The sequence below is a fragment of the Mytilus edulis genome, chromosome 1 (assembly GCF_963676685.1).
Source record: "Mytilus edulis chromosome 1, xbMytEdul2.2, whole genome shotgun sequence".
In the NCBI taxonomy this organism is placed as follows: domain Eukaryota; kingdom Metazoa; phylum Mollusca; class Bivalvia; order Mytilida; family Mytilidae; genus Mytilus; species Mytilus edulis.
In genome coordinates, this window is record NC_092344.1 from 86,454,638 (window position 1) to 86,526,726 (window position 72,089).

General features: G+C 32.7%; 5 protein-coding genes across 5 annotated transcripts; 4 read left to right on the top strand and 1 right to left on the bottom strand.

Annotated features, from left to right (window-relative positions):
• Positions 1-4,928: 4,928 nt before the first annotated feature.
• Positions 4,929-10,421, top strand: LOC139493526 (uncharacterized). The gene is made up of 4 exons (XM_071282016.1): positions 4,929-5,065; positions 6,912-6,990; positions 7,559-7,716; positions 9,527-10,421. Exons 1-4 carry the CDS (start codon positions 4,999-5,001, stop codon positions 9,628-9,630), a joined length of 408 nt encoding a protein of 135 aa, XP_071138117.1. The 5' UTR covers positions 4,929-4,998; the 3' UTR covers positions 9,631-10,421.
• An 11,881-nt stretch (positions 10,422-22,302) lies between these two features.
• LOC139493535 (solute carrier family 25 member 3-like) lies at positions 22,303-31,914 on the bottom strand. Its single transcript, XM_071282029.1, has 7 exons — positions 31,806-31,914; positions 31,574-31,700; positions 29,388-29,692; positions 28,491-28,672; positions 26,971-27,143; positions 25,163-25,273; positions 22,303-22,847 (listed from the first exon to the last, which is right to left on the bottom strand). The coding sequence occupies exons 2-7, from the start codon at positions 31,692-31,694 to the stop codon at positions 22,693-22,695; spliced, it is 1,047 nt and encodes a 348-aa protein (XP_071138130.1). The 5' UTR covers positions 31,695-31,700; positions 31,806-31,914; the 3' UTR covers positions 22,303-22,692.
• Positions 31,915-41,276: 9,362 nt separating this feature from the next.
• LOC139493547 (pyruvate dehydrogenase E1 component subunit beta, mitochondrial-like) lies at positions 41,277-55,179 on the top strand. Its single transcript, XM_071282033.1, has 12 exons — positions 41,277-41,402; positions 45,252-45,314; positions 46,063-46,170; positions 46,889-46,951; positions 48,181-48,216; positions 48,752-48,814; positions 49,339-49,383; positions 49,951-50,128; positions 51,354-51,464; positions 52,432-52,523; positions 52,878-53,019; positions 53,896-55,179. The coding sequence occupies exons 1-12, from the start codon at positions 41,370-41,372 to the stop codon at positions 54,042-54,044; spliced, it is 1,083 nt and encodes a 360-aa protein (XP_071138134.1). The 5' UTR covers positions 41,277-41,369; the 3' UTR covers positions 54,045-55,179.
• A 602-nt stretch (positions 55,180-55,781) lies between these two features.
• On the top strand, positions 55,782-57,506 carry LOC139489033 (uncharacterized). The gene has a single exon (XM_071275164.1). The coding sequence runs from the start codon at positions 55,782-55,784 to the stop codon at positions 57,504-57,506; it is 1,725 nt and encodes a 574-aa protein (XP_071131265.1).
• Positions 57,507-63,741: 6,235 nt separating this feature from the next.
• Positions 63,742-68,401, top strand: LOC139493563 (uncharacterized). Its single transcript, XM_071282034.1, has 2 exons — positions 63,742-63,867; positions 65,748-68,401. The coding sequence occupies exons 1-2, from the start codon at positions 63,863-63,865 to the stop codon at positions 67,033-67,035; spliced, it is 1,293 nt and encodes a 430-aa protein (XP_071138135.1). The 5' UTR covers positions 63,742-63,862; the 3' UTR covers positions 67,036-68,401.
• The last annotated feature ends 3,688 nt before the right edge of the window (positions 68,402-72,089 follow it).

A 72,089-nucleotide genomic window follows, 5' to 3' on the forward strand; every position in this document is an offset into this window, starting at 1 on the left:
ATGTTGGGTTATCCTCAATTTAACTTTAACTGATTAAGGCATATTCGGATTAGGTGTTATGTATTAATCCATGTATTTTACAGAATTTTTGGGATAAAACAAAGCTCAAGCCTAATCTTAATTTACATTCGTATTGCTTAGTCTTTAGTATTCTATGTTGTGTCTTGTGTTCTATTATTTGTCTGTTGTTTTTTTTTCAGCCATGGCGTTGTCTTTTTTTTTTTCGATCTATGAGTTTGATTGTTCCTCTGGTATCTTTCGCTGCTCTTCTAAACTACGCATTTTTAAAAATATGTATTAGAAAAAAAGAGGCGGATGATAAGATTTGGGATATTCAAATCTCGAGGAGAAAAGGACGACAAAACAAGTTCATATAACACAAATAAAAAATTAAAGGCTGAACATCATATGATATCACCCTAAATAAAACAAAAACAGACAAATTTTATTCTTAATATTAACAATACACCAAATCCGTTGATGTGTATCCTTTAAGTATCTAATTTATGTTATAAAAACAAAAGATAAATTGGAATAGATACTTAAATCACTGTATAAAATGTAAGCTTCCAAAGTGGAATCTTTTGAAGAATGATCACTAGTATGTTGAAACACATACCATAGAAATTAAAACTTTAACCAACTGATAGTCGAATGTTTCGCGTGTAAATTACAGCGGGTCTAAAATACAGCAGCACCTTTGATTACACGAAAAAGGAAATTTGACTCAATTACGCCTGTTTTAATACCGTTACACTGGCTACCCATACATAAGCGTTGCCAATATAATCTTCTTTTATATGTGTATAAAGCACCGCATGGCAAGGCTCATAGTTACCTACAAAATTTATATACACCATACAAGCAAAGTAGACCCCTCAGGTCGGAAAATAGTATGCTCCTACATCCTAACGAAAAGCTACGGTGAGAGGCGTTTTGACAAGGCTGCACCTACACCCTGGAACAATTTGCCATCGTCTTTACGGAGTGTAAATTCTTTAGATTTTTTTTAAAAAGCAACTCAAGACTCAAAGAAACCAACGACAATCCCTGAATAACAATCTTAGAGGTTTTTGGCAGGTACGCATATTATGTTTCGGGGTTCGATATGTTTGCGAGCGATCACCACTCCTTTACATGGGACAGGGATTCAACAGCACTATAAAGGAATAGTTTCTAATTTTGAAATTTCATAATTTAATAGAACAGTTTATGAGACTATATTTCTTTGGAGGTTTCGATAAGACCCTTTGAAATAAACATCGTTGATATTGAAGTATATGACATTATTATTTAAACAGCCCATTTCGTTTGATCATATTTTGTTTATGAAATGTTTATCTGTGTATTTCACACACAGTCAATCACACGTCATTTTTTGTTATGAAACGTTTCTCATTGATTTATCTACATGTGATGATGCATTTTATAGATAGTATTTGATAAACATTTAAATAATATACTCATATGATCGAGTTGTATTTTAGGGTTTTGTAAAGGTATTGTACATAGAATATATAATTGGAAAAACTTTGTTAAAAGTAAAATGATACAAATACGGAACTCCGAGGAAAATAAAAACGGAAAGTCCCTAATCGAATAGAGAAATCAAAAGCTCAAACACATCAAACTATAAATAGAACATTGTACAGCATTATTATAATTCTTTTATGCTCATAAAAAGAAGATAAAGCAAATATATTCTAGTAATGATGCATTATAGTAAAGTTGCAGAAAAACCATCATCGTGATCAGTGTGGTCAACTATTGCTATCAAAACATCTTGTCAGAATACCGAACAATTTAAATCTAATCATTTGTTCTGAAAAAGCGTTAATTGTGCAGTACTTATATTTCGCTACCATAGCCAAACAAAAGTATAAGTTTTAGGCTCGTCTCGGTGATCGTAAATTTGTTTATTTTAGAATCAAAACAAAGGTCCTAGACGACGTAGGGATTTTTTAAGATCTGTTTAAATCAAAGTTTGTTAATAACGACTTGTGATTCACTAGACAAGTATTTATAATACTCATTTCGGTTGTTGTTTATGCCCCATTTATGGTCATTATGTGTTGTGGTATGTGCGTCCGTTCGTCCGTTTATCCGTCTGTCCCGATTCAGGTTAAAGTTTTTGGTCGAGGTAGTTTTTGATGAAGTTGAAACTTAGTTTACATGTTCCTTATGATATAATCTTTCTAATTGTAATGCCAAATTAGAGTGTTTACCCCATTTTGAACATAGAATATGATAATGCGGATGGGGCATCCGTGTACTAGGGAGTCATTCTTGTTGTCTTTAATTTGCATATTTACATTAGCTTTTTTCCCACTTAGTTGTTTATTCAATCTGTAAATCTGTCCCATTCTCTGATTTGAAGCTGAACTTTCTGCTTCTCTTGTTATTTCTTCCATTGAATCCCTCTTTGAGTTACTTAATGATGGATTTGTCTTCTTGTCTGCATTCTGCATACTGTGTGCTTAGCTTTTCCTTAAAATTCTCATAATGTCTTTGACATATTTTTTTGTTCACTTCTTTTTTTTCACCAATCAATTTCGAAGTTTCAGGTGTTATCCGTTCTTTGTGTACTTGTCTTTTAAACCCTAGTGCTTTGTAGTGGCTTCATGTAGATTTTATGTATGTGTTACAATTCATCATTGCCTGATACCGTGTTTGTATCGTCAGTTGTGAGGTTGTCTTATAGCTAAAACCTGTTCTTTATTTCCAGTTTAAACTCTTGCCGGATTTTTAGATCTTGTAATTTACCAACATCAAATTTCCTTTTAACGTTTACATATTTAAGACTTAGTTTAAAGTTTGCAATTACTAGACGGTAGTTACTAGCAGCATCTGCATCCCTCATAACACATACATCTTGCAATGATCTTTTCCACTTTCAATATGGTCTGTTTGGTTTTTGTGTGAACACAGTATAATAAAGGCAACAGTAGTATACCGCTGTTCTATAACCTGCATTTTTTTCCGTATACTTCCCCAATTTATTCTTGATATTTTATGCATGAAATATTAATTAAGGACATGAAGTTACATGTAAAAAAAATGATTGCTGAATCTTTACGTTTATTAGTGATTTAATCTACTTAAAAAAAGATTAAAAATTAATATTTTTGAAGCTGTCAAACTGAATTCCAGGATCCCTGATCATAGCATTTTCCATATTGTGAGTTAGTGCTAATAAACTTTCTTATAATTTTGATATTAATTGTCCAAAAAGTAGTACATTTCACCTTGAAAACCGTGTTGAGATAGAGCAGATACGACTGATTTAAAAAAAAAATTTGAAACAGAGAGGTGAACATCCTGAAGAGACTCTAGCTATTTCTTTGGGGATTCAATTATGTGTCTTTTTTGATTTCGAAGTATATGACATTAGTATTTAAACTACCCGTTTCAAAAGGTTATCTATGTATTGCACGACAGTCAATCACATTATTTGTTATGAAACGTTTCTCGTTGATTTATCTACATATGAGGATACATATGAGGATACTTTTAAGAATTTTTGGTCCTCAATGCTCTTCAACTTCGTACTTTATTTGGTCTTTTAAACATTTTTTGATTCGAGCGTCACTGATGAGTCTTATGTAAACGAAACGCGCGTCTGGCGTAAATATAAAATTTTAATCCTGGTATCTATGATGAGTTTATTTGTAGATAGTATTTGTTAATCATTTGAAATACTATGCTTATATGATCGCATTGTATTTTGAGGTTTTGTAAAGGTTTTATACATGGAAACTATAATTGTAAGAATTTTGAATCAGGTAAAATAACCAAAAAAAAAATGAATTCCGAGGAAATTCCAAACGGAAAGTCCATCATCAAATAACAAAATCAAAAGCTCAAAAACATCAAACAAATGGATAAAATTGAGAATGGAAACGGGGAATGTGTCAAAGAGACGACAAACCGACCTAAGAGCAGAGGAACATTGTTTATCAATATTATGATTCGTTCGTGCTGTAAATAGTTATATGTAAAAAGAGGAATATATGCCAATGTATGTTATAGTAATGATGCATTGCATTGAAGTTGCAGAAGAACCATCACCATTGTCAACTTTTGTCAACAAAACAACTTGTAAGAATACAGAATGACTTTAATCTATCATTTGCTCTGAAATCTTTAATTGTGCAGTTCTAATATTTCGATAACATAGCTAAACAGATGGGATTTTCTTATTTGTTGGCTCGTTATGTGTATAAGTGTTTATTTTAGTACCAAACCAACAGTTCACGACATAGTGATTCCTTAAGATACGTTGAAAACAAAATGTGTTGATGACCATATGAAATTAACGGAATGCATACATACAGACAATCACACGTGAACATTAGTTTTATACAATTATCACAAATTGATCTACATTTGAGGGTATATTTCAAATAACTATATTTAGGGTTGAGAGCTCACAAACATGTTTAACCCCGCCGCATTTTTTCGCCTGTCCCAAGTCAGGGGCCTCTGGCCTTTGTTAGTCTTGTATTATTTTAATTTTAGTTTCTTGTGTACAATTTGGAAATTAGTATGGCGTTCATTATCACTGGACTAGTATATATTTGTTTAGGGGCCAGCTGAAGGACGCCTCCGGGTACAGGAATTTCTCGCTACATTGAAGACCTGTTGGTGACCCTCTGCTGTTGTTTTTTATTTGGTCGGGTTGTTGTCTCTTTGACACATTCCCCATTTCCATTCTCAATTTTATCTATGACAGCGTTATCTTTTGGGGTATGTTAAGGATCTTTTAACTTTGGTAAAATGATTGTTTTTATTTTAAAATTTATATTCAAGTAATATGAAACAGAACGTACAATCACTGTATGATTGGGATATGCAAACAAAAATACAGCGTTATCTTTGTTAATTTTTAATCAACATTTATCATATACTGTATTTATATAAACTTTCATTTTCGAACCAAATCTGAAATTTCAACCAATTTGATCTAAACTATTATTCTCGCCGTCATTGCAAGTTATAATGGAATATTCAAAAAGTATTTTCAAATGGTTTGCTTGCCTTGATTTTCTCTTTTATATGTTTGAAGGTAAGCTTCTAAGCTACTTTTGTTTAAATTTTGGCTAATTGCCAACATTTATAACACGGATTAATTCAAAGTGTTGATACAATTTGTCCGCAATTTCTATCCATAAATCAACTTTTCATATCCTCCTACTGGAATATTTGTTATCTTATTCTTACAATGAGTAGGCTTCAATGATTTTACACTAAGTTGTAAATCGATTATCATTTGGGGTTTCAATGCACTTTGACTTAGTTCTTTTCTTGGCATCTTTAACTTTTTAATTCGAGCGTAACTGGTGAGTCTTTTAAAGACAAATGCGCGTGTAGCGTAAAAAATTTTCAACCTGGTAATTCTGATTAGTCTTACCTTATCATCAGACTGGGATAAGTTTCATTCTGGGAACTTCGTGTAGTATCAACGTATTAAATGTCATTGGTTGTTCTCTGTTATCACAACAGGGAGATATATATATTTTACAGTAGACTTTAGGTAGGATTATTTCAGTCATTAGATATAGTTGACAGATTGCTAATAGTATAAACGAAACAAACTAAACTATGAAAACATTACATTGACCAATGAACCATAAAAATGAGGTCAAGGTCAGATGATAATTCCAGACAGACTTATACACATTACAATCATTCCATACCATTCCATATAAATAGTTTACCTATTCTATTGCTTATATATTAAGGGGAAAACAAACCATAAGAACTTGACACTGAGCCATGAAAAGTGAAAATGCCTGCACCAACTCAGGAATATGACAGTTGTTATCCTTCGTTTGGCATGTTTCAGTTTTTGATTAAGACATTTGATTAGAGACTTTTCGTTTTGATTTAGACATTTGATTAGAGACTTTTCGTTTTGAATTTTCCTCAGACTACAGACCTTTTTTTTTTACTAAGGTCATATAAAACATGTCAGACTGGCATGTATATTGTTAAATATTTCCAAACAACAAAACTAGTTGACCTATATTGCACATAGTATCAGAAAAAAGATCTAAACACAAAAACCTAATTTAAACCACTGAACCATGAAAATGAGGTCAGACACTTCCTGTCAGTTGGACATGTTCATCTTACAATCATTCCATACACCAAATATATACCTATTGCTTATAACATCTGAGATATGACTTTGACCACGAAAACTTTATCTAATTAACTGATCAATGAAATGAGATCGAGGTCAGATGAAAACTGTCTGACAGGCACGAGGACCTTGCACGGTACACATATACTAAATATATTTATCCTTTAACTTAACCATGCAAATGAGGTCAAGGGCAATAGACACATAACAGATGGAAACCTCTTAACATAAGGCACAAAAAAAAAGTATGAAGCATCTAGATCTTCCACTCGTAAAATAAAAAAAAGCTTATAAGAAGTTAGTTAACGCCGTCGCTTTAGCCACCCGATCACTATTCATATGTCGAGTTTCCTGCTGAAAGATCGACATTAAAACTATTTTATAAACCAACTTTGTAGCAATCCTATCTGGCTTCATATGTGAGCGAACAAATTTTAATCAAGATTCCTAAATTTTAAAGTTTGGTTTTTGTATGTTTTATAGTACGAAGCCTTAGATAGGCAAGGGGAGGTATTAGTGCATATTTTTAAACACCTTTGAGGTCTACCACAGTATGACCTTATACCAAGTCAGTTTATCTTGACCTGTTTGTGTTTGCCTTTCTTTATATCTTTCTATGTTGGATGTGAATACGGTCATTTATACTGTTATAAAGTTTTTGAAATTCATGTAATCTCTGTTATGCATTTCTTGATTATTTTTCCAGAAATAAATGATATATGTGTCTAAAACCAATAAAAATTGTTAATCACTATTTTTTTTTCAGAAGCGGGAGCCCTTCGTAGTGGCCGTAATAACGGGGATAATCATTATTCATCTGATCACAAATATAGATCAGCGACTGTGTAAGTTTTATGTGCCCTTTCTAGCTACCACAAGTATTGTATTTTTTATCAAAACAGATAACTTGTTTTACCACTACTTGGTCCCACTTGTCCTACGGGTCTATTTATCATTAACTAGTGTCATATTTGCCAAAAACAAATACTTCAGAACCGGTATCGGGTATAATATGTGATGCCATTACCATCTGACACATGTTATAACTGCATATTAAAAAACACTTCTAGCAGGCTGATGTAAATGTACACTATATGTTCGATATACAAATTATTTTATGATAATGAGTAGGTGACCTCGGTTGTCCAGTGGGCTGAGTAGTCGAACTACTATATCACTAGCCTGTCAACACTGAGAGTTCGGATACCGAACGTAACAAATGAACTCGACTACAATCATAATTGACTAGGACTGTCAGTTTTCTATTCGAAAGTTGATGGTTCTCTCCGGGAACTTAAAAAACCTGACTGCCACGAAACAGCCCAAAAGTATTTAAAGTTGCTTTAAAACGCACAATCTATCACTTGCGCTTTTAGCTAAGAGCTTTGCATTGTATTAACGTGTTTTTTCCAGATCAACAGCTGCATTATGGGGATATGTAATTGGACCAATTATAGTTATTGTTATTTGTATGGTCTGTTGTTGTTATTGGCGACGTAAGAGAAGCTCGTATGAACACATAGAACAGACTAAGCGGTTAACAGCAGCAATACCAAGAATGACATCAACAGGTTTGTTATTCAGTGTAAATTCCTCATTCTAATTAATATCCGTCCAACGGGTTTGCGTTCTTGTCCTCCATGGCGGTCAATTCATTGTAAATTCATCATTCCAATGTACTTCCAACACATTTTTTTGTTTTTGTCACCAATAGCATCGATCCACCCATAGTGGCCTGTTAATTATAAATACATCATTATTACGTCCCACCGACAGGTTTCTTTTCTTGTCCTCCGTGGCGGTTAATTCATTGCAAATGCATCATTCTAATGTACTTCCAACACGTTTGTTTTCTTGTCACCCATAGTGGTCTGTTAATTGTAAATGCATCATTATTATGTCCTACTAATCGGTTTTCCTTTCTTGTCCTCTATGGCGGTCAATAATTCATTTTAAATGCATCATTCTAATGTACTTCCAACACGTTTGTTTTCTTGTCACCCATAGCATCGATTCACCCATAGTGGTCTGTTAAATGTAAATGCATCATTTTTCTGTCCCACCAACAGGTTTCCTTTCTTGTCATCCTTTGTGGTCTCTTCGTTGTAAATTCGTCATTCTAATATCCGTCCAAAAGGATTGCTTGTTTGTCCTCCATGGCCGTCAATTCATTGTAACTTCATTATTATAATGTCCCTACAACATATTGTCTTTTTTCTACTCCATATATGTTTGTTTGCCAAAAACTGATCATGCCAATGTACGTGTAACAGGTTTGCTTTCTTGTCCCCCATAGTAGTTGATTCTCTGTAAATGAGTCATTTTTATGATCCTCCATAGGTTTTCTTTCTTGTTATCCTTTATGGTTATTCATTGAAAATTCATCGTTCTAATATCCCTCAAACGGGTTTGCAAATTAAGCCAATGACAAATCTATAGAAGGGTTGTCCGATCTCGTAAGTTTATTGAACGACTTGATACAACAGGATACTAATGCATTATTAATCATCTTAATGTGTCTGTCCCTACCATGAGCCTATAAGAATGTTGTTGTCTTTTGGGACCGTCTAGATTTTTGTTTTCGTTTATGGCAGTGCAATGAATAATACCTTCTGTTTTCTCTTTTAAATGGTTCCGTTCCACATTTATTCAGTTCGAAACCTTTTCGGCATGGTTATCTTTAGTTGTTCGAGTCTTCGGCATGTGGCCTGTCACAGATAATTGTCTAATTCACAATCATTCTTAATCTCCTTTGTCATATTTGTATAATCTGTTCTGGAAATAAAATAAAGAAATTTGGTATGTGAAATGTGGTATTTTTTTATCACTTTAATAGTATAATTGCTATACGTCTGAAGCGCTTTTCTAAATTAACAGTCAACAGAAAAGTTCGAAAACCTTTAGAATTTTGTTGTCAAGATCGAGTTGTTATCTTTGTCATTTGGATGCTTTCTCGTTGACTTCATTATAGGTTTTACTTTGTAAATACAGCTGTATCATAAACCACGCCTCTTTTGGTGAGATATATAATATTCATACATATTTTGTCTTGGTTTTTCGTACTATAATTCCAAGATATGATCTCTATGTTTCACCTCATAGAGACATAGCTTGTTATGCACATGGTAGGCGGTGAAATTGAATCCTGTGTAAGACATAAATTGACGGTAGGGGAAGTGCAGTATTAAAGCATAAGTTTAAACTCTAAGAAGTTCGAGGCATATAAATGTTGAAAATATGCCGCACATATCTAGTATATATTTTTTTTTCACGAAACTTTATAGAAAAAAAGGCACAAAGGGAGTTCCTTTGGGAAACTGCATTGTCTATATTAACAGAAATGCAACCTATACGTACATGAATACAATGCTTTTTTTACAGATAAAAGAAAGGAACCAATAGTAATGTTTAGTTGTCATTCCAATCAACAACGACTTAATTCTTCACCAGCTCCGCCAATAGAAGATAGCGGTTTCCATGAATGACATGCAATCAACATGTACAATCATCCTTATATATAAACTATAAAAGACGTGTTTGTCACGGTTTACTTTAGAAGAAAAAACTTACGACCATGAAAACAAACATGTCTGGAACCGACTGCAAACAGATTGATAAAATTGTATTGAATGATAGTCTTGATCAACAAAATGCTCTAGCATTTGCGTTTACTTTCATAATTATGTGTTAATTCAAACTGTTTAGGTGTGAAAGTTTATAAGAAATATAAAAGCAATATAGCATAACTTGGAGGTGCATATGATAGAAGTAGTAAAATGTAAACGTGTTTTGCTGAGTCTAGTTTGATATTCTAGAATGATAATCAATCAATTAACAGATTTTCTTCTGATAACAGAAGACCTTGGAATCTAGCCCCTCACATTTGCCTTTTTAACTTTTTTTATTTTAACGTCACTGACGAGTCTTTTGCAGACGAAACGCCAGTCTGATGAACACAATTTTAAGCATGGGGTCTTTGATGAGTTTATTGTCAAATAAAACAAATAGCACTTGCAGTCGGAAGTAATTTCGTTATTTTTTACTTATTTCAATGCTTTATTTCGTAGCAGTCAATTGCAATGGTTTTTACATAATATTTTTTCAGTAATTAATTCGCGTTTCCGTTTTAAAGAACTTGTGCATCTTATTCATATTTTTTTTTTGAACTAACATCCTAGAATTAAATATTTTGTTTCTTTCTGTGATTTGTTCTAAATAAAAAAAAACTTATATTTATTTTCCATTATTTTCATACGTGTATTTGAATTATTGCTTGTGTCTACTAAATTAAAAAAAAAACTGTGCACTTTTAGAAAAGGTTTCGGTTTAAGCAGATGGCAAGATAAGTTTGATTTAACGTGAAGACCCACAAATAAATTACCAGTCAAGTGATTCAAGCAAACATTTATGAAGAAGCATTAAAAACACCAACCGATCAAACGTTTGAATATTAAAGTCTTTGTGGTTTGGTCATGGATGATACATGTATCAAAAATACTCGTATCGTTATTCTAATTTCAAATTTTATATCATTTATGTATCTATACCAGGAGAGCGTATTTTCTAAAGAAGCTTCAGTTATTTTTTTCTATTTACCAATAAATACGTTAAACATAATGGTGTGCCATCTTGTAACCCATTGCCGCTCCATAAATATTTAAAAGGTGATCTCAATCAAAGGTGTCATTGTGAGCGTTTAAACCAGACATCCAGTAGGGCTTCTTAATTTGTTATTGGTCAAATATAGTATGCGCAGAATACAAATGACCAATAACAAATCAGGAAGACCTATTGGTTGGACTTAGAATAATTCTGGATTTTTATATTTTAACCTTTGTCAGCATGTTGATAAGTACTTACCATCTCAGACCAAAGACATTTCTATTTTCTATAAGAAAAACGCAAACCTTATATCCTCCTACTGTCGACAGTAATTTTAGGAGTCATACTTGGGAAACTTTAGGAGGAAATTAAGGGGATAAATTTGGGAGACTTTGGAAGACTATTTTGGAGTAAATATATTTTCTTTAGTATTAAAGAAATAGATTGTCTTGGTGAAAATCATAACAAGTTATGCTGATAGAAACTTGAAATAGATGTTTTTGATTTAAGGCTACATACTTTTATGGGTGTTCTTTTATTGAGACCCTTCTAAGCCTGAGTGAGCTATACGCTAATGATAGTTTTTAAACTAGTCGAAATTTACATAGTGGTTACTCTGGATTGTTGATAGTTATTTTGAATAGATATTGTTAATTTAAGGCTACATACTTATATGTGTTCTTTTATTGAGACCCTTTGTAAGCCCAATTGAGCTATATGCTATAAAACTGTAATTGTTTAACTAGTTGGAGGTAACACTTAGAGTTGTGACTCTGGTTTGTTGTTTACATTAAATAAGATAGACCAACCATGCCGGGAGCCTGTACAGCCATTCTTCTCCGCCATTTTACTTATAAATAAATAATTCGAACTCTTATATGCTATGTCTGCTGTATCTTTTATTGCTAAATAATACGCAACCTAGATAGACCTCTAGAGTCTAGTTTAACGAAGATGTAAAGTGTCTTGGTTCGACGGTATTCCAATTAGACGTCGGGCCTTACATTATACAGCAAATCATCATACCAATTAAATTCCTATCCCCATATATAGCGTGTCTTATTCGTATTTGGCAAAACCTTTGGGATTTTTTTTTAAAAGCGTATTTGATAAGACCTACCTAGTGTTTTAATTGTATCTTTCTAATGCGATAAGTTTGGTGCGGATGAACGCTCGTCTGGTGTATAATTTGTGTTTTCTGGTATCTTTGATGAATTTGTATTGCTGTAAATAGTTTACCGCAAATTTTCTGGTAGTGGGACTTTATAACAACTCATGATTATACTTGGAATTTTTCGTCACAATAACAAGTCTGCCAGTTCATATAAAATTTGGAAAAAAATCTACGTTTAAAATGTTATAACTTACAAACAATATAGATATAGGGTCCTACTAAAATGCGCCCGGGAGCGCCTGGGTAAAGAAAAAGCGCCCGGGGAAAAGAAAAAACGTCCGGAGAAGAAAATATAGCGCCCGGGGAACAGAAAAAGCGCCCGGGGGAAATATATAGATCTTTTATTGGCATGAGACAAATTTGTTAAGTCATGAACATTGATTTTTTTTAATTTTAGACAAGTAATTTACAAATTCAGATAATAGACATTTGTAATAAAGCACAAATACAAGTATGAATATTTCAATTTTAACAATAATATATGAATACTTTTCGAAAGATTGATAATAATGGATCACAGTTTATGCGGAAGATTTATAAAATGTAAGACATCAAAAGACATGTTTTTCAAAAACGATATCAAAATGAAAAATGTATAAGACAACCCAAATTTCACAGATAAATATTAATTTAATCAAAATTAAAATTAAAAGAGGTACACATAATAAATCAGCACATGAAAAAAAGCAGTACTATACATGTACCGTAGTTAAAACAAGGGGGCAAAAAACAGGTGTTTGGTTTAAATTTAAGCATCGTACATTTATATTAAGGACAAAACAAGCAATTATTAGTTATTTTTTAAGGAAAAAAAATATTGTTATAAAATATTATTATTTTTTTCTCCCGGGCACTAATTTTTTTCTCCGGGCGCTAATTTTCCTTCTCCGGGCGCTTTTTCTTTTCCCGAGCGTTCCGGGCGCTTTTTAGTAGGGCCGAGATAAATCCTCTTGACTGTCCAATCTGGCCTGCTGGAATATGGATTTGTACGTGGTTTTTAACATTTTTTCAACAAGACAACAATTAAAATAGACGTCCAAACAGCTTAACAGTTAACAAAACAGTTCAATTCACTTCATTGATAAGTTGTAACAATTCCTTAGTGTGGAATATGGTAAAGCATTCAGGCAGGCAAAGCAGTTTTCCCTAATCATTACAGCCAAATTTAGTTTGTTCAAGTCTTCCCCTGCGAATGCCACATTGAATGTTCTGCGACTAATCATTTTGTAATATTTAAAGTAAGGGAATGCTATAGATGATTATTGCCCATAAGGAAGTTTAGAAGCATTGAATTTGGCCATTTCAAGTAGAATAAAGAGACCCCTCTTACTCCATTTGATTATTTTGTGACTCCCAATAATACTGGTAAAATTTGCAACAGCTTTTGGACACACAGTTTTGCCTCGAGAAATCATCTGCATTGGTCTCAGCACTTTGGCTTACTGTTGTCATGTATTGTTTACAAGAAATTTACATTTTTTACGACTTTCCAATCTGTAGCCACAAGACATTCTTTCTGGTGGAATTTCATATCTCCAAGTTGATTTAAGCCTTCGGAGCGTTTACACATTGTCAACATGTAGGACCCTTCTGTTGATACGGACAGTTCCACAAGCTGCTGTATCGTAATTTTCAAATAAGTCTACAAAAAGTTCTGGGCTTGAAAAAGTAATTGTCTGTGTCGACATTGTACCCTTTACCTTCTGTGTGTGCTTCCTGAAGACACCTTTTCACAACATTACTGGTAAGGTGTAATTGAAAAGTTGCAAGTCTCCCTGTTCATGTCTATAAACGATATATGGAAACTTTGAGACTCGGCTAGCATCCACACTTTTACTCTCCGTTTATGTGGCCTTGAATACATTTTTTTTTTTAAATTGAACTCTACCTTTAAACGGTATGATACCCTTTGTCTACAAGTCGTTTCTTTAATGGTTAAAGCAGGCATTGACGTGATCAATCAGGTGTTTGACCATTTAAAACAAGGGTCATAATTTTCAGCACCTGGTAATGGCTTTAGCTCTGAATTTGCAAAGTGGAGATATCTGAGTGAAACTGTCACGACTTATGGTGTTTGGAAATACAGGAGTATCAGTTGACCAGTACATTTTGGTACATGGTTTCCCATCAACATCCATTTGGAAACAGAGGCCAAAAAAGTATTCATTTCAGCAACTTGGGGTCTTTTCCATGCCATTTTGTTTTGATTTGAGTGTTGCTCTTTTTTTACTTTAGGGCATAGTGGTCACTTTCGTCAATCAAATTTTCAATAAGCATGCCAGTTACGAAAAGATTTAATAAAGACCATTGTCTTATGGGATGATTCTAGTTGGCCCTGAGATTCCAGAAGGTGTGATAAAGTGAGGCATTCTTGATCTTAGTACACAATATTTCAAGCTAACCATTAAGACTTAACCGGCATCACGGGCATGCCCAGGAATACCATCATTGCCATCAATGTCTGATGTAGGACCGTCGAAGTGGTTAACGCATCCAACTACTATCAAAAAGGTTCCTGGTTTGATCCCCGTTCCGGTGTGAAAATTTCAATGAATGAATTTGTGACTCTCCCTCGTCATCATTTGCAAGTATGGTCTTCAGAAACGATGATAGTCCGTCGCAAGGGGACAGTAAATTGCTGACCTGTGTTAAGAGAGAGCCATATCTCTTGCACGTAAAAAAAACACCCATGTAGATTTTGAAAAAGAGCAGGGTAATGCCTCTACAAGGCAACACTTGCACCCTCAAAGTGGAAAGGAATTAATATAAAATACAATAACTTCCCCCCCCCCCCAAAATACATAATAAACCAGATGCTCCGCAGGGTGCAGCTTTATACGACCGCAGAGGTTGAACCCTGAACGGTTGGGGCAAGTATGGACACAACATTCAAGCTGGATTCAGCTCTATATTTGGATTGTGATTAAACAGTCCGATATGCGGTTTAAATAGAACAAAAGAATTCGACCTCTTGTGTTTAGAAGGTAGAAAGGTGAAATGAACTTTGTATACGGTTGTCAAGATGTCACAAAAGTTACTTTCCGTAAAGTCATTATAAATATTTTCATTCACGTTGTTTACTTTTAATATTGTACAATTGTTAACAATGCAACTTGCAAACAATCGTTTTTAAAACGACCATAAGTCAAGCTGTTACGTCATTTAGGGGGTCTCCTTAAAAACTGCTACTTTTTTTTGCCCGACATAGAAAAAATCTGGGGAAAATTTCAAAAATTTAGAAATGAATTGTCAATCGTTTAAGACCATTCCCAAAGTGGCACACCTAAAATTGACATTTGGACGCAATTTCAAAGTTGGATATTATATATCGGGGTTTTGTTAATTAATTTACGCATCGAACACACCCGTCCTATATATGTAACATCACATGACTTTTAAGTGATTAAAACTATTTCTTTTTAAACAATATTTGCATGTCTGACATGTTTTTTTCTTAAACAATTACATTTACACCGACAGTCATAATTTCTGTATTATTTTAAAAAGTTTTGTTACACATTTTGTTACATCTTAGTTTATACAGTAACCCGGATTGGTTGATCATTGTGAAGTTGCATATATTTATATCGTTGTATTCCTTTTGTTTGTGTTAACCAATTGTCGTTCGGAATTATTTTTTATACATCATTTATTGATCTTGCAATTTCTTGTAATTTAGTTTGCGTCTTATTTCTTTGGTGTCATATTTTGCGATGTTTGTGTTCGATCATACAGTATAAGTCGGTAGTTGCCCGCGAATGGATTTTTTTTTAAATTTCTTGTGACTCTTTGCGTCTTATTTGTTGATTGCAGTTGGTTTTTGTTTTGTGTCGTGTGATTTTGTTTTTGTTTTGATGTGTTTGCATCTTAGATTGGGATTGCACTGAGTTATTTCATGATTTCTTTTGTGCTATATTTTCGATAAATGTTTATTGCCCCACCTACGATAGTAGAGAGGCATTGTTTTCTGGTCTGTGCGTCCGTTCGTTCGTTCGTTCGTCTGTGCGCCCGTTCGTCCCGCTTCAGGTTAAAGTTTTTGGTCATGGTAGTTTTTGATGAAGTTGAAGTCCAATCAACTTGAAACTTAGTACACATGTTCCCTATGATATGATCTTTCTAATTTTAACGCCAAATTAAAGTATTGACCCTAATTTCACGGTCCACTGAACATGTAAAATGATAGTGCGAGTGGGGTATCCGTGTACTATGGACACATTCTTGTTAGTCTATCTTATAGCATCTTACAATTGGCTCACTCTATTTTTCTCATACATGCTCACTATTAAAAGTCAAGTACTATAATAGTACACCGGTGTCTTCATATTTCATGTACTACACATGCGTATATATATATTACTCGAATGTGAAACATGCAACAATACTCTACCAACGCAAGCCAGGAAACAATCCATCAACAAGGAAGTAAGTTTATCATTTAACTTTAAAGGGGGTATGGTTTTCTTGTCTGAAATATATTTTTTTCTTTCAAAACTTAACAATATAAGGTTTTAGAAGATCAGAATTCATAATATTTTTTCTGGTTTTAAATTTTGCCTGACAATATTTTTTCGAACGAATTTTGGATCAGACGATATTTTTTTTTTGAATGAATCTTACCCCTCACTCTTTACCCCTCACTCTTTTTCACAATTTGAAGTTAAATATTCGTTCCCGTATGTAAATAACCAGCACAAAGATTTTCTTTTTTTATACATTTGAAGACTTCCATCGCACTGTTCAAACCAATATTCAGTGGCAGATCCAGACTTTTACATTGGGGGGGGGGGGGGGGGGGGGGGGCTGACTGAGTTAAGGGGAGCTCGCTCCAGTTATGCTTCAGTGATTCCCTATGTTTAATCAAACATATTTTTCCGACGAAAGAAGGGTTCAGATGATCAAGTTCTTTGAAGGAGAAAGGGGAAACTATAATGGCACTGCTATATCATCTCAGAAATTATATAAATTATTACCATCAGTATTACAAGGCTATGAAGGGTGCATTCACATCTCTTCTGTTGTGGATACGTTTGACAAATTATGTATATAAAAAAAATAATAATAAGTTCCTTTTGTGGCATAAGTTTATTCATATAGATTATTTCTCCTACATATCTTTATATATTGCTTTCTTTAGTTCAAATTGGAATCTCAGATAAGCATCTGGTACTTTAAAACCTCTCCTCTCTGTTCTATGCCTCTGGTCGACATGTGTAATTCGGAATAATTCCTGACTGTCAGATGTATAGCAGAACTTTCACATAACTTCTTGATAAAACTTCTGTCTATCTCCCTTTTCAACCCTGCAAACATAAAAATCGAACAGGCTATTAAAGAGGGGTTTCAACCACATGTTCCCCGTACAAACGGATCGGAACTAAGAGCTCTTTCCCGGATCTGCCACTGGATTTATACATCAGATGCATCACAAAATATAAACTAGTTATTAAATATACTAGAATATTAAATAAAGAAAAATATAAATCGAAAATGTTGAATTATAATTTATGTCTACGAAACCAAAAGTTCCTACTTAATTGGCCATGTTTTCAAATCATATCAAATGTTTTCATTGGTCGTCACATATTGGAATAATTGGTGGTAGGTACGCCAGGCCACACCAGTATCTTGAACAATTAATTTTAGGCGAAATAATACTGGTTTGTGCACCGATCATATTCACTGTAAAATATTCCTGCACATGCACACAGTTGCTTATAGTATCAATCAGTTGCTTATCCATGCTACAAAAGTAGTGGTACTCCAGATAGTGGAGGAAAGAATAAAGAAGAAGAAGAAGGTTGTTGCATATTCTTCAGAGCTGTATCTTGAACTAATGAATTGAAAAAGAGGGGATGTATACGTACTAAACATTTGTCTGTATTTTCAACATATCTAACAAACATGTGAGAAAAATTAGTTTTAGAATACGAAATATCTCTCTCATTCTGTAAACAGATATTGTAGGATTGTTAAGGTATTTTGGTGTTTTTAAACCCCCCCCCCTTTTTTTTTTGTAATATATACCACAAAAAAACATTTAGTCAGGATAAAGAACTAATAATGATAGTCCTATAATATAAGGCTTCAGAGTTTCATTTCATTTACATTCAACATGTTTATCGGATTTTTTTTTACTACCAATGTTGAACCGTTATTTTTATCGGATTTTTTTTTAACTACCAATGTCGAACCGTTGAACCGTTCAACATTGATAGATAACAAAAATTCGATAAAAAATGTTGAATGTAAATGATATGAACCTCCGGTCTTATATTAAAGGACAATATATAAGACTTCTCAGATTCATATCATTTACATCCAACGGTTTTATCGGATTTTTTTTATTACTATGAACCGTTCAACATCAAGAGTAAAAAAAATCCGATATAAAAACGTTGAATATAAGTGATATGAACCTCCGAAGTCTTATATAATTGCACTACGGTAAATAGAATAATTGAAATTCAGGTAATTGAGTGTGGGAGGCTATTTTAATCCACTTTATGAGTGTGTATTATATAATGTTACAATGTAACAAACCTATCGAACACACCGTGAAAAATAACATTATCTCCCCTGGAAACGCTTAACAACAAGATACAAAAAGCTGCTACCTTTTTTTGCCTTATATCACATAATTATGAAAACACATTACATAGAAAGGGAATAATGTGCTTGTGTACACGTTTGAATGTGTAGGTGGCACACTCAGAACGATCGTCTCTAGATTTTTTTTTTAAATTCGTCCCGGTCTTTCCGGGTTCACGTAGCAACACATTTCTTTCCTTACCAGCTATTCCTGATTATGAATAAATCCAAAACATGCATTTATCCCAAAGCAACAACTATTAAACAACTCACCTATACCAATGGTGATCGTCTAATTCCTATCTGATTCCTTTAATCGTACCTTTCTTGACGACACCTATCGTTGTACCGTCTACCATTGGAGGTAGCGAAATTACATGATTTGACAGGAGAGCGAAATAAACAAGGGGAGCAATTTTATCGAACCGCATTCCGGACTGTAAATAGTTGACACAGCATAGGTTTCTGACACAGAATGAATGTGGTCTAATGAACTTAAAATATTTTTTTTGCCTTTGAGCAATTCACTATGCTGAATATTAATCCTCTCAAAAAAATGTTTGAAGAAATTTTCTTTTTATTTATGAAATCTGAAATGAGAAAAATTTAACACCCCCCCCCCCTTTCCCATTTTTTTCACATCCCCCTTTCCCTTTTTCCAAAACTGATCTCAATTCAAATTTCTAATGGAGTTTGCAACAATAACTACTCATTTAAATACATCATGCTTGTTATCACTGAATGGTAAAGATTGTTTTAATTTATCAGTTGGTAGTAAAAAAGTTAATATACATTGTATATTGTATAAAACAATGATTCAAGTTGATTCAACTACTATTCTGGACAAAGAAAGATAACTCCAATTGAGAAAATTTCTTGCTATTGAACAATTAGATATTTCTTGCTATTGTGCAATACTGTGCAATTGAAAATATTTGCTATTGCACAATACTGTGCAATTGAAAATTTCTTGATATTGCACAATACTGTGCAAATGAAGATTTCTTGCTATTGCTGAATACTGTGCAATTGAAAATTTCTTGCTATTGCACAATACTTAATATAATAATTTTGGATCCTGATTTGAACCAACTTGAAAACTGGGCCCATAATAAAAAATCTAAGTACATGTTTAGATTCAGCATATCAAAAAAGCCCAAGAATTCAATTTTTGTTAAAATCAAACTTAGTTTAATTTTGGACCCATTGGACTTTAATGTAGACCAATTTGAAAACGGGACCAAAAATTAAGAATCTACATACACAGTTAGATATGGCATATCAAAGAACCCCAATTATTCAATTTTTGATGAAATCAAACAAAGTTTAATTTTGGACCCCGATTTGGACCAACTTGAAAACTGGGCCAATAATCAAAAATCTAAGTACATTTTTAGATTCAGCTTTCAAAGAACCCCAGGAATTCAATTTTTGTTGAAATCAAACTAAGTTTAATTTTGGAGCCTTTGGACTTTAATGTAGACCTTAATGTAGACCAATTTGAAAACCAATTAAGAATCTACATACAGTTAGATTTGGCATATCAAAGAACCCCAATTATTCAATTTTTGATGAAATCAAGCAAAGTTCAATTTTGGACCCTTTGGGCCCCTTATTCCTAAACTGTTGGGACCAAAACTCCCAAAATCAAACCCAACCTTCCTTTTGTGGTCATAAACATTGTGTTTAAATATCATAGATTTCTATTTTCTTATACTAAAGTTATGGTGCAAAAACCAAGAATAATGCTTATTTGGGCCCCTTATTCCTAAACTGTTGGGACCAAAACTCCCAAAATCAAACCCAACCTTCCTTTTGTGGTCATAAACCTTGTGTTTAAATATCATAGATTTCTATTTTCTTATACTAAAGTTATGGTGCAAAAACCAAGAATAATGCTTATTTGGGCCCCTTTTTGGCCCCTTATTCCTAAACTGTTGGAACCAAAACTCCAAAAATCAATCCCAACCTTCCTTTGGTGGTCATAAACCTTGTGTCAAAATTTCGTAGATTTCTATTTACTTTAACTAAAGTTATAATGCGAAAACCAAGAAAATGCTTTTTTGGGCCCTTTTTGGCCCCTAATTCCTAAACTGTTGGGACCAAAACTCCCAAAATCAACCCAAACCTTCCTTTTGTGGTCATTAACATTGTGTTAAAATTTCATAGATTTCTATTCACTTTTACTCAAGTTAGAGTGCGAAAACTAAAAGTATTCGGACGACGACAACGCAGACGACGACGCCAACGTGATATCAATATACGACCAAAATTTTTTTAATGTTTGCGGTCGTATAATAAATATAACTAAACTAATGTTTGAATCACCCAAATTTATGAAGCGGTCACTGTCATCACCTTTACCCTGCTGAAGTAATTGATGCTGATAACTAGCTGCAGTTTCATCTATTTCACCTTGTGAACAGTTTTTGAATTCTTCAGATGAATTTTTCTAAACCTTTTTTGACTTAAGTGACCATGAAACAGTGAAACAAGACTGTATACCTTCTCTTCCTTGTTTTAACAAATAAACAATGTGTGTCAATGGAACACAGATGATGCCCTCGTTTTCATATCATATAAAGGGACATAACTGAAGAACAGTAAAAATGACCCTACTAAAATTTGTACTTGATCTGTAGTTTGATGTAATAAACTGCTTCGCTGGGCGCAGCTGGAAACAACTACAGAGGTTCAACTGATCAAATATGGACACAATATTCAAACTTGATACAGGTCGGAATTTGGATTGCAATTAAATATTTGACATATTACAGGTTTCTGAATAAATGTAATCAAAGAACTTGAAATATCTATATATGGTTCAGTTATATGAATGAATTTATATTCAATTAAAGATATCTTGCTGTTGTGCATTACACTGTACTGTTGCGCAAAACTTAAGTAAATCTATAAACAAAGTCTAATTTCTTCTCAATGTCATTTTCGAAATTTATGAAAATCCATATGGTAGATTATATCAATAGTTATAAATAATTCACCAAAGTTTCATGAGATCTGCTGAAAGTATTTTTGAATTATTGTCCAAAAACTGGAAAATACCCCCTTTTTAAATGAATAAAACCCCATAACTCAGAAATGTAAAATCTAAAATTCATAAAAATCGAAAGGGAGCTCATGTCAATATATATAAACAATTCACCAAAGTTTCATGCATATTGGTTGAAGCGTTTTTGAGTTAATGTCCTACATGTTGACGACAGACGGAAAGACAGAGGATCAACAGTATACTATAATACGTCTCATAAACGGGTGTATAAAAAGTATTGTTTATACTTAGTTTCATAACATTTGGTTGAGGCAAAATACAACAATTCAGCAATTTTTTTAAAGGAGATTGATTGATTGATTGTTGGTGTTTTAACACAACTTTTAAGTGCCACATTTGGGCTAATTAGTTGTGGTAATTAGCTTTTTGTACATGTTTCATAACATTTTGGTTGATGCAAACTAAAGTTAAAGAAGGGGAAACAAAACATTTAGGTAATTTTTCCATTCGTTTAGGGGCATTAAAGTTACACAACCAAAATTCAGACTGCTACAGCGGGGACATAATAAAAATTGCAGAAAACACCTCTGTAGTGTCAGGTTACATGACTTGGAAAGTTAAATTTTTTATATTAACTTCTTATTTAATTTAACAGATCTGTGGTGCTAAAAGGATCATTTCAGTTTGAAAGGGATAAGAATTGTTGATTATGCCATTCAGGACAACAGATATTCAAGTCACCCTTCCATAACTATTGTTGCTGGCAAGGCAATAAAATATAAATTCTGCATTTTTTTCTTTTTTATTCACTCATTTTTTTGCAAATAAGTCTTCTCACTAAAATGATTCCTGGAAATTATGACATGCCAACAAAATGTTTAATAGCTGATCAGATCTGTCAGTGTAACAAAAAAAAATAACAGTTTGAACAACTACCAAAAACTATCACATTTGACATGGGATTTCCACCCCCTCTTTGATGAGCAGTCAAGGTCACACTGATAAATTATCAAAACAATATATATCAAACGAGTTAGTGTTTGCACATGTGATTGAATGTAAACGTCAATGAAATTTTCAAAGTATTTTTTGATGGTCAAATATAAAAAATACTTTGTAAAAAATTAGCCATCTATTGTTCAATTTATAAATATTCCTAGGTAAACATTGTCATTAAACTCCCATTTTACGCTTCAGTGATTCTGGCATCTCTGGTGGTGGTGGACGTGGAAGTCTGAAGTATACCTTAACAGAATCATAGATGAACCACTGTAGTGCTGTTAGTGTACCAATCATGATGATTCTGGGGAATAAGCCCTTCCACATTCCTAAAATAAAATTTAAAAAAAATGATATCAGACTCAAGACTTCTTTTGAACCGAGTTTTACTGTGTATATTGCTGTGTGTTTTTTATTTTTACATTGGCTACAGGTACAGGGGGAGGGTTGAGATCCCAAAAAACATGTTGGGTACAGGATTTTCTCGCTGTATTGAAAACCCATTGGTGGCCTATGGCTGTTTTCTGCTCTTTGGTCAAGATGTTGTCTCTTTGGCGAATTCCCTTTTTCAATTCTCAATTTTATTTATTAAAAAAAAATTATACTTTACCAACTTGCAATTAAATTTTACATCCTCTACTGAAACATGTTAATTCTGTTGAGAATTAGTGTATTGGAGTAAGGATATGCTATATTTTTATCACTGGCCATAAAATTCTGCAGTTTTTTTGTGTGCATTGTGTTATTTAAAGAGGTTTTATAGGTGAACATGATTGGAACTTTTTTATTCTAATAAATATCTATATTTGTAAAATTGTAACAAAGCTGCACATACAGTTAACTCTCGTTGTCTCGAACTCGGTTGACTCGAAATTTCGGATGAGTCGAAGTTTTCACGTGGTCCCGAACTTTGTTCCATGTAAATGTATGTAATTCGACTCCTGATGAGTCGAAATTGGATGAGTCGAAATTTCGGTTGAGTCGAACTAAATTTACGATCCGGGATCCCAAGGTTAACAAAAGCATTAAAAATTCATTATTTATCTCGAACTAGTACACATATGTCAAAACATGACCTTCGGCATTTAAATGGATTAAAGAGTTTATCTGACAATACATGTGTAATTAAATTTCCATTCAATGACCACTGTATTGATTAATGACATGCTATTTCCACGAAGTGTTTACCTAAGATTATCTTTTATAGTATTTAAAATGTTTACAAAACAATTAATTTTATTATATTTCACGTTAAAATGCCATATTTTGATTGGCTAATACGAGGGTGTCATTTTACTCTATCACATAGCTGAGAGGGTGACAATTTTTTTGAATGTTACCCTCTCGTCTCAACCAATCAAAAATCGACAATTTAAAGGACAATGGATTGAATTTACATCAAGTAGTTGAATACAATGCTTAAGTTTGACGTTTTGGATCAAATTTTATTATTTAACTGTCAAAATAAAAAAAAACAACATCTTGTTGTTTATTTCTAATACTCGTAACGTTGTTATGTACGTGACGTCATAGAAAATCCTTTTGAAATAAAATTTATCTGTAAAAGACAAAAATGGTAGGACGTTCAGTATAATAAATTAAATAACACATAGCTGAGAGGGTGATAGAGCAGATTGGTACCCCTTGAAAAAGCATTGTCAACCTTGGCTTCGCCGCGGTTGACAATGTTTTCTCGGGGTACCAATCTGCTCTATCACCCTCTCAGCTATGTGTTATTTATATAGTGATTTACACTAATGAGCTTGGGTGTGTATAAAGTAAGGATTATGAATTCCGTTGATGATCACCTTAAAACTACTCAATCGGCGTCTTCAATCTTATTATATGTTCTTTTGAAAAGAAAGAGTGAGATAAAACAAATGAAGAGAAATCTAAATTTCCTAAAGTCTCTTGTATCCGAGAATAAACAATTTTGTCAACTATAAACGACCTGAATTACGGAACTATCGATTGGAAATTCCTCTCTCGGATAAAAGCCATAGGAAAAGGTTGTAACTGAAACAATTGAAAAAGTAAAAATAATGTTATTATAATAATGAAAGACCTTGACATACAAGTACATCGATCTGATACCAGAATATCGATCCCCTTCCAATATTCAACCGGATTTATTTTAGCTTTACCAAGCTAAGCAAGAGTTGTGTCCCTTGTTCTGTCAAACTTCCGGTTTTCGTTTGAGTCGAACTATGTGTATCTCGAAATATTTCTCTGGTCCAGCTGACTTCGAGATAACGAGAGTCGACTGTACTATAACTATGGGCTATTCCAGAAAAAAATGTATGGGGGGGGGTTGGAAGGCAGTTTTTGTCAGCACCCGCCACCCAGACAATTGTAATTGAGAATTATAGTGCATTATAGTGTGAAAAGTTGCTCTGATACCCATCACCCATGTATTATTAATATAATGTGCCTTCCAACCCCCCAACCCCCCTACATTTTTTTCTGGAATAGCCCTATCATGCAAACAATCTAATACTAACAAAGTGTTTTCCCTCTCAGTATGTACCTATCACTATCACATTGTATTTTCCTTTTGTCTCATTTTATGATTGTAATATGACTTTGTTTTTTACATGTAATGTTAGATGAGAAATTGTTTTCTTATCACAGAAATTAAACTCACCCATGAATCCCAGATCCTTAGCAATATCCATAAAGTTACTGCCCTTAGCCTGGTTGAGTTTGGATACAATGGTGTCAGCAGGATGAGACACAATAGCACAGAATACTCCAGCTGAAACAAAAAAAATAAACAGTTAAAAACAAACTATATTAATACAACCGTTTAAAGAAAGAATTAATAGTCTTTCTAAATGGGAGATAACTCTTGATTAAATTAAAAAAAAATTGCCTTGCAAACAGAACTTCTGTTTACGACATACAAATCACTTACAGGAAAGTATTTATAGCTGAACTGTTGATTTTGAATTCAACTTGTGACAAAATGCAGGGATTGCCATTGTAAAATATCGCAATGTCTGTTTAGGAACTATCATGAATATTATATTCACTAAGTTCCCTTAATTCTATTTGCTTTGGTGAGCATTTAATGCAAGAATGTCCAAGCATACAGAGATAACTGGTGATACTAATATTATTAAGTAATGCATGCAAAAATTTCTGCATTTACATTCTCCAATTGTAGTATTTTGTGAAACATGTAAATTGTACAAGACTTTTATTCAATCTTGTATTAAATGAGTCAACATTTGTATTGTATTTCATGCTGCCCTTTAGAATTTTCAGCATTTATACATGTATGTGTTGTGTGTAATGTGTTATGAGATAATATGATTTTCAATATTGCCACAAGAGTGACAAGACAGACCACATTATAGTTATATTCACTTTCAAATTCAAGAATTTTAATATTATAGTACAAATGTTATATAATCTATTGTACATATTGTGCTAAATATGTCCCACTCATAAGAAATCGCTTAGGTAACTAAGGTTTAGTGAATTTGAATTGATTGAACTTTTTCATTTCCCTTTTGGACCAATTTGTCTGGACTTTCAAAGCAGACTACTGAGTGTCACTTCTCCAAAAATTGTACTGTGAAAGTACTTTTATTCGTGGGGTACCAATTTTCGTGGTTTTCGTGGATGACTTTATCCACGAATTTAAGTTTCCAACGAAATAAAACAACTATTGTCCAAATCAAGACATGGAAAGATCCTCACCGGTAGGTTTGACTACTGATATGATCTACAGAATTTATTGAATAACGCGAAATCTGACAATACTTTAATATCAGTCACAGGACTACAACCACATGCATGATTATACCCATTTAATCTTTAATAACCTAAACTGTACAACTTGTGATCTTTTGATTCTCATAAAAAATATTTTTGATCGATGAAAGTCAGATTTCCAGTATTGATATGCTAGTATGATAAAGTGTTTATTTTATATCCTCATAGTTCTCGTACATATTGGAAATAATATTGTCATGCCGGGCTTGATTTTGAATTATTTGACAATTCAAGATACGTTTATTGCATTTGTTTATTTAACTGTTTTCTTTAGGTGACATGTTTATGGCCTACTTAACACCTTTGATGGTCTTTAATCTATTGATCACTTTATCATGGGTTATTAGTGTTATCACTACGATTATTTACACAGGTCTATGTTTACTTTGCTATTTCCTTCAATCCAGACTATTTTGTAACCTTCGTTTTTAAATTCTTTAATTTTAAAAAAAAAATTTAAACTTAAAATCCACGAATTTAAAAACCCACGAACATGTAAATATTGCTCAAACCACGAAAATTGATACCCACGAATTAAAGTACTTTCACAGTATCCTAAAAACTAAATCTATAACGTGCATCTCATTAATATGACCAAAAAAATGTTTAAAGACTAATATTTTAAATGCCTTGTTACACTTAAAACTGATTTATAACCCCCTTTTTCCTTACCAATATAACCAGCTGTGAAGGTGACTGCGAGTTGTTCTGCCTTGTTACATTCAATTCTTGGTTTGGGAACTACATATTTATACAAGGCTTCTACTGTTCTCTCAAAACAAGCAAATTTCATCATTGTATATGGGATCTGTCTGCACCATAAAGGCACCAGTCCTTTGTAAAATCTGTATAAAAAGAAGACATACATATATATACAATATTTAAAGTATTTTTTATAGAGGTTTTACTCATGTTAAGTTTAACAATGCTTATTTTTTCACAGTTTATTATTTTACAGTATTGCTTATTTTTTCACAGTTTATTATTTTACAGTATGTATTATATTTAAGTACACAGTGATGACTATTTTTTCTGAGATTCATTCCAATATCAAGTAAAATGAACAAATGTATCAGAATACTGTTTTTGGTTTTTGAGATATATATGCCCAAAACTGCATTTTTTAACCCTTCATGTATGTTCTTTTTTAAGAAACAGCAACCCATTTGTTCATTGATCAAATCCCCAAATAACACTTTTAAACAAGATACCCTATGCAACATTTATAAAGTTTGATAACATTTGACCCAGTAGCAGTCTTCATGCTGAACAGCAGCCCAGGCTTGTAAAATTGCTCTGGGGCTTGTAAAAATCATATCTACAGGCCAACAGAATCTAACTAAAAAATTTCAAAAATTGAGCTCCAGGCCTGTAGATTTAATAGTTCATCGTGAAGACTGCATGCAGTAGTTTCAGAGAGAAGTATTTTTAACGTTTTTAAACAACAGCAACAGCTGTCAAGTGATGACAAAAGATCATCACTGAAACAAGAATGTGTCCCAAGTACATGGATGCCCCGCTCGCACTATCATTTTCTATGTTCAGTGGACTGTGAAATTGGGGTCAAAACTTTAATTTGGAATAAAAATTAGAAAGATCATATCATAGGGAACATGTGTACTAAGTTTCAAGTTGATTAGACTTCAACTTCTTCAAAAACTACCTTGACCAAAAACTTTAATCTGAAGCGAACGGACGCACAGACGGACGAATGGATGCACAGACCAGAAAACATAATGCCCCTCTACTATCATAGGTGGGGCATAAAAAAATTGAAAGATCCAAGATTTCAAGAGTAGAAATGTTGCAAGTAAATAATTTTTAAGAAAAAAAATCTATGTTAATAGCCATTTGCATTTAGTTATGTTTCCATTATTATTCATTTTTCTGCAAGATTTTTATTTTTGAACCATTCTGATGATTCGGGGATAAGCTATTTCATTCTCATAGCAAAATGGACTTGTCATTTGAAATATGAATAGGATGCAAATATATCAATACATCTTTAAAACATGCATACATAAATGTGTGTTGGAGTAAACCTATCAAATATTCATTTCTGATGCTGCAAACTAATTGAAAGTCATGATAGAAGTTTCAGCATTAAATTTTAAAAAATCCAACAAGATAACAGATGTGTTTTTAATATCTAAATCTACATCACTGTGTATGTACGTAGTTATCAAACCAACCCGTTAACTCCTTCTTCTTTTAATATCCTTGGGAAACCTTCTCTCAGTGTTGTACTCCAGCCTGCCTGTGTTTGGATTCTGACTTTACAAGCTTCCATTGGACATAGAGCAATGTCAGCAAAGAATTCAGCTGATGCACTGGATATCAGGTATAATGATGTTCTCCATAAAAAGCAATTTTCCTATTTAATATAAGGCAGTAAATATTTGTGTTTGATTTAAATGTAAATCTATATGAATGAAATATATATGTATGAAAAAAATACTTATAATATTTATATCCATTTTTCTATCATTTGTTCTAAACAAAAATTGAAGTACATTTTTTTTTCACATGTTCTACAGGTGCATTTTGCCATTTATAACATATAAATAATGTTTTCTGTGATAACCACTGTTAAAGTGTGTCTTTAACTACAATGTATGCATTTAGTGGTTGTATCCTTGATCTTTTCTATATATTTGTAAATCTATTGCATGCTTTTCTTTTTAATTCAATAAGTATAAACTGGAAGATGCGTAGGAATTTTGGCATTGTCATGGGTGAAGCAACATTCATATAATTTGGTAGTATTCACTGATTAAAAAAACAAATGATATGCTAAAATGGTATTTCAAAATACGTTTACATGTATAAAGTGTCTAGGTGTTCTGGATCCTTGGGCATTGGCCTGCCTTTGCCTTTTCAAACTTACATTTCACCTTATTTCACAATGTAAGAACAAATGTAAATTGTGTTCAATAATTTTATAATAAATGTCAATGTACATGTATACTGTAAATTGTGTATAAATATTCAATGTGAAATCTTCATTGTTTTTAAATATATTAAATTTTCTCAATTTTTAAAGCCACTGTACATTCTTCACAAAATCATGTACATAGTTCTGTTCATACCTCTCCTAATAAGTTTCCATAAAATATCTTGAAGACTTCATAGAATCCAAATTTGCAAATTCCTTGCATTGAATAACCAATTAAAGTTGGAGCCCATCCTTTAGTCAGTTCCATAGCACCTCCTTCTTTGATAGATACTTTGAAGCCTTTGATGATACCACCATATTTTTCAGGTTGTACTTGAATTCTACATTTAACCAAATCAAGTGGCACTACAGCTGTGTGTGTTATGCCGCAACTCAATAAACCACCAAAACCACATAAGGCATAGTACTTGTTAGATCCAAATTCACAGCTGGTCTCCTCTGAAATAAAGTCAAATGTTATTTTGAGAATTTTCCCAAAACACCTTCCATTTTTCTGCCAAGACTTCAAAGCCAAAGGCATACATATGATTCTTCCTTTTCAGACCCTCTTCCTTCCCTCCCGTTAAAATTTGAATCTTCCGCTTTTTGAAAATGTCAACCTTGTAAAATTTTCAATACATGTTTTTGTTTACAAAATCAAAAGGGACAGAGAAAAAGTCAGAGAAACTAGAAATTGATAGGGGAAAATTCCGAGAAAAACAGAAGTTTCCTTTTGTCTCGGAGGTAAAATGAGGTTGTAAAAAAGTTAAAATCAGCCTGAGGTGTTAAGAATTAAACTGTATATATATACACAACAATAAATCGAAGATAATAGGCAATTACATTTTTTGTACCTGGTGATCAACTAACTAGTTTAAGACACAAGCTTGGTTGATTACAAGTGAAATACTGACTAAGGATTAAATTGACTAATTGTACAAGTTGTATAAACAATGATTTATTTGATGTTGTTGAGAACATGGAACATTTACTGAACCTCAAAGACAAATGAAATCAACTCAAATATGATATTTATAGCTCGTTTTCTATCCAAGCCAATGGAATACCTTACCTTTATAAGTATAGTTGTCTTGGACTATTCTAAAATTTTAGAATTTGACAAAATGCAATCCATATTTTATCACATGGCATTGTCAGTTTGTTTTAGATTTATGAGTTTGACTGTCCCTTTGATATCTTTCGTCCCTCTTTTATCACCAAATACCCCAGCAGCAAATAAAAGAAGACCAAGTATCTAGCCAAATTCAACTCTGCCTGGAGATCTGATTTCAAATGGTGCAGATCCAGTACCAAGGGTAAAGACCATGCTTACTTAAGTTACTTCACTTCATGCAAAGCTGACCATGGTTGCCCTAATGACTGGACCAAACTTATGGAGACAGCTACAAACAGCAAGCCTACAACTCTATCAATTTAACACCTTCTGGTACAAGCATGTTCAGTAATGGTACTCAAGTTGACAATGTAGCTTGATAAGAGATACTTTTTGCCAACCATGTATGATGGGTGATCACTTTATCTTGAATTATATATAATGAATAAAATTTGAAAACCCCTCTTTTATTTTTATCAAGTAAAAATGGATATGTGGGTGTTTAAAGGTATCAAATTATTGTTCCTTTAACCAAAAAAATGAAGATATGCAGTTTAAACACACAAAAAACATTGCATACATAGATACAAAGGTCGATAAAAAATCTCTAGCTGAAAATTTCCAAATCTCCAGTTGTAGCTTGACAACTCTGTCACATGTATGCAAAGGCAGGAAACATATCTTTTCTATTTCGTTTTGCCTTAGAAAAGTGACTATCTATAACTTTGCCACTGTTGTCGTGTTGACCTTCACAATATGCATTTTCAATAATTCCAAGTATTCTGATTTTATTTGCATTGTAAATGTATATATTTAGGATATAAATTATATACCAGACATGTAATTACAACTTATTAGGATTGGAAGAACCCTCAAGTGAGGGATCAGTATCCCTTAATAAAAAGTTTATAATCTATGACTATGACTATTTCATATAAAAATTTTAAAATACATTGGATAGATAGTTATTTCAAGTTTCTAACTGGGCAATGACTACTTCCAGTTTATCATAAGTGAAAGAAATATTCTATTATAACATTCATTCATAAATATAGTTTGCAACTAAATAAATTAAACAAAATCACGAGTGTCCTTGAATCTGACAGCTGACCAAATTGCAAATGTAATTGTATCATGAAGATCTTTTACAATTTTGATGATTTAGGTCATTGGTAATTAATGAAATACAATATATGTCGCCTATAGAATGTGTTTCCTTGCTTTACCTTTAGCAGATGCAGCGGCGATTGTTCGTGTTTCGTTCACTTTGAAACCTTCACATTTAGCCTGATGGAAAGGGCTGCTGAACGGGTTGTTTTTCACCGCGTTGGAGATTGCTTCCATCATTTTGACCTGAAATATACATGAATATTATATATAGACTTGTCGTTTGAAATTTTGATCAAAGTTTTACTACAGTTAAGATTTAAATTGACAACCGGCGTTTTGTCCTCTTACCGTTCTGGCGTGTTGCGACGGAAAGGACTGATTAAAAGGTCAAACAGGGCTAAATTCTTCATACATTTGTGATTGGACGGTGCTATTGTGACGATATCGTCTGGTTCCCTGTTGCATCCATAAAAAAGTTAAATAATTGATGATTTTGCTATGTATTATTATAATTTATATAAAAATTTTCAACAATTTTAGTGTTGGGAGTGTCGTTTGTGAATGGAGATAATTTTATAAAGTTGTTGAATCCAATATATTCTTCAAGTAAAATAATTCGATGCTCAACATATAAAAGTCTACAGTTCGTCTAACCAGAGACATATATATGTTCCAGACCATATGAGTATTTGGACCGTACGCGTACGGTCCGGACCGTATACGTATACTCATACGGTCCGACCATACGCGTACGGTCCGACTGTATGAGTATACGCGTATGGTCCAGTACGAGCTAACCAGCTAACTATATAATTATGTTATTAGATCATATGGGTTAAATTTAAACAAATTAACATTAATCACAATCTTTACTTTCAGGTTTACTAATTAATATTATTACAATTACACGGAAAAAGTGAACAAATGAACAATTGAAATTAAATATTTGTTTAATTGTATATATCTTGATCCTTATTTTGGTAAGATCTCTCAACCAATGTTACACTTGCTACCACAAGTAACGTACTAATATTTTTTACATTTACATGTTTGCAGTTCGTGTATGTTCCTTAGCATTTGCATTTTGCGTAAAGTTGCTAAATATTCTAAAACAATATTCCTCCCACATTATATTTACTTCCAATATTTTCAATTTTAGTGTTCATAATTCAATTACTTTACTAAGTGATCGACATGCTAAAAATACAAGAGATTAACAGATTCAATTAGCGTGAATTTTTTAAATCAATAAAATATAAAAGTGGTTTTTTTTCAATTACAGTTAAACTTTTTTATATCAATTTGAGAATTAAGTTATATTGATCTGTTATATGCATCTAATTAACTTTGCCAACTTCTTAATATAAGTCAGACCGTACGCGTACGGTCCGACCGTATGAGTATTTTGAAAAAGTACGCATACGGTCCAGACCGTACGCGTACGGTCCAAATACTCATACGGTCTGGAACATATACACATAAGTGTATATATGTCTCTGGTCTTAACTCTTTCGTGAACACTTCAACAGTGGTGAAAAATACCAAAATATCCCGGTCTAAAAAGCATATCGGTAATTTTTTGCATAGTACAGCTTTGCACATTCTGGAACTTGGGACTTGCCATTTTTACATTTGAAAAGGGAGGATAAATACTTCATTATTTATATCAGAGACATATCTAGATAGATATACGTCTGTGTGGTTTTTTTTTAATTTATCCAACCCTTTAACTTAAACATTTAAAAATATGACCTTCCCCCTCTGTTATACATACCATAATTTTAACATGCAAAATACTAACCTTTGACACACATGAAATGTAGAAAGTGTGACTTCATAGAGGGTGGCAAAGGGGGGTGCTTGCACGAAAAAAAAACGTGAAATAAGACATAATTTCACTTTGAACGTTGATATTCCCGATTTAGTATAAACATTTCTTGACGATCCCTGCCAAGTGTTTGAATTTTATTTGAAAAATACCGAGCACGCAAAATAAGACTTTGAAAATCACGATGCACGTAAAATTAAATAAGCAGAACACGTTGAACGAGGCACCCGTCTTGCACGACTGAACGTCAAATAAAAAAGTAAAACACGTTGAACGTGACATAAAAAAACGGCGATCACGTTGCACGAAAATAACCCTTTACCACCCTCTTCATATAATTCAAAAGTTCATTAGAGATAAAATTGAACCCCTCTTCAAGTTCCACTTACAGAAAAAAAAATCTTGATCCCAACTACATTTCGACCAGTTCCCTCTCCCGGGTGAATATGGTAAAATATGAAGATTTTCTACACAAGTCAAAACTTTCATCTCTTACGGTCAGAATATTACGAGCAATAGCTATATAGATTTTTTTTAAATTATACACAAAAAGAGTCCATCATATTCAAATGATTTGGTTAATAAAAAAAACAGTTGAACAGCCCCAGGTCACGGAGAACAACAGCTATATACATGGCTTCAATTCGTTTAGATACATAGCTGCAAAATTTGGAATGAACTACCCCAAGTTTTAGAGATAAAAAAAAATTAAACAATTTTCTAAATTTATTGTCGCCTAAAGTGGTACCTTATGTCGATGCAATACCCGCACATTATTAATGCTATACTTTTTAGTGCTTTTTTTCTGCTTGATGTGCTATAATTGCAATCTAATTAAAAACCGATATCTCATCGCTCCTGTTTCTGATATGTCGCGTGGGAGATCTAACGAAACCCGCTTTGAGGTCACATGTGAGTGACCTCGTAGGTGTGTCTTTTTCGACCAATGGAATTGAGTCTTCCACGATCTTGGAAGTTTAACGTAAGGCAAAGGGATGTAACTCATTTTATTTACGACGAAATCGTCAGTCAAAATAATTCATAAACTTTTTTGATTGGCTTATTAATAGGTCGTCAACTCATTTGCATATCTTTATAAATTCATAACTTTTAGTTCACTCACATGTGACCTCAAAGCCGGTTTCGTTAGATCTCCCACGCGACATATCAGAAACAGGATCGATGAGAGATCGGTTTTTAATTAGATTGCTATAATTGCTAATGTGTTTTAAAGTGCTTTGTATGTTGGCATTATTGATTGTTTATGCATGTACTTTTAATAGTTCTGCATAGTTTAACATATTTAATTTATTCGTGTCATCTATATCGTAATGTATGCTTCAATGTAATGATTATTTTTGTGTGTAGATCAGTCTTGTGTGTGTAGCTCAGTCTTGTGTGTGTAGCATGCTTGTTTTGTTTTAAATGTTTTGTTTGTAATTATAAGACGGTATAAAAGCTCAATAGCTTTAGAGCTAATGTTTTCTGTATACTGATTTCGTCTATAAATAAAGCCTTAGAACTTCAAGGGAATTTGGACTTTGACTTTATCTTTTACTCATATGGCATCAGTAAACTTTTCGATGCATATACATGGATTTATCAGAGTTTTAATTTAGTCAAAATGCGTTTATAAAGTGCCAACAATACTGAGTACAATACCTCATCTCTGTTGCATTTTTATGTTGTAGAAGAAGTCACTTTTCGAATTCAAGCAGCATGTAGCTGAACGCTAGAGTAAAATTAATACTAAATCTTTGTGCTCTGACTTGTTTCACAATTTACTATATGGTTTGTAATCAAACAAAAATTTAGTCATTATGATGTTTGAAATATTTAGACACTTTTGTCGTGCATGTTCCTCGACAGTCGTGTTGGTTGCATAAAACGACCTTCCTTAGTTACAGCCACTTTGTTGTGTTCTATTTTATAGAGCATATTTAGCCTAGCGTCTTTTCGCCTTTTTTTCCAGAGATGGTCAATTAATCCAGGTGCTCAATCATTTTGCTGATACTTGAGTGATTATGGTGTATGTTGGAAACATATCTTGCTGCTCGTCTCTGGATCATTTCTAGACGATCTATTTCGGTTTTAAAGTATGGGTCCCATACTTGACTTGCATACTCTATTACTGGTATTGCGAGGCTTTTGTATGCATTTTCTTTGACTGAGGTTGCTCCTATGTTTAGATTTCTCTTAAGGGAGCCTATTGTCTTATTGGCTTTATTGCATATGTTATTGATATGATCATTCCACTTCAGTTCGGATGTGAAGGTGCAACCAAGGTATTTAGCACTTTTGACAGGTTCAAGTTTGTGACCATGCAATATGTACGAAGTTGGAATGGTGTTGTTTTTGCGGCTGATGGTAAGAACATTGCATTTGTCCGGATGGAAGGACATTTTCCATTTGACTTTCCATGTTCCCAGTTTGTCTAGGTCGCTCTGGGGGTCGTTTGAATCTTTGTCAGATGAGATGGTAAGATATGCTATTGTTTCACCAGCAGGATTTGATCCCATCTGGCATGTCGTTGATGTAGAACAAGAATAATGCAGGACCAAGTACAGAGCCTTGGGGAACTCCAGATTCTACATCAATATGTTATGAGCTCTCTCCATCCACTACTACTGCTTGCGTTCGATGGGATCAGAAGCTAGCAATCCATCTATTGGTTTTACCACCGATACCGTAATGTTCTAGTTTGTGAGACTATGATCGACTTTGATAAATGCCTTTGAGAAATCCATTATAAGAACATCTGTCTGTTTACCTGCACTCATATTTTTAGTGATGTCATCCACGAATTCGATTAGTTGGGTTTCACACGAGCGTTTACTACGGAAACCATGTTGTAACGGATAGAGGATTTGATGTTGATCAGCATGTTTCATTATATGACTTGTAACTATATGCTCTATTAGTTTGCAGCAGATACAAGTTAGAGAGATTAGTATATAGTTTTCTGCTTTATATCTTTCTCCATTCTTGAATACTGGTGTTATGTTCGCATTTCTCCAGTCATTTGGTACATCCCCAGTTCTGTTGATGTTTTGAAAATGATTGTAAGGATTGGGGCTATTTCTGTGGCCAGTTCGTTGAGTAGTTTAGGTTTTATATTATCTTGTCACCGGGAAATGATATTTCAACTTAATCTTAGCAAGTTAGGGGACGACCATTTGATATTCTGGGGGGGGGGGGGTGGGGGTGGAGGGGCAGGAGGATTTGTTTTTGATCGGTTATTTATTTTTGTAAACTAAGAGGACATGTTATCTATTTTCTGCACTATTGAAGCAAGATTTTTTATTTTCATTAAAGCAAGGGACTGATTATTTATTTTTACAACTATATTTATAATATTCGAAAACATCCAATTTTTAAATTATTTGTTTATAAATTATAAATAATACATGTATAGTTAAGTCATCATGATGTACCATTTAATCAGAATTAATCATTCTCCTCTGCAGAAATGAATCTTCTATATTCCCAACTGCATATACATGTATTGCTTCCAGACACTATATTGAAGATTGAGTGTATCTAGCCTATTTAAAAAGTATTGGCAAAACATTATAGGCCGAGCGGAGCGAGGCAATTTTTTTTTAAAGGGTTTTTGAGCCACTGAAGGCTTCTGTTTTTTAAACTCATGATCAAGTTAATAACAAAATTACTATATAACAAAAGGAATGCAACACTAACAGAATACAGAAGGGCAATCAATGAACAAAAGACAAATAAATAAGAAACATTGATCCTGAAAAATCAGGGGCTACGTTTTAGGGATAACAGAACTTGCTTCTTGCAAGGCACTCGACGTGAAAACAATTTGATATGGAGACAAGCGTTTGGTTTTGAAATTTTCTACATGAGGCATTTGCCTTAATGTACAAAATGTAGTTACGGCCCTGTTAAAAGTGAGGTATTAAAGTGTTGCTGAGAAAACATACCTCAAGTTAAATGAAGCCAATTTACAGACATTTCAAGTATATTTAAATAATATTTATACTTTTATTATTAAACAATTTAGGCAGTGTTTGACGAAGGCGATTTTTTTTTTAAAAAAGATGAATTTATGATGAATCTGGTGCCAACTCATACTTTCGACTAGACCTGTTGACTTATTTATTTTCAATACATTGCAAGTCAGGTAATTTATTTTCAAACTACCACAGAACAAACCATTTATTTTTGTGATTATCAAGGCTGAGTTATTTATTTTCAAAATCCTCCCCACCCACCCCTAGAATATCAAATGGTCGTCCCCTTAATGCTGAGTTCACACGTTATTCGAATTCGATTCGCATTAACTAATTCGAATTAGTTTAATTCGCATTACGTCCTAACGTCAATTCTAATTTATATTACAATGCGCGTCGAATTCGCTTTACTGTCCAAACGACGTTAACTTTTTATTCGTATTAACAAAAGCGTATTTCTAATGCGAATTGGAATTAGTCAATTCGAATCAATTCGAATTCAAAAAGAAGAGTGTGTGAACGCGATTAGCGAATTCGATTCGCATTCAATTCGAATTAAATGTACGCGTGAACGAAGCATAAGTTATTAACCGACAAATAACATAGGAAATAGGAATACGCAATATAAACACAGCCACCCTACTAGCAAGATTTAGTCAGTAGACCAAGAAAGCACAGGAAAATATAAACGGAAGTTAGAAATCGTTTCCGGGACTTTATTGCAAATAAAAACACGGACGTTTTGACTTACCAGAACATCTGCAACCCCAATCGTAACAGCAAGAACAAAATTAAAGTACATGGAGAAAATTACAAGGAGAATCCACGTAGGTTTTAATATGTATCAATTAGAACCGTTATGCCTAAAGGCCATACGATTGAGGATTGAGGAAGTTCCTTCAAATATACCATTCATGCACGGGAATGAATTTGTGACGTCAAATATGATAGACTGGCTGTATGTATATTTTCTACCTCCATGTGATGAATTTTGATTTTGAATTTTGAATTTGATAGATTTGTTCTTGGCACTGGCTATGGTTACATGGAAGTGTAACAATAATATGAAAAATATCGTTACGATCATAAAGTATCTTGAGTCTGAAAATGATAACACTGTTTCCCCCAGTTTCAACCATAGTTGCTTGAGGACAGGATCCTGTTATGAGCACCCCATATTCCATCCCCCTTATTATCATAAATCTCAGATTTTTTAATATATCACTTATTTGTACCATATATATACTAATATACCATATTTTTACTTTAAATATGCATGTTTACTATCAACGTGAATCTCGACTAGACATTAGTTGATTACTTTCACAATTTTTAAAGGGACACTAGCTACGAGATGTATAAAAATCTAAAGTATGATTTGTTTTTGTTCAATCAATAATAAAAGTGAAATAATAAAATAATTCTCTTTTAGCAGTCAAAATGGAACAATTTTGTCAAATCTAGGAGGTTATATTAGAACATACTAGAACACACCCGTGATATCGCGGGTCCGTGACTGAATTAAAGTATATAACTATGCGCAAGCCTTATTTTAGTATTAGTATTGTCATCTGATAAAGTCATGCCGATTATAAGATACACAGTTTTCTCTGCTTTTAAATCTTTCTGTTTGAACCCGTCGAACTGGAACTTATCAATTATTGATAATATTAATTATTTGGAAAACAAAAGGTCCTGGAATGGAGTATTTTTTAATCAACAGCATTGTCCTATATTAGTTATAAATAAAATTTGACAATTAAGTAGTGTCAACCCTGTGATTATGACCCGTGTAATTACTATATGTGCATATTAATCCTGAATACACCGTTTGGTGGTGCGCCTGTCAGATGTGGAACGTACAGATAAGGTAATCGGTAACAGGTGAATATACTATTGGTATTGGTATCGGTATCGGATTCGACCCGGAACTTCTTAATTATTGGCAATATTAATTACGTGGAAAACAAAAGGGCTTGGAGTGGTGTAATTTTTAATCTACACCTTTGTACTATATTAGTTATATATAAAGTTGAATTCTTTGATTCGTCGTTTTTACGTGATGATGGCTGACAAATTGGACCTCGTAATTTTAGTATTATAGATAACCTCCTTGGTCAAATTAAGCTTAATAATATTGATAATGAAGTATTCACTTGCAAGTGAATAATTACTGAGTCGACCTCATTAAATCCGTATTCATGTGAACTTCAATTTAACCCCTTGACTAGAGATGGACAACGCATGCTTTGTACATGTACTGTTTATTTGAAGGAAAGGAATGTCAACATTGAAAGTGAAACAAATGCAAATCATTTGATGACTGATTCGATCCACTAACAATCTTTCTTCTACATTAAAAAACGAGGAGAAACATACATTTTTATCCTATAAAATAAAATTAAACAGACCTATAAAAATCCAACTGCACGTGTTGGCTTAATATATTTATATCTAATCATTAGTATATTGATAGATCCGTGTTTTACTTGCTCGGATACTAATAATTAATAACTATATTTTTGTAAATATTCTATATTCTTCAAAACTACATATGTACAGTTATACTACAAATCTACAACTCCCAGTATTTATGGCTACACGTGCTGTTCTTTGTCTATAAAGTCATGAATATTTATTAGCTATGTAGGCGTGTCAAAATCGTATCATACGCGATAATGACCAGCCAGTACACTGTAATGATTTCATTAACCAGTATTAAAAAGATAAACATAACAATATTTATGTTACCATATGCTCTGTAAACTGTTTATTTCACACTTTTGATAGTTTGGATAAATGTTTTGCATTGTTATAAATAAAATATGAAAATTTGAGTCAAATTGGTGACCATGAATTGCGTAAATGTAGATCTAGAGTGGGGTGCTCATTTTCGCCACATCTTTCCATGTTTTCTACAGTTTATGTTCAGGTCTAAATGTTTTTGAAGTATACTGATATTTCTATATGAAGATAACTTCAAATGCAAAATATACTTAAGCTTGAAAACCGGTTTGTTTTAAGAAAATCATCTGAAAAGTTAGATTAAAGGGTGTTTGAAATTTCCGGATGTTTTGTCAATGGGGGACACATATTCGCCGTTTTTACACATCTATTTAAAACCAAATAACCGCAGCTTTTAACAATTTTTATCAAATCAATTGCATTATAGATGAATAGCAGACATTTCAAAGGTATAAAAAATTCAAAATTAGGGCATTCAGTCAAATATTTACTTAGAAATACTTCTTTGAAATCGTTTTTTATTCAGGAAATTGTCAGAAAATCGTTGTCCGTTTTTTCGGTCATTTTCGGTAGGACCCGCAATTTTGTCTCAGTTTAAAAAAATATTATATTTGTTATAAAAATATAATTTACGGGTACATTTCTTCCATTTCAGCCATCCTTTGAAGGTTTTACACCTCAAAATCCTTAAACGGCGAAATTGTGTCCCCGGCGAAAATGAGCACCCCACTCTAACAGTAACACACGGTTTTATCCAAAAATCTACTTTTTTCAATATAGCAGTTTTTTTGTAGTCATGCGGGTCTAGATGTGGGGGGGGGGGGGGGGGGGGGGGGGGGGTCTGTTATTCTGTAAACATTAAATTTTCACCCCTTATTTCTCTAATCTTTAAAAAATTAAACCCTTTTTTCTCTAATCTTCAAAAAATTAACGCCTTTTGTCTCTAATCTTCAATTTTTTTGCCGGTTATTCTCTAGCTAAAAAAATCTTCATTTTTTAAGGGCATTATTCTTTAATCATTTTACAACATTTAACCCCATCCAAACCCTCAGTTATATCTTCATTTCATTTAAATCTGGGAAAAGCTTAATTATCAAGGGTAAGAGACCATATTTTGGAAATTTAAAAGGGGGCAGAAACATAAAATCATGCTGCAGTCTTCCCATAAATTATTTAATTATAGAATATCAAACTAGGCTGACTGTATTTTATATTATGCGCCCTCTATCGGCTGATAGCTCTTCGATGAGCGATGGGAGATTGGTGGAAAACAACGGTTGAAAATATTCTGGTTAGGTATTTAGACGAATCCAGATTTTTTTTCTTCAGTGGAACATCGCGTGAAGGTTACTGTGATCCAATATGGCATCCGCTGTAGTTCAACGAATTGTGCGAGTATGTTTAATGAGTAGAAAATGTATCTTGGGCTGACGAAATGCTAGAAAAATTGATCAAACATTTCGGTCAGGGAAGATACTTGTTGGTTTCATTCTGAAGGTGTCTGGGTGTTTTCAGAAACATACATTTACAGTGAACTCGTCGTTATTTTCACTTTGACACTTTTCCGACCGTTTCTACTAAACACAAAATGAAATACCACACTCTAGTGTTGATAAAATGTGAAAAATAGTCAGATGAAATAGATTGATCATGTGTGATGATACTGATAGAAAAGATCTGTAACTATAGTTGCCATCAGCTGAAATTTGTAGCAGTTATTGGTAAAAAAAAATCTAAACTATCAATCGCGTTCACTCGTAGATATCCTCTTTATATAAATTTGCTAACACATATGTTTATGTATTGGCATAGACTAGAGAAATTTCCATCTAATTTATTGAAAAATGCTTATGCTGAGTAAAAAAATGATGGAAAGTAAAGGTCAAACTAGTTCCAATAATTCATGGCTCTCTAATATCATTTTCTACAGTGAAAAATTGGATATTGACCTAAATATATGTAAAAATCTAGGAAAAAATTAATTTAAAAACTTACAGTGCAGTCCGGTGTATCCGCACACATAAGACTTATGACTTCACTTCATTCAACTGATAAAACCAATAATTGGATAATTTTGTGTGAACACATTCATAATATACTTTTATTTCATAAAATCTTCTGTTTGTATGGTTTCATCCTCTAGATTTTGTGTAATGTGTGTCCAAAATTAAGGAAACCCCTGTTCTGAGAGTTCCTCCAATGTCCGGTGATTTCGCACATGCCTTCCAAAAATAGCTTATTTGGAATAAAGGAAAGATTTTACACTACAAAATATAGCTGAGTTTGTACCAAACACACTTCCAAGGATGCAGAGCAAAAATTATTTCAATCTGATATTAATTTGAATTAAATAAAACCAATTTTATCTGATGATGTAATTTTTTTAATGGAAATTGGCCAAATATGGTAAATCACAGGATTTCAGTTATTAATTAATTCTTGAACTTATCAATTTTATTCTTTTTTATCCCTTCGGAAGGCTAAAACATTAACAAGAACGATTTTGTATGTGTTACTGTGTTGATATGACGAAATCAGCTAATGCGCGATAACACGGGCCGCGCGGACACCGGGGACTCCACTGTATTGAAAAAACAGCTCAAATTAAATTTTCAAAATGATTGGGAGAAAATGCGAGATTTTTATTTACAGAATCAAGGCAAATTGGACACTTATTTTTCATTCAAAAGGTCATTTGACTATGAAAATTATTTAGATTTAAAGCACCCACAAAAACATTTGTTAACAAAATACAGACTTAGCAATCACTGTTTAAGAATAGAAACTGGCAGACATGAACGAATTACCAATGTATGTGGTAAATATGAAATATTACCTCGACATGAGAGGATATGTTTATATTGTAATACAAATTGTATTGAAAATGAAATGCACTTTCTTCTGGAATGCCCAATTTACAATAACCTCAGAAGAGATATCACTGATTATATAAAAAAATACCCCAGTTTAGATAGTTTAAATATAAATGATCTTTTTTCATGGATCATGATTAATGAAGATAGCTGATTTTTATCTATTTTATGTGCATACCTGGATAAAGGCCTGCAACTAAGAAAATCAGAAAATTAGTTAAATACTCTAAAATATATCATAATTATCTCCCCTTGACCACTGATCCTTTCTTCATGCATTTGAATTTCAATTATTATTTTATGTTTCTTTAATCACTCTGTAATGTTTATGTCATGTTGTAATTAATGTTATGCTCTTAATGGGCCCTTTAATTTGGAAAATAAAAAAAATATTGTAATTGTAATAAATCGTCAAAAGAAAAACCACTACTGACCTACCTTATAAGTGATCACACTGTAATAATCCTGACCTTCACATTTTCCAGAATGTTTTTCATTGTAATTCCGCCATCTTCGTTCTATGAGGATAATCCTTTGATTACATGTGAAATTCGTCACTTTCGGAGTTTCCTGTAATATTCATTTCATTGATGTGACAACATTTCCCGCGCTTTATGCAAATTTTCAGAACTTGAACTCCACAGAAACAATTCCTGTAAAACAATGCCTGATTCCACCATTCAAAATCGTCTTGGAAAATGTGAAGGTCAGGATTATCACAGTGCAATCACTTAAAAGGTAGGTCAGTAGTGGTTTTTCTTTTGGCGATTCATGAATGGAATGTGAAAAACTATATCATGAGTAAACGTGGTTGATAGTTTAGATTATTTTTACCGATAACCGCTACAAATTTCAGCTGACGGCAACTTTATGCATTATACTGCTTGCTGTAACACTTACAGTTACAACATTTATAATTGTTTTTACATGCTCACTGTAATCAGTTTAAACAGTTACATTTATGATTCAAAAGCTAATTAACATGCTGTCTGTATTATCGTAACAAAACTATGATTACTCACTTAATTTATTATGTCCTAGCTTTGATTCAAGGGCACATTATTTAATGTTAGGTGTCAAATAGTCATTTTCGACTACTGTTAGCGTCAAATGGATTAAAATTTTACTGTGATTCGTCAAAATATCCTTATCGTGATTTGTCAGAGGTCCCAAATAATTATCATTGCCATTATTTTTGGAATCAATAAATGTGATTCGTCAAAATCATTCGATTTTTTTTATCGTCTAATTACAGGGTTTGAAATTAGCAGGGGCCTGCTCGCCAATGGCCCTAATATTTGGTGTGGGCTACTTAAATTTCTGCTTATCTTGTATAGGACTGTATATCAGGGCTACAAAATTTAAGCTGTGGGCTACAATTACCAAAGTCTCAAGTTCAATCCCTGAAATAAAAGTACATATTACCGTCATGCACCAAAAATTATCGTTAACATCAATTGGCAAGAATTTTTACCATTATTCGTCATGAAGGTACCCCATTACTACCCTCATAAAAATGCATTAGTACCATATCTTTTTTGAAAAGGGGATTGGTCCATTGGTAATAAGCTTTAGATAACTCTTACAACGAAAGGTCAACTTGTAACACTACAAAGTGGTACAGATGAAAACTTGTACGATAAAAAAAATTATGCAATATCCAGATTGTTTTGTGTAATATACAGCATTTATACATGAGAAACTTCTGATGCCACAGATGGCTGTACCATAACAACATGCACTTCTCTATGAAAAATCTACATGGACATGAAATAATCAACAAAAAGATGTATGACATGCTTATTTCTGTTATCAGAACCTTTTGTAGCAGGCTTCCAAGTAGGCCAACTGTAAATTCATGAAATTATTTCGTCTTCTTACTGGGAAATGGCAAATTTTGGCAATTTGTGAAATGACACTCTACTGTGAATTTCATTATCTGTCTTTTCCAATTATACTTACATATATATGCTTGTTTCCTGCACAAACTGACACCAAGTTTTATGCAAAACCTTAAGTATTTTATTGCATTGCAAAAAAATCATTCAAAAAGTAAGTTTTGAGAGCTTTCTTATTTGACTACAAATCCAATTTCTGCTGGAGTGATTTCTCAAATTTTTTATAAGAAGATGTATGCAAATTGAGTGTAGAACTTGTCAAACATTGAAAATCATAAACCTATCATCATGCAATTGCATGTTCAAATTACCTCATGTATATATACAAAAATGTATCAGCGTAAAATTTTTCTGAATTTTTTTAACATGCAAAAGTGTATATTTTTTGGCCAAAGGACCATTGTGTAGGTTGGCTTTGAAAAAAATAAACAGTATTTTAATTTGGGTCTGAGCATTTTGATTTACAATTACAGAAAGTGCCATTGAAAAGTTTCAATAAACAGTTTTCCACAACGACAGTTAGAGCTGGATCTCAGGTAAATTTACATTAAGTCATTTGTGTAGAACAGTCTTCATGAAAAACTTTTAAATCAGCAGGCACAGAGCTCAAATTTGGGAAAGTTCAGTTAGATTCTGTTAGCTTAACTTGTAGAGATGATTTTTACGGACCTCAAAGTCAAAGCAATTTTACATGTCTGGGCTGCTGGGTCTGTGGCTAAGCGTGTCAGAAGAGTGGTAGAATAGTATATTTTAAATCCAAATTAGAAAATAAACCCAGCAGTGGTCTTACATCCATCACACATCAGCTTCCTTTTTACCACATATGTTTAGCAGGGGTTACTTTTTTATTAACAAAACCATGAACAAAAAGAAATAGGATATACAAATGTACAGCAACAAAAGACAACCACCAAATTACAGACTCCTAACATGTTTGTAAGCCCTAACCCACACCGCTAATCTTGGACAGTGGTGACGCAGCTCAACATTACTATAAAAATCAGTTGAAAAGAGCTTTAACTCATTAGAATAATACAAAGCACAAAAGAATAAAGACGTTGTCACTCAAACAAAAGATTTGAGAGTAATTGGCGTTACTGAAAGCTATTTGAAAGCCAATAATAACTATTAAAAAAATCATCTATCTAAAACTAAGTTATCATTCAGTTCACATCCAATGTTTGCCTGTCATTGACTGACCTTTGTCTGTGCCAAAATTTTAATTAATAATATCTAATTTTAGCACATTCAATTACAAATAAATCTAAATGATTGTTTTTACAGTTAACTGTCAGGGATGCCTTGAATGCTGCTATAGATGAAGAAATCAAAAGAGATGATAAAGTTTTTCTATTGGGAGAGGAAGTTGCATTGTATGATGGTGCCTACAAGGTTCTTAATATATTCTCACAAAATTGAAATCAGTTTGAACCATTGAAAACTTGCTAATTCAAAATACAATGATATATAAATTAAATGCTTTAATTTTTCCTTGAAAAGTCCTTGTTGTTCCTGATTGAACAGTTATCCTTCATCAATATTATTATGGATAATTGGAATAAATTCTATAGTGTTATAATATTAAATAGAAACTTTCTTGTAATGTTGAGAACTTCTTTGTAAAACATGTGAAAGAAAAGATTATTAGCAGGATAATGGCCTTAGCTGTAAATATCTACACGGCTACTTAAATGTTCTTCTATGTTCCAGTTATTAAAGCTTTATGTTCTACGCCTCAATGTTACGATGTACAAACCTGTTAAAACTAGTGAATTTATCCAAAAATGAAAAACTGCCATCATCATAAACCAAAAGAAAAGAAAAAAAGTTTTGATTTATTTTACATTTATTTGTTGTATATGCAATAAATGTATCTGATGTTAGTAGTAGATGGAAAACAACCAAACTTGAAGCTCTAGATTATCAAACATAACTTATTTTATCAAAAAGCATGTGTACCTAAATATTTTATCCTGTAATTTCTAGAGCGAAACAAAATTCAGCAGATTTCATCTCTCATAGCTGTCTTCTACTACTGGTTCTTTTGTTTATGTAAATGTGATATAAAGAAGATATTTTTTTTCTCTGAAATTTTCTTTTATGATTACAGGTTAGCAGAGGATTACACAAGACATATGGAGACAAGAGAGTAATAGATACTCCTATTACTGAGGTTTGTTAAATTTAAAAACAAATTTAAGCTCACCTAGCCAAAACTTTAATTATGACAGGCTTTATTATAAGTCAAACTTAACACAGATAAAGTGCACACAAATACCAGAATTGCTGTCTCAGAGAAATATTTAAATGTTTTTTTGGTGTTTTTTTTCATACTTTTTCCATGTAAGGGGAGATAATTAAGAAACTCAGAATGATGTATTGTAAATTCTAAAATTTGTTGTTAAAGTTTTAATGTGGGAAAATGTAACAAAATGTTTTAAAATTATCACATAATTAAAGTTTGCATTCATTTCTTTTAATTGAAATACGAAATTCATTCACCAATCTCTTAATAATAAAATTGTTGTTTCTCTAATTTTTGTGCTATTTTCTCATTTCCTGACTGGTGTGAGAAAAATATTTTTCCTCACTAGTGAAAAATCAGCAAATGATTAGTCGAAATTTGATTTATATGACGTCATAATGTTTTGTTTTCTTTTCAATTTTCCTATTGTGATGTCAGGAAAAAAGGCGACCTTGCCTGATGACGTCGCATATAAAGAACACAAGTTTCTGAAAATCTTTGAAAAAGAATGATTAAAGTCATTAGAGAAACAGATTCTGACACTATAACTCGTGTATTACGATATTTTTCTATTCTCGACAGTTAAATTTAATTATTTAAAATGCTCGGCAAGCCTCACGCTTTAAATAATAAAATTTAACTTGTCTCGAGTGGAGATATATTGTAATACACTTGTTGCAGTGTAGGAATCTATATTTCTTGTTTCAAATTCAAATTATTAATCCACTGATTAAATTTTACTTTTATACTGCAATTATCAGTTACTGTAAATCAGAAAATAGAAGTTTCACAAATGGGGAAAGTTAATTATTTTGTGTTTCATAATTTTCAGTTTTTCAAAGGAACTTTATTTTACTATCCAATTATATGTAAATTGTTTGGGGTCTTGAATTTCTAGATTTTGAAGTAATTACAATGGGATTAGATAATTGACAAACCCAACATTATTATATTATTCTTGCATATTTGATTTTCAAAATAACAACCTCAATGTCACAAGTTGAGATTTAAAAATAGCAGCTTTGTGAAATGTTAATTTCTACCTTTATTGATGTTTCAGGATTATTTAAATAGACAGTATGTAACTGTATCTTCATGCCTCTATATTGTTTGTTGTATTATTTCATCTAGAAATTTTCTGACATTTTGTTTTGCAGATGGGTTTTGCTGGTATTGCAGTAGGAGCAGCTATGGTAATATTTATAAACTAAATAAATCATACATCTTGAATTTATTATTAGTTCAAATATATGAGATAACTCCCCTCATGTTAAGTCTGTAATATTTAAATGCTACAACGGTCCATATTGACATTTATTCAGGGGAAGCAACCCATCTTAATCTGTATGAACAATTTGATCATTGTACATAAAATAAATTAGTTGATTTTTAAACTTGATAGTAGCATTAACGTGTAAATTAGTTGGGAACCTTAAAGTTTACAGCATGCCTTTATTCTTATCACTACATTGGATTAAGCATTATCTGGAAAGTAACAGTAGCTGTTTGTCCTGTTTATTTTGTAATACACCTATGAGCATTCTGATGAGCGTTTACATTTTATAGTAGCAAGAATTATTCCTTTCTAGTACAATATAATTGGAAATAAACACAAATGCACAGAATTTAAATGGTTACAAAATAAGCAATTTGAATGACTATAATAATACATAAAATCAAGATCACTTTATTTACCATCTAACTGTAGATGTAATTTTTTTTTTTCAGGCAGGCTTGAAACCAATATGTGAATTCATGACATTTAATTTCTCCATGCAAGCAATAGATCAGGTATGGTATATTCTTTAATTTTATTTTCTTCTGTTATTTTTAACAATAATTATCTGTATTTTAATATAAACAGTTACACTTGAAAACCTATAATTAATCTTATGCTTAATAACTGAAAAATTATTCTTATTTTATCTTGTACCTCATTTCAAAATATTTAGGTTTTTTTAAAACAAAAAACAAAAATGCATAAAACAAAAAAAAGCACTGTTGATAACTTTAGATAATTTTTCGTTACATGATGTTGAATTTGAAGTTATTCTGAGTTATTGACAAATGATAACAATTCAATTCAAAGATTTATTGTTTGAATGAAGTATATTTAAGCTATAGAATTGAATTATGGCTCAGTCTAGTTAAAATCCTTCCTATACAGGATCAATAGAATAATAATTGTTTTTTTAATATAGAACTACTGCTAATTAAATTTATACATCATTGTGTGTCAAAATGGATTCAGGAAAAGCAAGTTTCCCTCATCTGTATAATCAATGTGATCAGATTTATATACTTTTAAATTTCAGGTGATCAACTCAGCAGCTAAAACATTTTATATGTCAGCAGGGCAGGTAAGCTATTATACGAGAAGGCTCTAGTAACCAGACAAACTAGTATACAAACAAACATTTCTGTGGCTGTTAACTTTTAAGTTTTGTACATTTTTATATCATCTATTGAAATTGTTGACAAGAATTGATTTGGTAATGTTATATCATCCATATCAACCTTTTTATATTTTGTTGATTTTGAAAATATTTTTCGACTCTTATATCTTCAATTAATAACAAGAGAATGTTTTCAAAAGTTACAAGAGGTTGTAGGAAAATGAGAACAGGTGACAGAGTAGTTCTTGCCATGACATCTGTTATTATACATTTGTGTATACAATGTTATATTACTTCTCAAATTTTCACATGTTTACATCAACAAAAAGTTTTAGTTTGCTTTTACACTATATCACACAAAACACTAGAATTAGAATGATATCATTAGTTTGCACTTCTGTCATAGCTTCCAATGAATGATCAGAGAGATATCTTAACATTCATCATATTGTCTGTACTGTTGTGTATAAGTGAGATCCAGTCTCACCTTAAACTATATATTAAATCAAATTTTCATAATTGTTTTGACAGGTTCCAGTCCCTATTGTCTTTCGAGGACCAAATGGAGCTGCAGCTGGTGTTGGAGCCCAACATTCACAGTGCTTTGCTTCATGGTACAGTACTTGTCCAGGACTAAAAGTATTATCCCCATTCTCTTCAGAAGATTGTAAAGGGTTATTAAAAGCAGCAATTAGAGATCCTAACCCAGGTCTGTATGAAGGGAAGTTATCAAAATCTTAATTTTTTGCAGGTAATTGAAAGGTTCTAAAATAGCAATGACTGAAGCTTTAGGATAACAAAGTAAATTTAAAAAGAATCTGTATAATTTCTAAAGAAACAACTCTCTTCAACAAAGACCAAATGCCATAGACATTAACAACTATAAGTCCCCTTATGACCTTCAACAAAGTGTAAAACCTATAATGCATAGATCGCTTTAAAAGACCTGAAAAGACAAATCTGAAACACTTCAAATGAGAAAACTTAACAGCCTGATTAATTAACCAAACAAAAGTATAATATACAGAAACAAATGACAAACTAGAATTACAGGCTTCTTACTTTGGACAGGCATATACAGAATGGGTTTAACATGTTTGCTGGACCAAACTCTTCCCTGAAATATACCTGGGACATTGGTTTAACAGTACAACTTAAGAACAAACTATGAAAATCAGTTGAAATGGCTCATACTTTACACACATGGTATATTTTCCACTTGACTTATATCAACCAACAATCAATCAATCAGTTGAAAATGGCTTAACTCATTAGATACAAAGCAAATCAAAACCCCGACAAAAACTCAAAAGACACAAAGTACAGATCTGAGAGTATGTGGAGTTTCTGATACATGTAGCTAGTTTAAAGCCAATAAAAATTAATAAAAATCATGCATCTTGGACTTAAATATCAATCACTACACATCCAGCATACAACAGATTTAGTGTAAAGACTTCATTAAAGTCACAGAAAACAATGTCAAAATAGAGGTATTAACAGATTGTAGAATTGTGAATGTACATATGTGAACAACAGTATTTAGTTTTGTTTAAATTTTCTGATAACAAACAATATTTATATGGATGAAAATAATATTCAAAGATCTAATTACAGTATTGAATTGTTAACATTTTAAAATAAGTTTATCCCAAGGAGTGCTATATTTATTCTGATCGTATCTACATTTACAGGCTTAATAAACAACACTTTAAAATTTTGGATATGCTATTCTGTTTGTCATATGTTTTCTAAGTTGAAAAATATAAACACCATGAGATGGTGTCAAAGGAACATCACTGCCAAAATAGAAAATTAACAACAAGGAACAAAAAAAACTGATTTTCGTACATTTTAGTGTAGATATTTCTGTGTAAATGGTGTGACTATTACTTTAAATAAAATTGATTTAAGATGTTTTTTTTTCTTTCCAGTTGTATTTTTAGAGAATGAGATTATGTATGGAACATCATTTGACATGTCTGATGAAGCTATGTCAGAAGATTTCGTTATTCCTATAGGAAAAGCTAAAATAGAAAGACAAGGTTAGTATATGTCAGATGGAATCTTGATGCTTAGAGCTGAGGGGGCATTAAGTTTTACCAATGTCAACTGTATATACATACATCCATACCAAGGTCAGTATTTCATATGTCAGATGGAATCTTGATGCTTAGAGCTGAGGGGGCATTAAGTTTTACCAATGTCGACTGTATATACATACATCCATACCAAGGTTAGTATTTCATATATCAGATGGAATCTTGATGCTTAGAGCTGAGGGGGCATTAAGTTTTACCAATGTCGACTGTATATACATACATCCATACCAAGGTTAGTATTTCATATGTCAGATGGAATCTTGATGCTTAAAGCTGAGGGGGCATTAAGTTTTACCAATGTCAACTGTATATACATACATCCATACCAAGGTTAGTATTTCATATGTCAGATGGAATCTTGATGCTTAGAGCTGAGGGGGCATTAAACATTGTACAAAATGCTTATTACCACAAAACACAGATCAAGTTTGAATTTTGGTGGTGTCACTTTAACCGTTCTAGAGTTATTCCCCTTTACAAATGGAAAATTGCTAAATTTCTCATTCAAGTTCTCAAACTTTAGTTTGCCTCTACCAAATGTTATGAAACTTATACACAATGATTATTACCACAAATCACAGATCAATTTCGAATTTATGTGGCATCAATTTAACTGTTTAAGAGTTATGCCCCTTTACAAATGAAAAAAAATGCTAAATATTTTGTTTCCATTCTTTAACTTCAGATAGCCTCAACCAAATGTTATGAAACTTATTCACAATGATAATTACTACAAAACTCAGATCAAGAACAAATTGTAATGTTCTTCGTCACATAACTTTATATGATATGCAAGCATCATCTGTGTCAAATGGACACATTCCCCATTTATTTATTTGATACTCCATAGCTTCTTTCTCCTGCAATGTTATTGAATGGTTTGTTAATAGCTTATGCTTGTACTCTTTAGGTAACCACATAACATTAGTATCACACAGTAGATATGTAGGACATTGTTTAGAGGCAGCCAATGAATTAGCAGGACAAGGTGTGGAATGTGAGGTAATATTTTTTTTTAACAGAGAAAGATGATGTTTGGTAATTATGCCAGATGGACACAATTAGAATTCACATTGTTTTTCAGAAAAATAAGATCTCCGAGCACATGTGCTAGTAAGATTGTTTAACCCAATTTTTTTATCCCTGTTCAGAATCACATACTTTTGCATAATAAATCAGGGCTTTTAATTTCTGAATTTGACATGAAATATATTTTTTTATTTAGATCTATGAATAAGGCAACAATGGTATCACATGAAAACATGAATTTTGTAGATACTGCCTCATTAAGATGAATATTCATGCCATAAATTTGTATGCTTTGACCTAAAAAATAAATTAGAACTTTGTTTTTAGGTTATAAATTTAAGATCAATTCGTCCAATGGATGAAGAAACAATTGTAAAATCAGTGATGAAAACAAACCATTTAGTAACCGTGGAGGGTGGATGGCCTCAGTGTGGAATTGGATCTGAAATATGTGCCAGAGTGATAGAAAGTAAGTTGTTAGAGTAAATACTCTTATCTTTCTCTTATAAAATGAAAACAACACATAAAAAAAACATGTTCAATAATTTCATGCATTTGAAGAGCTTTTCTGGATTTACATGCATTAAGAATGCTCACAGTTGAATAAATGAAAGCTGAGGATTTGTACAAACTGAAACAGTTGCAGAGCTATATGACAAAAAAATACCTTAAAAAAATGGCCAAATCCATTTATGGTCAACTTTGACTGAAGGAGTTGAAACCTTTAAAAATTTTAAAAAAGACAATTTTAGAAAGGTTTGTTATCAATCATGTCAGTACCAAAGCACTAACTACTAAGCTTATGATATGCTCTGGACTGATAGTCTACAAGCAGAGGTATCTTCCTAGTAACTTTAAAATGAAAGCAACATGTTCAGTAATTTCATGCATCAAAAGTTGAAAAACAAATAGAAGCATAAATTAATTTTCCTTATTTCATAAATTTTATACTATTTTATGAAAATTTTCATAAGAGAGAATTAAATTCTGTAAATTAAGAAATTATTGCGAGATTTTTATTGACAGGAATAATGCGACTCAATGAGTATCACAATAATAAGAACTCACATTCTTATATCTGATACATATATTTGTATGCAGATTTTCATGATATCCCAATATTTAATCTCGCATTTTTTTCCATTTTTCAAATGTGGCATTAATAATTGCACACAATAATGTCTAAATTTACTGTATGCTTATTTGTTTACAGATAGAAAAAGAATTAATGTTATCATTATTTATACTTTAAATATGTGTAAGAGAAAAAAATCAACTTTGAAAATATCTTTATTGAAGTATGTGTGGTACCAATAAATGTTGTAATAGAAAACTTATTTTGTAGGTCAAGCCTTTAATTACCTTGATGCACCAGTATTACGTGTTACAGGAGCTGACTTACCTACACCATATGCTAAACAGTTAGAAGATAATTCATTTCCTCAAACTCATAACATTGTTGGAGCAGTCAAAAAGTCGCTGAATATATCCTAACAAATACTCACTTTAGGGGATTTTTAACTGTTGGGACTTACTTAGGAAATCAGTTGAAATTGGAGATATAACTTATAATAGAATTGTTTTAGTGTGAGCATAGACTGACTTCATGTTTTGAAAAGATTACTGTTAAATTGCTCAGTGTCTAATATGAAGTACATTCTTTTTATAAAAGTTCATCTGTTACAGGTTATTTTTTTAGTCGGGTTGATTTCCTGTAGATAAAATTTTATCAAATGTAGCTGTTATTTTTTATTTATGATATTCTGTTGAATCTCTTGAAGATTAATATGTGTTAACTATAAGTGATGTCAGTAATAAAGTCTTAAAATTGTGTTACTTTCTTTAGAAACCAAGGTATGAAAAAGAGCATAATTTAGATATTAGTTATGGGGAAAGTATGTTCCAATGTGTTTTATGTTATTATATGCCTTACTTGGCAAAATGGGTTAGTGAGGTTTAAAGTGACTAATTTTATTTGATTTGATTATGTTATTCATCTGCACTGTGTTGCATCAACTCCTTTTAAACCAGTGACTGGATTTAATTTTAACTGCTAGAAATGTTCTGTACCCAATGGCAGTGTGTACCTCATGTTTTATATTTTGACCTGACTGAATTTTTGTTTGCCCTAGTTTCCCAAGTTATGACAGGTATGTTTCATCAAAATAACGTACTACCAAACTTTTAGTTGTGTAATTGTGTTAACATACTCTAGTTGCTGACTTAACATACTCTTGTTTGAAATGATAACAACAAGAACACAATGAGGAAGGCTTTTCTGTTTTACATATCAAATTTTCTACAATTAAACCTTGAACTTTAAGCCTGGATTTAGATATGATTTGAACCAAAAAATTATAGTAATGATAAAATGGGATTAGTTTGGAGAAGACATTATCACAATAATGATTAAATAATTGTCAGTTGTTAGCAGAATACTGTGGATTTAACGAAAAAGTGAAACTGAAGTCTGTTCATATTCTTTTCTGTTTGAAAGTTATTGCAGTATAATTGGATAAATTGGTTCAAAACATCACATTTGTTGATTTATTTTATGCTTGACGTTTGTATCATTTGTTTTAATATTTGTATCATTTGTTTCAATATTTGGCTCATGTGAAAATTAAAATAATTCCGTTGATTTCACTCCGTCACAAGAATCTAGCGTTCATGACACAGTGGGGGAACACATGTCTTTTAAAATTAAAGAAAATTTATAGAGCTTCATTCTCTTTTGAGAACGCAAAAAGAAATGGAAGTGGTTGACGAGGGCGATTTGAAATTAAAAAGGGGGAAAATTTGCATTGAAAAAAGATCGTCGGGGGGTTTATTTGTCAATAAATGAATGGACTTCAGCATTCATGATTTTTATGAGTGTCTACATTGAGAAATACAACACACGGGCACAGGAATTGTTAAAATATATGCGCGATATAAGATTAGCGGCAACTAGGTCAGAAAACTGGGCTACCTATGACGAGCAATTTAGGCTAAAAATAGAAAAGAATCCTAATTTATCTTGGGGAAATATACACGGTGAATATTGGCTATTACACATCACATCTCCCACAGTACACAACAGTGTGTCAGTGCAATCACAGGGTTATAGAACAGATACACAAAATCGTGGTAATTATAATTCAAATGCAGCTACACTTCCAAACAATAGAACACATCAAAAATCACAGGTAACTAGTGGAAGTGTAAATATGTCATGTAAATACTATAATAATGGTACTGACTGTCCCTACTTCCCTCGTTGTAGGTTTAAACACATATGTGAAATATGCAGTGGCAAACACAGAAAAGCCCAATGTAATAACCGGGCGCAAGGAAGAAATAACAAAAAGTATTAATTTTTATTCATTGGGAAATACTCCTATAAAAGTATCAGTCTTGGAAAATTATTTAGAATTCTACCCACTTAACAATGTAGCACATGAAATTATATCTGGTTTCAAATACGGTTTTTCTTTAAAATATTTTGGCTCTAGGGAACCAAGGGAGAGTTCCAATTTAAAAAGTGCATTACAGCTACCCAAAATTTTTAAAGAAAAATTAATGAAGGAAGTTAAACTTGGTCGCAAAGCTGGTCCTTTCAGATACCCACCTTTTCCCACACTTCAGGTATCACCAATGGGGCTAGTGCCAAAAAAGGATGGGGATTTCAGACTTATTCAACATTTATCCTATCCTGAGAATAATTCAATAAACGATTTTATTGATAAAGATCATTGTTCAGTGCAGTACAGTTCAGTGGACGAAGCAGCATGTTTGATTAATAGACACAAAACATTTGCCCGATTAAGTCAGTGTGACGTAAAAGCGGCTTTTCGTTTGTTGCCAATTGCCCCGCACGATTTTGACTTGTTGGGGATAAAATTTCAGGGTGAATATTATCTTAATAAAATGCTCCCTATGGGGGCCTCAATAAGTTGTGCCCTGTGGGAGAAATTTGCAAAATCTTTGCATTGGATAATACAGCTAAAAAGCGGAAATGATGATATCCTCCATTATTTAGATGATTTTCTTTTTGTCGAGTCGAGCCAAACATCAAAAGTTGGCAATACTTTGAAGTTATTCCAAGAGGTACGCAACAAAATAGGTATTCCTCTTGCTAGTGACAAGACTACTTTGCCGACTACATTACTTATGTTTTTGGGTATAGAATTTGATACACAGAATTTAATCAAGCGACTTCCAAATGAAAAACTTGTCAAACTCTCACAAAAAATCAGAGATACCTTGGACAGTTCTAAAATAACTCTTAAAGATATGCAATCCCTTCTTGGGCTCCTGAATTTTGCTTGTAAGGTAGTTGCTCCAGGCCGCACCTTCTGTCGCAGACTCATAAATTCAACAATTGGGGTAAGAAAATCATATTTCAAAATCCGAGTAAACAAGCAGATGAAAGCAGATTTAGAAGTTTGGTTAGACTTTTTAAAACAATACAATGGTGTAACTGTAATAACAGACAATGTATGGGTTTCAAATGAAAAATTAGAGTTGTTCACTGATAGTGCAGGGGGGTCCAAAGGCGGGTATGGGATCTATTTTGCAGGTCAGTGGGCCCAAGGCACATGGCCAAAACATTGGGTTGAGACTGGAATCACCAGAGATATGACATTGTTAGAGTTGTTTCCAGTTGTAGCTGCTCTTATGTCCTGGGAATCCTATTTTGTTAACAAAAAAGTTATTTTTCATGTTGATAATCAGGCGGTTGTTCAAATCATTAATATGAAAACTAGCAAGTCAAGTAGAGTTATGACTTTAGTAAGACAGATGGTTTTAATGAACTTAAAAAATAATACATTAGTTAAGGCAATTTATATCCCTTCAAAACAAAACCAAATTGCTGATTGTCTTTCTCGTTCTCAGTGGGGGAAGTTCAGAAGCCTAGCTCCAGAAGCAGACCAGTGGCCAACCAAAATTCCAACACAGATCTGGAACATTTAAGTCAGGTGGCTGATTATATTGTCAATCAAGGTGTGTCCAAAAATACACAAAAATCATACAATTTGGCTCTGTCAAAACTTTGTACTTTTAGACCATCTTATAAATTGAAACAGGATTGGCCGGTGCCAGTCAATGATTTGTTAAATTTTATAGCTTTTTTGTCAGTACAGGGTCTTTCGGGGGGAACCATATCATCTTATATATCAGGAGTTTCATACCATCATAAAATTCAAGGGATACAGGATACTACAAAATTCTTTATAATTGGAAAGGCATTAGAAGGAATAAAAAGAATTCAAGGGGGAAAACGTAATGGCATTAGAGCACCAATTACAGTGCAATTGTTATCAGATATGATTAGTTGTTTAGATAAAGTATGTAAGAATAAATATGAAGCTGCTTTATTTTCAGCAGTTTTTTCTGTTGCCTTCTTTGGTTTGCTAAGAGTAGGGGAAATCACTACTTCAAAATCCAAGTCTGTTATAAATGGCTCCAACTTAACAATTTCTGATATTTTAGTAAGGAGAAAAGTCCTGGAGCTAAGAGTAAGGTGGTCAAAAACTGACCAAAAGGGAAAGTCTGTTACTTTGTTGATAGCTGAGAACGGAAAAAACTACTGTCCGGTACGACTCATTAACGAATATTTAAAGGTACGACCTACCTGTAACAATACAGATTTGTTTATCCATTATACTGGTATGCCTTTAACTAGATACCAATTCAGTAGTATACTGGAAAAAGCTTTACATTTTCTTCGTATTAGTAAAGGCCATTTTAGGTCACATAGTTTTAGAATTGGGGGAGCCACGGAACTAGCCAGGCAGGGGGTCTCAGAGGAGGTAATTATGAGATTAGGCAGATGGAAATCGCATGCTTATTCTCGCTATATTAGGTTACAATTTTTCTAGTTTCAAAAAGCTAACAAGCTAAAGGTTTTCACAGGTCCCAAGATTTTATGGATTGTTGGAAGTTCCCTTGTTCATTGGGCCAACGTAGAGGCGAAGAAATATGGTAAGAACAACCTTGGACTGGGGTCAAAAGGTGTAACAACATACTGGATTGGGCAACCTGGTTTACAGATTAAAGATTTGGACTCCCTACTGGACGCAAAAAGAAAAAGTTTACCTTCTCCTCATTTTATAATAATTCACTGTGGAGCTAATGATTTGACAGATTTAGAATTGACAGGGAAGGGTTTAATGGAAAATGTAAAATGTTCTATCCTACGTTACAAGGCTTTATTTTAAAATGTTATTATAATATGGTCTTCAATGCTACAGCGCAGATACTGGCATTTTGCCCCCTTGAATGCGGGTGCAATAATCGAACAGAAGAGAAAAAGAGTGAATTCAGTGGTCAAAAACTTTGTAATAGAAAACGGGGGGAAAGCTATATTACATGAGAACATTAGAGCAAGTGAAGTGTCTTTATACAGAACAGATGGAACTCATTTGTCACAAACTGGAAATCAGGTTTTCTTAAATAATATACAAGGGGGGGGGGGGTGGGGGGGGGGGGGTTGAGTCTTTCCTACGCACAACAAAATCAACTTTTCCAATGATTCAATAATGAAAATTTTGTGGAGGTGAGAACCCCAGTCAGATTTGGTAGCTGACTGGGGCTCTCATGTGGCGGTCCAGGGAGACTGGTAGTGATTGGGGGATTATTTCACTCGGCCCTTGCTCTGGGCCTGACAAGTTCTACAATTTGCAGGTTTGGAAAATGTGGTTAGTGGTAACGGTGGGGTCTACTGATGGGTAACTCTGGGACCTCCTCCACCTCATCTTATAGAGGGGAGGCCTACACCTGCCAACAGGTGGGGCACTAATAACTGGAGCATTGGTAATACGAGTGTTTTCCCCGGTCACTCCCCATGGTAGGTGGTGGTGTAACCGTGTTTAACTACCAGGGGTTTTATGACACTATGTCAACATAGGTCAGCTGATAGCCATTATGTATAGGTAATCGGTAGTCACCCTGGCGCCTCAACAAAATATTATAAAATACTCTGTAGCCAAAGTAATGCCACAAAGTAAAAATGTATATTCTAGTCATGAAAATGTAAATACAAGTTGGTGTAATAAAATGTATGTTTAATTCAAAGGATTGTTTTTGTATTAGTTGTAAAAGTTATAAATGAAAAACAGAGGATGGAACCTCTACACAAATGAGTATAATATACAGAAAGTCTGTATAATGTTAATTTTGGTATTTGTGAATTACGGTAAAACAACAGATAAAGAGAGACAACTCTAGATGAATTTTTAATTACTTTGTGATTAAAGGTACGCACCCACACGAATATTTGATTGAATTAAACCAGATTATTGAAAATATAAAATTTTTATAATCTCAATTAATTGCAATACTCATAGAAGAAGACCCTATATCAATACTGAACGAATAACAATGAGATGAAGAACAACGATCAAGAGTTGTTGACGTATTTCTAAACTATGTTGAAGTCCTGGGCGTTGCAGCCTGTAGCTCAATGCCATATTCGGCATGGCCATAGCGGCGATCGCAGCATGAATCAGAATTTTGGAATTCCCGTATCAGCTAGAATAGAATTTTGGAATTCCCGTATCGGGCACTTGTTAATTTGCTGTCGACAAGAAAGCAAGTGTTACGCAAATAAGTTAAAATATCCAAACTCGCCCGCCCTCCCTATGAGAATAGTTGCTTCTGTTTTTGTTTTATATTTTCAGGCACTGGTTTGCTGTATTTGATTACAATATTATGGTTACCAGTATACAAGCCGGACCTTCATAGTATTGGACCTATACAGGACTATTTGGAATAAACTTGCGTTTCTATGATTTGGACATTTCCGTCATTAAGCACGTTATTAACATATGGACTATTGTGATTTAAGCATCCAGAATTAATTCTAGTTTTAAGTAATTAACAATTTAAACAATTTGAAAGAAAACAAGACATTTTAAAGAAATTAATTATCTTCTACTATCCTTAGGCGCAGAGTCAAATTTGAATGGGGGGAGGTCCAGGGAGACTGGTAGTGATTGGGGGATTATTTCACTCGGCCCTTGCTCTGGGCCTGACAAGTTCTACAATTTGCAGGTTTGGAAAATGTGGTTAGTGGTAACGGTGGGGTCTACAGATGGGTAACTCTGGGACCTCCTCCACCTCATCTTATAGAGGGGAGGCCTACACCTGCCAACAGGTGGGGCACTAATAACTGGAGCATTGGTAATACGAGTGTTTTCCCCGGTCACTCCCCATGGTAGGTGGTGGTGTAACCGTGTTTAACTACCAGGGGTTTTATGACACTATGTCAACATAGGTCAGCTGATAGCCATTGTGTATAGGTAATCGGTAGTCACCCTGGCGCCTCAACAAAATATTATAAAATACTCTGTAGCCAAAGTAATGCCACAAAGTAAAAATGTATATTCTAGTCATGAAAATGTAAATACAAGTTGGTGTAATAAAATGTATGTTTAATTCAAAGGATTGTTTTTGTATTAGTTGTAAAAGTTATAAATGAAAAACAGAGGATGGAACCTCTACACAAATGAGTATAATATACAGAAAGTCTGTATAATGTTAATTTTGGTATTTGTGAATTACGGTAAAACAACAGATAAAGAGAGACAACTCTAGATGAATTTTTAATTACTTTGTGATTAAAGGTAGGACTTCAACATAGTTTAGAAATACGTCAACAACTCTTGATCGTTGTTCTTCATCTCATTGTTATTCGTTCAGTATTGATATAGGGTCTTCTTCTATGAGTATTGCAATTAATTGTCAGTTGTTAGCAGAATACTGTGGATGTAACGAAAAAGTGAAACTGAAGTCTGTTCATATTCTTTTCTGTTTGAAAGTTATTGCAGTATAATTGGATAAATTGGTTCATAACATCACATTTGTTGATTTATTTTATGCTTGACGTTTGTATCATTTGTTTTAATATTTGTATCATTTGTTTCAATATTTGGCTCATGTGAAAATTAAAAGCCGGAAAAAAAAAGCTTATGTTTATTTCTTATTATTAATAAGTATATAAGAGAAGAACACAAAGTTAAGTAAGTAACTACTATTGGAGATATATTATACCACTGGAACAAAGTTTGACCTGTTCATCTGTGGGTCAGTCCATCGATCAGTCCTGTTATTTTCACCAAAACCTCTGAAATCCCACAATAGAATTTCATGAAACTGAAAATAATAAAGACATGCTATATAGATGTGCATATCCACAAGAAATTTTTATCAGTTGACTTTTGAAGTAGTTATATGAGCCTTTAACTTGGGAATCTGGTGTGATTATGTTTGTCAAGTGACAATGATATGAGTGCATGCTTTCAAAGATTCATTAATTAATTTGATGATCATGTTCCTACGACATGTAAATAAGCCATCATTTTGAAATAGTCTGATATGAAACCTGTTGTTTTTGAAAGTTTTATGTGCCTTCAATCATACATGTGGAAGTTTTACACGGATTTGTTTTCTCTCAATCTATTTATGACTTTTGAACAGCAGTATACTAATTTGTCTTTATAAAATACTGGTTGTATTCTGATCTGAAAATTAAATTTTTTGACACCTTCACTATCACAACTCTTGATTTCACATGAGCGGTTCTAATTTGATATTAGATAAAGTCCAAACTAAAACTGCTATTTTGAGTAAATATTCGACTGAAAAGGGTTATCTTATTTTAACAATATTTTCATTGTCTCAATTGTCAATAAGTTTGACTCTATTTGTTAAATAAAAACAACATTTGATAAATTTATGTAATGACAAAATAATTGGTTTTTTTTTCAATAGATATAGGAAGATGTGGTGTGAGTGCCAATGAGACAACTCTCCATACAAATAACAATTTAAAAAGTAAACCATTATAGGTTAAAGTACGGCCTTCAACACGGAGCCTTAGCTCACACCGAACAACAAGCTATAAAGGGCCCCAAAATTACTAGTGTAAAACCATTCAAACGGCACATTAATAGGGGTAAATGCAACTACAGGTATGTTGGTATATAATTTAACTTTTGGTATTAGAATTCGGACAGGTTCTGACCAAACCAGTCATAAATACTGATAGAATCAATATAAAATATTAAAAAAAAGTAAAATCACAAAAATATTGAACATTCAAATTCAAAAGGGAAAGTCCCTAATCAAATGATAAAACACATCAAACGAACAAACAACAACTGTCATATTCCTCACTTGTACAGGCATTTTCAAGTTTAGAAAATGTTGGATTGAACCTGGTTTTATAGCGCCAAACCTCTTACTTATATGACAGTCGCATCAAATTCCATTATATTTACAACGATGTGTGAACAAAACAGACATAATAGGTAAAACAATCTAAAAATGGATACAGCAGTCATCATTGTGTCACAATCTCAAAACAAACAAATATTTGAGTTATTTGTGTAAAAGTTCGAGACGTTATACATGAAATACATGTAAGAAATTGTCACAAGTTCCTTTTTTTCAATCTATAAAACTCTCCAAATGTAGGTTATGGTTTGAAAAATGAATTCCTCGCTACTTTATTATCACTGTCTTGTATATTTTAAATCTTTATACAAAATACTATTGGTGTGTGATTTGTACTAAAGACAAATTTGCCAAAAAAAAGTAATTAACACCAAAATAAAATCATGAAAGGCATTATTAAAGTAAAACTTTATCTAAAACATTGAACAAAAACGAATATGAAATAAATTCACCTGGTTAAAAGAACATGATTATTCTATTAGCATAGGCCTTTACCTATGTCTATATAGAGACCATTGTAAATATCAAAAGCCTAACATTATCTCAATGAAAAACTGAAGGTCAATTTATACCTTGCATTAACCTTCAACAATCATTATGTTATAGTTTTTCAAAACGAAATTTTAGGACATTTAAATTATTTTTCTTTTCAAAGAAAGCTATACTGTAGAAAGAACTTTTGGACTGTTTTTGTAATTTACTTCAACATAGATTTATTATCATAATCATGTTGATTTAGTTAAATTTTTAACAGTGCAGAACACTCATAAAATAACGAGCAAAGTTTGCAATTTAGGACGACCTGGACAACAACTGAAGGTTTAATTCGAGGCTTTGTATTGTATATACTTTAATACTAGGAGTTAACTAGTTTACAGTTTATGCCAAACTATTATCTAAAGATCATTAGACAAACAATTCATATATAATAACCACCAAAAATATATGATTGCACTGTATCCCATATATATATTACGCATTTAAAAATGTTTTAAATATAATTGTTCCAACTTACCTGGTTTACCATAGTTCAAAATGAGACATTGACAAGAAGACAAGAAGATTATCTGAGTGTTCAACAGTTTGAAAAAATGGGGTAAGATTTATCCTTCTGTATAGGTTTTACTTTTAAGTTTGTCTGATTTGTCTGATTTGCGAGTACTGTTTGAAAAAAGTTGTTACTATCGTATCGTTTTCTTTTTTGTAGAGCAAAGCCAGACATAGCTTGACCAACATATAGTATCCAGAGCAAAACTTTGGAAATATTTATTTTCATTTTCCCGTATTAATTTTAACGGATAAAGGAAGGCCCTAACTTGACCTATAATGGTTTACTTTTATAGATTGTTATTTGGACGGAGAGTTGTCTCATTGGCACTCATACCACATCTTCCTATATCTAAACATTTATTTTACATTTAGCATTCATATTCATTCTGACGTAAAAGTTTTGCTGTCAACAATAACTTTCTCAAACTTTATCGCATTTTATGAAATGTAGACAGGTCCAAAATATAGTATCCAGAGCAAAGATTTGAAATTATTTATTTTCATTTTCAATATTTAAATGATAAATGAACTTATTTTAGTTCATAGGTAACAAAGTAGATAGCCTGGGTTTAAGTTTGTTACCCATCAAAAACAGTCAAACTTCCATAGAATTTTATGAAACTTTAGAAGAAGCTTTGTTTAATTATCAAGAGATAATGTCTAGTGCAAAGTTTTGAAAATGTATTTTTATTGTCGTTATTTTTCTGATAGATGGACTAATTAGTTTTTTGTCGAGCCTGCAACTTTTGTTGCAGAAAGCTCGACATAGGGATAGTGATCCGGCGGCGGCGGCGGCGGCGGCGTTAGCTTACTTCTTGAAAGGTTTATATTTTAGAAGGTGAAAGACCTGGATGCTTCATACTTTGTTTATAGATGCCTCATGTTACAAAGTTTTCGTCAATCACATGTCCAATGTCCTTGACCTCATTTTCATGGTTCAGTGACCACTTGAAAAAAAAGTTCAGAATTTTTGTAATGTTGAATTCTCACTTATTATAAGTAATAGGATAACTATGTTTGGTATGTGCGTACCTTGCAAGGTCCTCATGCCCGTCAGACAGTTTTCACTTGACCTCGACCTCATTTCATGGATCAGTGAACAAGGTTAAGTTTTGGTGGTCAAGTCCATATCTCAGATACTATAAGCAATAGGGCTAGTATATTTAGTGTATGGAAGGTTTGGAAGGTGTACATGTCCAACTGACAGATGTCATCTGACCTTGACCTCATTTTCATGGTTCAGTGGTCAAAGTTAAGTTTTTAAGTTTTGGTCTTTTTATCTTATATTATATGCCAAAGGTCAACTATATTTGGTGTATGGAAATATATTATGATCTATATGTCAGTCCCTCAGGCTTTATTTGACCATGACCTCAATTGCACGGTTCATTGCACAGTGTTAAGTTTTTGTGTTTTGGTCTATTTTTCTTAAACTATAAGTAATAGGTCAACTATATTTGTTGTATGGAAGCTTTGTTAGCTGTACATGTCTGCCTGGCATGGTTCATCTGACCTTGACCTCATTTTCATGGTTTATTGGTCTTTGTTTAGCTATCATTTAATGTTAAGTTTATGTGACAGTTGTAATAAAGCTTTATACTTAGGACTATCAACATAATATCAATGATTAGTAAAGAAGGCGAGACATTTCAGTGTGTGCACTCTAGTTACAGTTAACATCCACAGACAGTCTGGGATTACATATTTTTGAAATAAGTTTGTAAACATGTAAACATTCATGTATTGTTATGAGACTTGGACAGACGCTAATTTTCAAGACTGATAAATGAACTCACGTTTTAAGTCAGTATTACAATTTTATAATGACAGCAGCAATTGAAGGTGAGACGCCGTGTTCCGCAGAATCCCTTGCGAATTTTGTATCACATGATGAGTTAACGAAGTTATTGCATTTTTCTTTTCCAGAAAGAGTAAAAAGTACAAAGTAAAAAGAATATGGACTAGGAATGATTACGCTCTCAGACACAGTAAACAGCAACGATCTCCATCTGAAGAAACAGTCAGGGTCTTAACAATGCAAACACGTAACGTACCAGAAAAAACATATAGTTTTATGAAAAAACCCGAAGATGATGAAATTACAAAATATCCCGAACATGATGAAATTACAAAATATCCTGAAATTGACGATTCTAACAAGATAGAAGATACTAGAGATACCTGCGATGATATTTATGGTAGAAGAACACAAAATTCAAAACCTGTGGCATGCCTTGAATGTGTCAAACCGATTCAGGTTTTCACAAGTGAAGAAATTAAAAGAGGGGATCACATAAAGTTCCATGGACGAATATATGATCACCATGCAATTGTAATCGATGTAAAACCTTCAAATGGAAAAGATCATAAAGTAGACTTAGAATTGGTACATGCATCAAACACGACAGCTGGTGCAATTTACAATTGTATGCGACCGTTTGGTAACAAAGCAAAACTGTTAACAGAAACGAAACGAATAAATTTAAAGAAGATAAAAGTTATGGTGTATAAATATTCGGATACAATTGATCATTTTTCGCCCAAAGAGATTGTCACTAGAGCAGTCACAACAAAATCCAACCCTGAATTCAAATACAACTTGCTTAATAATAACTGTGAGCATTTTACAACATGGTGCGTTACAGGACAGGGTCTTAGCTTACAAATCCGAAAGATACGAATGGTAAAGGGACTTTTTGTAAGTCAAGGATTTCAAGGTATTGGCGACGAAGCTCTTCGAAATAAAATCGAATTTGACAAAGGAATGCTCTGTGCACCGTGTTTCGAGAGAAATAAAAATATATTAAATGTAAAAAAACAACCGATCAGATCAAAAAGTGATGTAGAGATTGGTGATATAATAACATACACATATTACAGATGTGTGCATTCTGCTGTCGTACTTGAAATTGAATCACACGACAGATCTCTACAGTGTAAAATAGCTCATTATGCATTTCGTGGTTTACATAGAGATAGAAAAATTCGGGAGGATACATTAAGAATTCCTTTTGATGGAAGTGTAAAAGTTACAGATTTTTCGACTGATTATACTGTCTATGCTCCAGAGGAGGTGGTGGAAAGGGCTCGAAGTAAGCTTGGTGAAAAGCGGTATGCACATTTTTCAAATGATTCAAGTCATTTCGCTCGTTGGTGTAAACTTAAATTGTACAGAAATTGTAATGTATCGCAAAAAATCAATATTGTTACATGAAATCTTTAGAAAACGTATGGCTTTATAAGTTAAACTGAATATCTTTCTTTTGTAGTTGGTTGCTTAACCACATGAAATAAAAAGTCAATCTGAATCATTGGCAGACAAACTTGAACCAGATTTTCAATACCCTACTTATCAGTGAAAAATTAAAAGACTCATAGAAACTACTACACATTGTCTTTTAAAATCTGTATATTTTACGAACTGCTTAACAATTCGTTGTATCTGGTTCTGTGTGATCCATTCAAATTATTTTAATACAAATGTCAATTCATGACACATGATTTTAAAAGTATAACACACATTTATGATAATCAGATATTACACAATCCTTTGATCCACAACTATATCCTAATCAAATCTCATAATGAATCATATTTAGAATAGAATAAATGATAAAATAATCATCTGACCCGGGATATTTGTTTACGGAAAACAGAACAAAAAAGACGGCACATACTACTGGAAGACGTTAGAGAAAAAAAATTAACGCAACTGTTCAATGAATTGTACGAACGTTCGAGAAAAGAACGCCAGTGATTTGAAGTTTTAAAAAATCCATCTTTTATGTAGTAATCGTAGAAACAAATAACTTAATAAGATACTAAACAACACAAATAACGCAGCACAGCTTACCGTAAAAAACAATGTGTGCTACAAATTTGTAGAAATCTGGTATATTTTAAGCATAACCTTGATAAATATATACACAGAGACATTTTCATTTAAGTCGCGTCAATAGAGATTTCAATAATAAAAGTCAAAAATAAATAGTCATTGGAAAAGAATTCTTAAAAAAAATGAAAATCAAAGGCATTTTTGTTGTTTTTATTTGTAAAGGTACACGCGACTTTTATATTCATTAATTCAAACAAAATTAAGTTGTTTTGCTTAAGATATTTTTGCAGGATTTCAAAAACTTAAGATAAAGAACATTCATATTTTCACAGTAATTGGGTTGTTTATGAAAGAAGTTCACAGAACCATTCTTTGTAATTGGGGAGAAAATTTTAAGAATTCCGTTCGATGAAAGTGTAAAAGTGACTAATTATTCAAGTTAAGACTAATGATACCGTCTACCCTCAAAGACATGTGGTTGAAAGGGCTAGAAGTCAGCTTGGATGTACTAGTATTCAAATTGAAATTTATTGATATAAAAAATCCATTATGTGGATTAGAATCTGTTCGAAATTCATGTCTGAAATATGTCATCTTAAAAAATCTTTGCTTTATGATTTGTTGGATTATTATGATATATGTTTATGAAGTCCTGATATTTTTTTCTATATTGACATTTACTTGTGTTTTTACAGGTGAGCTTGGGTAATAAAAAACAATTGAATTAATTGCAAAAATCAATAGAGTAATGTGTAGTTCATTTTCCTTATATACAATTATGAGTTTCAATATTTGATATATTTGAAAACACATATTAAAGGTTTTATGGATAAGAAAATATATTCAAATTGCCAAATTAGAAGCTGTTGGAGTTCAATTTTATTATAATTAAAATGGGCTTAATCCAGTACCGTTCCCCCAGAATGGGACATAGGCATCCGGATTAGACTTATTACCGGGTTTTCTTTCCATGAGCATTACGACGGATGCAACGTGGGGAGAAGGGTATACGTAACCTTTCGGAGCACCTGAGATCATTCTAGTTTAAGGTAGGGTTCGTGTTGCTCAGTGTAGTTTTCTATGCTGTGTTTTTCATAGTTTTGTTTCTTTGTCTTTTTTCTTTTAGCCATTGCGTTGTCAGTTTATTTCCGACTTATGAGTATGAATGTCCCTTTTGTATCATTCGCCTCTATCTCAGTGTTCTATTCTATTGAGTGTCCACGTCGGTGCAACAAAATATTGTTTGAGCTTAAACTTGAGTTATTGTCAGAAATGATCCATCAGAAAGAAAAAAAATGTTCCCCCTGTTTCTTAGCCTTGTGCAATACAAATTGATATATAAGAAAACTGAAATTGACTTAATAGTGTTTGCTGTATAAAAATAAGGAGAGGTGGTATGAGCCAACTATTCAACTTAAATTAAAATGAATTTGATGTAGTCAATTAGAGGCAACTGTACGGTCTTCATATATATCTGGTATTTATGTTTTACAAAATATAAAAACATCGCATGACTGTCAGTTGTCGATGGTTCACAAAACAGTGTTAAGCCCAAAACTACGCACGTGTCGGTACTTTGCTACAAATTTTGAGCATTGTTTAGTGTTGTATGAGGAGGTTTTGCGAGTCTGGTAATCATTTAAGCCTTTTATCAATCAAACTAGATTTGTCAGAACGAACCGAATGGCCCCGCTCGAAAAATAAGTATGAAGTCATTTTTATAAGTAAACATTTTTAAAAGTAAAAGAAATCAGCTCAATATGTGAATGTGCTTATAAAAAAAATATCCGTATAACACCAAAGCCCGTTATTTCGGTAATAATCAGTTGAACTGAATGAAAGGTCAACTTGATCTGTAACTCATCATAGAAGACTTGTCTAGTTAAAAATGAGCTAAATTTGTGAATGTGTTTATGGAAAATGTCCGTATAATTGTTCATTGTGGTGCAAAATAATTAGCCCATTGTCCTTTTGGAACTTATCTTTTATAGACAGTCAATACCGCAAAAGGAATATTTGATCATTTTTCGTGGTTGAGCAAAAGTAGCAGTAATCATGAACATAATGCTACAGAAAATATGTCTAACAACAAAAAATACAAAAACTTCTACAAAAAACTACAAATAAGTGAATCTAGGCTTTACGAAGGGAGAAGTTGACCGCCGTGCGTTCTATAATAAACTGTTATTAAATCAATAGGCAAACAATAAATGTGTATTATCGACAAAATCAAATATCGAATTATTTTTCCCACATGAATAAAATGCCTGATAAAAAGCTTTAAAAAATAAGTCTACCAACATATTATATACATTATGTACCTGGTTGACGAAGGTTAATACTTAATTCAAGAAGGGACATGCACAAGAAGACAAGTAGATTATTTTAGCGTTCAACAGTTCTAGAAAAAAATGGGGTAAGATTCATATTTCTTTAATGATAGTTCAAAGCTAGTTCAAAGCCACTAACAACTAAAAAAACTGGAATGAGACAGGCCCAATAAGGACCATCTGTTTAAAAGCTTCTTAATAACTTTGAGGACAGGCAAATGAAGAATAACAATAAGACACAGCAAATATTAAAGTAAATTCAATACTTTGCTACCTCGTCAAAAAGTTAACAAAAGCTTTGTGAGAAGTCAAAGTTTACAAACACTTTGTGAGAAGTCAATATCTATGACAGTTTTAGAAACAATCATAGTGTAATTATACACCTTATTACAAATAATACCAGCCTGTAACGATTAACAGATATTACAATCGTTGTATGTTTTATTTCATTTTAAACTATTCCCTAATTTGTATTTGATTGATCCATCTTTAAATCACTGAACTATAAGTTTAAACCTCAGGAGCAGATTACCTTAGCTGTATTTGGAACAACTCTTAGGAATTTTTGGTCCTCAATGTTCTTCAACTTTGTACTCTATTTGGCCTTTTAAACACTTTTTGATTCGAGCGTCACTGATGAGTCTTTTTTAGACGAAACGCGCGTCTGGCGGAAATATAAAATTTTGATTCTTGTATCTATGATGAGTTTATTTTAATAACAAAAACAGTTACACAAATACGTAACCCTACTGGTCGAGGCATTTAACATCTTAATGTGAGAGAAGTAAAAGTTATCCATTGATAAGGAAAGAGATAGATAATGATTTTTTTCTCGAAAAGTTTACTTTTTACGGCTTAGGATGTTTGCTGATTTTTGCTGAAGTGAAGGACCATTTAACATCAGCACCGAAATCAATACAATTCTTCATCAAGTGTATTGATATGGTATTTAGGTCGGTAAACCTTTCTTACAAAATGTAGAGTATTGATTTTTTTTATATAAAAAGATACAAATCAATTTGGAGATAAATGAATATTTTTTTAATCCACGAAGCGTTGTCCTTGTGACGCAGAAGTTGTCTTTCTTTGTTTACCTCGGCAAATGTGGGTTACACTTAATGCTTTATCGACGACAGGATAATAATGAAAGGACAATGATAGGACCAACTGAAAATGCTATAACGTTTCATGTTTAAAGCAAAATCTCAAATTTCATCCTTTAAAACACATAAATAATAGGGAAAAATACGAAAACAAATATTCACAGCTTGACCATGATGAAGTGAAATGATATTTTGGTAGGGAATGGATTTGTACATAACTTCCATGGAGATAATGACTTCCTCGCACTGTCCAAAAAATATTACGTTAACTGGAAAACTTGCCACTCAAATTAGCAAGTTTCATATAAGGAATTAATGTTGTTTATATTGGTGGGAATGAAATCCAACAACAAACATGAAGAGAACTTACGCGTTTGATTAAAATTATTATAAAACATAAGGGCTCGACAGCCAATGTAGAAAGCAAATATGCAAAGTCTGTAGTGCATTTAATTGAAGTTGGTTATTGGGCCAGTTTATAGGACGCTGCTAGTGGTATATTAACTTGAATAATGTAAGATGTAAAACAGAATAAAAAAAGTCAATGCTCTCTCAACAGATAAATTTGTTCAGCAAACAAAACTATGGACTTTGTTTTTAATTCATGTTAATTTCCTGTAAAAGAAAGGTTTATTAAATGTAGCTACAACTTTTGGTTATGATATACTATTGAATTTGAATCTAAAAATGTTTTATATAGATAAATTAATGGGGACGTTTGAATGAACATTTAAAAACATATGATGCTATTTTTTTGTTTAGAAATTGAAATAGCAAAATTATTTAAATTTTTCTGATGATGTCCTCTGAATATTATTTATAAAACGGGCGGAAAATACTAAGTGGAAATGGATCAGTTTTGATTTGATCTTTATGTGAGTAAGGGAGAAGGGGGCTTGGAAGAAAAATTTGGTACATCATTTTTAGTTGTAATTTCATCCCCCTACATCCGAGCCATTAAACTCAAATGGTAGCTCCTTAATCATAAGTCGGCGAGAAC

What these genes read in the sequence shown, in the direction of transcription:
- LOC139493526 (XM_071282016.1), top strand. Translation starts at nt 4,999, where the DNA reads ATGGAATATTCAAAAAGTATTTTCAAATGGTTTGCTTGCCTTGATTTT. An exon ending in TCTCTTTTATATGTTTGAAG is followed by an intron (nt 5,066 to 6,911) that starts GTAAGCTTCTAA and finishes TTTTTTTTTCAG; the next exon opens with AAGCGGGAGCCCTTCGTAGT. An exon ending in AAATATAGATCAGCGACTGT is followed by an intron (nt 6,991 to 7,558) that starts GTAAGTTTTATG and finishes TGTTTTTTCCAG; the next exon opens with ATCAACAGCTGCATTATGGG.
- LOC139493535 (XM_071282029.1), bottom strand. Translation starts at nt 31,694, where the DNA reads ATGATGGAAGCAATCTCCAACGCGGTGAAAAACAACCCGTTCAGCAGC. An exon ending in AAAGAAGAAGGAGTTAACGG is followed by an intron (nt 27,144 to 28,490) that starts GTTGGTTTGATA and finishes CTTTTTATACAG; the next exon opens with ATTTTACAAAGGACTGGTGC. An exon ending in TAAGGATCTGGGATTCATGG is followed by an intron (nt 22,848 to 25,162) that starts GTGAGTTTAATT and finishes ATTTTATTTTAG; the next exon opens with GAATGTGGAAGGGCTTATTC.
- LOC139493547 (XM_071282033.1), top strand. Translation starts at nt 41,370, where the DNA reads ATGGCATCCGCTGTAGTTCAACGAATTGTGCGA. An exon ending in CCATGCAAGCAATAGATCAG is followed by an intron (nt 48,815 to 49,338) that starts GTATGGTATATT and finishes TTTAAATTTCAG; the next exon opens with GTGATCAACTCAGCAGCTAA. An exon ending in GACAAGGTGTGGAATGTGAG is followed by an intron (nt 52,524 to 52,877) that starts GTAATATTTTTT and finishes CTTTGTTTTTAG; the next exon opens with GTTATAAATTTAAGATCAAT.
- LOC139489033 (XM_071275164.1), top strand. Translation starts at nt 55,782, where the DNA reads ATGGTACTGACTGTCCCTACTTCCCTCGTTGTAGGTTTAAACACATAT.